A 72,089-nucleotide genomic window follows, 5' to 3' on the forward strand; every position below is an offset into this window, starting at 1 on the left:
ATTGCAAATCTCATTATTTTTCCAATATTCTACTTGTAACATTCACAAGGAAAACAGTTACAAAATAATAAATCATTGTAGCAATATCTACTAGTTGTCTCGAGCATTCCTGCATGTTCTTCTGTTGTGTCCTTATTTTTCACACAGTCCACATGTAACTGTTTCAGTATACAGATATTCATAAAGTCCCTTGCGTCGCGACTTCGTCGGTCTTCCTGATTTGCCCTTCACTATCGGTGGTAGGACCACATTATCTAACACCTCTATTGGAAGGTTCCATGTAGTTTCATCTGGAAGTGGATTAACTAGCACTCCATATGTCTTCTTGAAGTATTCCTTGGTGTAATAGGTAGAACAATATTTGGGTGATTCTATGTGTGTGTAGTCCAATACTTTCATAGCATGTGGACAAGGAATCTCATCCACTTGAAATCGTTTGCACGAGCATTCCCTTTTTTGCATGCAAACTATGTTTCGCCTTTGTTCAGCATCCATTACTACATATACATAATCGGTTGAAGGCCTCACCTAAATTTAAATCGATAACATTAGTAAAACATGGATATGACAAGTATTAATGCATTTTTGTCAAGGTATGTTATTCATGCGTATGAAGTAAGACATGATAAAAAAATATTTACCGTCATCTTATGCGACAAACTGCTATTTTCCTTCAGTACTTCGTTATATTTTTCCTAGGCCACTAAATGTTCTCATTGTAGTCATTCTATTTGTATTATTCCATTCCATAACCAAACTCATCATGTAATCTAACAAACTCATGATTGGTAGCTCTCTTGCCTCTCTGTTTCTTGCATTGAGTGACTCGTCAATATTTGAAGTCATCACCATAGATCTATTAACAGTGAAATGCGCTATGGACTACTTTTCATAACCAACTTGGAACATGTAACCCCTTACCATCTTATTAATGTTATCCATATCTTGTATGAGATGATTAAAATCTTCAATTTTATATGCTCTGGCCATTGCAAAAAATACTTCCCTCTGCCGGCCATGGTTCTTCTTGAACTGCTTCTTTATGTTATTCCAAAAATGGAAGATGCATACACAGTGAGATACCTTTGGATACACAATCGAAGCACCCCTCAATATGATTGCATGACGATCGGATATGATGTACATCCTTTCCCTTTTCCCATAAGCTTGTCTAAACATTTCAAAAAATCATTCCCAAGAAGCATTATTTTCAGAATCGACAACAGCATATGCTAGTGGAAAATATTTACCTAGTTAAGCAAATAAGAAAGTATCCACATGTTATTTTTATTATACACGGATAAGAACTACCTATACCATATATAATTATTATACGAGACTGCGACATATTCACATGCCGCATCTTGTATGCTAGATGTTAACATTGTCCCCATGTGTGATGATTTAAGGAATGTCCTGTCAATCACTACAATAGGGTAGCAGTATTTTCATCCTATGATTGATGCATTTAATGCGACAAAAACAAACATGAAGCGTCCGTCCTCACATTTATGTAACATTGTGACAGAACCAAGATTTGTCATATTTATCATATACAAGTGACCCCACAGTTTACTGTAAGATCCGTGTGGTATCTCTCTTAGCAGTTCAAGTGCCTTTTCTTTTGTTCTATAAGCTTTTACGTAACTCATATTAATCCCATACTGTTGTTTCACGTCACTCATGATGTCTGCCGGAGTGTATATTATTTTTGGATTGGCATATTTGTTGAAAATCATTTTTGCAATGGCTGACGAAGTAGCATGACGTTGTGAAAACAGTCTACTCGTCTTTGGGCAAGTATGAATATCATTAAACCGACTAACCTTGAAGACATTTGATTTGTATAGACTTGAAGATCTAAGACTCCATTTGCAACTTTCATCCACGCATGTAAGATAATACCTATTTAAAATATAGTGTTATGATAATGCACTTCTTCAGATATTTACACTTGTATCTCAAATAAACAAGCAGTATACATATGCAATCTCATTATATAATAATTATAAAAATTTATACAAGAAGTATACACAAAATTACAGAGAAGTGCAATCTCATACGTAGAAATCATACCTTGTTGTAGATGATCTATCCACTATAAATTAATATTTTTCTCGTATTGCGTAGTGCTTTATTACACTAATGCATGTATCTTTGTCCCAATACAACTGACCTTCTAGAATTTCTTCATGTTGTGGATTGTCTGTTATATAATTTTCCTTCATTATCTCAATTTTGTCTTCTTTTCCATGAGTATCCATCATCTCAACAACATTAGTTCCGTGTACTTCTTCTACATTCTGACATTGTAAACTAGCTGAAGTTGTTGCGAGTAAGTTACCACCCAAGTATGAACTTTAATATGAGCATTCAGCATTTGAATACACAATTTTCAACGTTATGCATAATGGATATTCAGTGATATTCTTGGTTTTCTTTTTCATCTCCATATACAAGCGCACACTCATATCATTGTATATTGGAATTGCTATATATCCATCATTCACTGTATATTTTATCTCCATCGCACTTGTAATTGAATCTCTACCCAATTGCTTGTATATCTCATCAACAAAGTACTCATAGCTACAGTCTGAATTGATCAGCACGCCATTAATAAGGAAATTAACAAATTTACTCTCACTTACCCAATCACCACTGTGTTGAAGTAAAATCGAAATCAAATTTGGAACAGTAGTTCCAACATAATCTCCATAGACATTAGTTGAGTTTGTCGATTTTGTATTAATTTCACAATTTAAGAACGAAATCTCAACTCTATTAAGCTGATTGTAGGCCGCAATTGTGCAAAAACTTTGAATTTCAGCGTAAATGTTTTGGAGCTCTGCTTTGGGTTTACTTTTCAGAAATCCTAGAATTTTTTTGACAATGTGAATAATTGGGCAACTTTTATACTGTTTAGGGGTTGAAGATTCCATACTGAACGCGTGAATTTAGGATACAAAATCGATTAGGGGTGATTTCCTTTTCGTTTGCGTTGAGCGTATGGTTTCAGATTTTTCAGTTGCTAGCCTTTATTATTATTTTTAGGCTATACTTGTATGGGGTTATTTTGTGGCTATCGGGTGATATAAGTTTGGCCCTAGTGACTACAAATGAACTTTGCTTATTTTCTTTCTTAATGAATAACATAGATAGAGAACATTATTTTTCACTTTTAAACGCAGAAAAAACCCAGCACTAATTCACACTTTTCATTATGTAAGTTGCTGGATATCATATCAAAAATATCGTCCCATATTCAATAGGATTTTAGCTAATATAAATATCTATTACACCAAAATTAATAGGCCTAAACATGGGATATAACTCAAAAGTAGCCTCCCATTTTCTATTTCTTTTCGTTATATCTTTGGTTCTTTCTTATCGTTCTTTGGGATAGTTGGTTTCAAGTTCAATTGTTACTTTAGACGTTAAGATAGGGTTAGATTCTTTCAGTTTCTCAATTGCCTTGGAAATTTTTATTAATTTGTTTATTATATTTACATGTATCTCGAATAACATTAACATCCTCTTTACCTCTTATCGAAGCCGATACTTTCACTTACCATCAAACAAAGGAAATTTTCCTATGGCTGCAAGTCACTGTACATTTTTCTATACAAAAGTCTGGTGTGTAATTTGCGACTTCTTTCTCTTTAATTATCTCTCCAAGCATTGATTTGCTGCATGTTTTTCCAGCTCCTTAGTGACAAGTTTAGTTGGCAAATCACATAAAATAGAATAGTAGTATATATCCAATTGAGGAAAATTTACACTGTATATGTAGTTGGAATTATTATTACGGAAAAGAGCTAAAATTACTCTCATACTATTCGATTTGGTACAAATATGCCCTCCGTTCACCTATTGAGCCAAAAATGTCTCCACCATTATCTTTCTGGCTCACTTACGCCCCTATGGCTAATGGTCAATGCCAAATAAAAAAAGATTTACTTAAATTACACGTGGCAACTTTTTATCAGTCCAATTTTAAATCATGACCGCAATTAAATAAACTCATCCTTAACCCTTTTTTTTTACCCAACCCAGAAATCAGATCCGCCTTAAAAAATGGTCAAACTCTTGATTTGTCAAATAAATTAACTTCTCCATCTTTCTAATTCTACCACCATCCCCATTCCTCCATAGAAATCACGCTGCCACCACATTTTTAGTCAAGGGGTAGTTTTGGTTCTTTTTCATATTTTTATCATCTTCTTCATTTTACATTTACCATTGGGGTTGTCATTTTTTGAAAATATTTGTCAAAAGACCTTAATTTTCACATTCAAATATCACTTACAATGGTAAATCTTTTTTTCTTTCTCATCACATAAGATAATCAAAGAACCCATTATGAATTCATGGGCTTTAAATTCTGGAATAATCCAATTTTTTCTTCATAATTTTTATGAATTTTGCAAACTCTTAATAAGTTGTTAGACCCAAATGGTAGTTTATTGTAGAAAATAAAAATTTTATGGCCTAGGTACTTCTCCTCGAATAAAATCCTAATTTTACAACAAAAAAGGACATCAAATTAAACTTAAAGATTTTTTAATCGGACCCTTTCGATTAGCATAATATTCTCGCTGTAATTATTCAAAAATGGAGGAATGGAGCAAACATAAAAATCGTGGTTATGGTGGTAGCGTGGTTGTTATGAAGGAAAAGGGGTGGTGTCAGCTATGGTGATGGTAGAGTTGAAAAGATGGAGAAGTTATCAATCAAGAGTTTGGCCATTTTTTAGGTGAATTGGATTTTGGGGTTAGGTAAAAAAGAGGGTTAACAACAATAACAACAATCCAGTAAAATCTCACTAATGGTATCTGGGGAGGGTAGTGTGTACGCAGACCTTACCCCTACCCCGAAGGATTAGAGAGGCTGTTTTCGAAAGACCCTCGGCTCAAAAAAACAAAAAGACAAAAGGGCAAAAAGGAAGACAATATTAGTATCACAACAGCAATCATAGGATAAATAGGAACACCATGAAATCCAGAAGAAAGATACAAAGTAAAGGGAGACAATATTAGTAAATATTAGTATCACCACAACAGTCATAAGAAAAATAGGAACACCATGAAATCTAGAAGAAAGATGTAAAGAAAAGCGATAGCTAGTAAATAGGACCTGCACTGAAAAGAGAAATAATAAGCCACAACATTCCCACTAGTTATCTTAGACAAAAACCCTACATGGCTAGTCCCACCATGTTACGAAGTAAGGCACGACTCAACTACCTCCTAACCTACAACCCTAATACTCGACCTCCACATCTTCCTATCAAGTGTCATGTCCTCGGAAATCTGGAGCCTCGCCATATCCTGCCTGATCACCTCTCCCCAATACTTCTTAGGTCGCCCTCTACCTCTTCTCGTGCCATCTGTAACGAGCTGCTCACACCTCCGTATCGAAGCATCTGGGCTTCTCCTCTGAACATGTCCAAACTATCTAAGCCTCGCTTCCCGCATCTTGTCATCAATGGGAGCCACATGCACCTTCTCCCGAATATCATCATTCCTAATATTATCTATCCTAGTGTGCCCGCACATCCACCGCAACATCCTCATTTCTGCTACTTTCATCTTCTGGATATATGAGTTTTTAACGGGCCAACACTCAGCCCCATACATCATGGCCGGTCTAACCACCACTTTATAAAACTTACCTTTGAGTATCGGTGGCACTCTCTTGTCACACAGGACTCCAGATGCTAACCTCCACTTCATCCATCCTACCCCAATACGGTGTGTGATATCCTCGTCGATCTCTCCTTCCCCTGGATAACCGAACCAAGGTACTTGAAGCTCCCTCTACTCGGGATGACCTGCGAATCAAGCCTCACATCCACGCCCACTTCCCTTGGCTCAGCGCTGAACTTACACTCCAGGTATTCCGTCTTCATCCTGCTCAGCTTAAAACCCTTAGACTCAAGAGCCTGTCTCCAAACCTCTAGCCTCCCGTTAACACCGGCTCGCGACTCATCAATCAGAACTATGTCATCGGCGAATAGCATGCACCATGGCACATCCCCTTGAATATGGTGTGTTAACGCGTCCATCACCAGGGCGAATAAGAACGAACTGAGCGCAGAACCTTGGTGTAACCCCATTACAACCGGAAAATGCTTAGAGTCGCCTCCTACTGTCCTAACCCGAGTCTTAGCCCCATCATACATGTCCTTAATCGCCATAATGTAGGGAACCGACACACCTTTTGCCTCTAGGCATCTCTAGAGAATTTCTCTAGGAACCTTGTCATACGTTTTCTCTAGGTCAATAAATACCATGTGCAGATCCTTCTTCCTCTCTCTGTATAGTTCCACCAACCTTCTAACAAGGTGTATAGCTTCTGTAGTCGAACGACCCGACATGAACCCAAACTGGTTGTCGGATACAGACACTATCATCCTCACCCTCGCTTCAACCACCCTCTCCCACACTATCATGGTATGACTCAGTAATTTGATACCCCTATAATTGTTACAACTCTGGATATCACCTTTGTTCTTATACAATGGAACCACCGTACTCCACCTCCACTCATCTGGCATCATTTTCCCCTTAAAAATAATACTAAACAACCTAGTCAACCACTCCAAACCTGCTCTCCCCACACACTTCCAAAATTTTACCGGAATCTCATCTGGCCCGGTCGCTCTGCCCCTACTCATCTTACGCATAGCTCCCACGACCTCCTCAACCTCGATACGCCTGCAGTACCCAAAGTCACGGTGACTCTCGGAATGCTCCAATTCGCCTAGCACAATATCCCGATCCCCTTCTTCATTCAGAAGTTTATAAAAGTAAGTCTGTCATCTCCTCTTAATCTGGGCATCTTCTATCAATACTCTACCATCTTCGTCCTTGATGTAAAAAAGAGGGTTAAGAGTGGGTAAATTTAATTGGGGTCATAGTTTAAAATTGGACCAATAAAAATTTGTCACGTGTAATTTAAATTAAAAAAAATTAATCTGGCATTGACCGTTAGTCATAGGGGCATAAGTGAGCCAGAAAGATAACGGTGGGGACATATTTGGCTCAATAGGTGAACGGAGGGCATATTTGTACCAAATCGAATAGTCTAAGGGTAGTTTTGGCTCTTTTCCGTTATTATTAATGTATATATACTATATGTTGAATCCCTAAATTTTTTGTATTTTTAGTGAAATTTGAATGATAGATTCCCTCCAAGTTTGGCCGAGAAAATCAAGATGTAGACAGTGACTCAGATAGACCATAATGGTGATGTCAAATGCGTATGAAGGTTTCCTAAAGTTTAACTGATTCTCAAATTCAGAAGTTGTATAATATTACTACTTAAATATTTGAATATTCTGTGATGAGGAAATAGTGACTCTTGATCATGGCACTTCGTAAACAACAAATGGATAGTGGACCACGCAAATATATATTTGAATATTTGATTGGTGCTACATTAACCTAAGTTTCATTGAAATAAATAGAAAATATTCATACCAAAATGTAATGAAACTGAAACTGTTACTTTATTTCAGAATTTCACCAGACTCTTTCACTTTCCTTTTCTTAATTATTTTTTTTTGGGGGGGACCTCATTCCACCTCAATAATAATTAAAGGATACGAACATAGTTTTGATTTACAAATGTTGAATTTAAATAAGAAATCAGTGAATGGATATTAAAATGAGGTGAATTCTTAAAGTTTCAAGTCTATAGCAGGGTGTAATTAATAATGGACTTGTAAACTTTTAATTGAAAGCACTAATACCAAAAGCTAACCTGAACGATGAACAATAAATAACCTATAAATCCTAAATTTAAGAGTGGACTCGTAAACTCATATTGCTAATTACACTTCAAGCCTTCAGCATAACAATACTTTTCACTTTCTTAACTCTAAACTTGCAACTGAAATAACAACAACCAATAGCTAATTTTTCAAATTATGAGCAATAAATATGTTCATATATATATATATATACGTGAATTATTTAAAAGCATATTCTTAGATATTGTAAATCGTATGCACTCTGAAACCAGTGACAACGAATACTATATTTGTCTCAAGTTAAAAGTAAAACCTATTATGCCATTGTTAGGATGATATTAGCAAATACTCACTTTTAACCCCTACTATTAGAGTTTAATATTTAAAAAGCTAATAGCATTTAGCCATGTCTTTCAGGGGAAAAAAGTTTTGGACAAAAATATCCTCAATTAAAATACGAAAAAACTCTAGTAATCGTTGCTGGATTTCAAAGCTTTGACAAATAAAATTCTTGTATACAATGCTGGAGTTTTTACTTATAGGAAAATCTTCGAATTCTAGAAGGTTCGAATTCCAGTAATCATTATATCTTAAGTAGGGATATTTTTGTCTATAATTTATTTTCGCATTAAAGAGTGGCTATTTTTCCATTACGTTTTAAAATGTAGCTAAACTTTAATAGTCAGGCTCAAAAAGTGGCTACGCCTACCAATTTTCTCCCATTGTTATCACACCTGCAATGAGCAATTGTACTTTTTGCTTTTGAAGCCCATAAACGAACCACCACAGTCCAGTCCATTGGAGGACTTGCAAATAAAAACCTCAACATTTTATGAACACAGTACAAAGCATCATTTCTGATAACTTGTACGAATTAAGAAAAAAGATAGGTTGCATGATTAGTTTATTCTAAATGCACTAAGATGCTTTTTTAAAAAATCTATTGTTTCTACCGGCTGTAAATTAGAAAAAGGTATAGTCCTCAAATATCGACAAGAAGGATAATCTAACGCAAGTGTTGTTTAATTAATTTCTCATCGATGCAAACATATCCAGTTCTGTTTAGGGATAATACCTAAGATATATTGAATTTATCCTGAAAAATCAGTTTCCAACTTAATATTTACGAGCGTTCTTTTTTCACCTTATACTTGTTTAGATAGAATTTAATTCCTCCCTAAATGATGACATAGCAGAGAAAGTGGTTTCACTCTCCCAAACTCGAGTAGAACCAAGAAAAGAACATTAATTATACTAAATCATACACATATTATACTTTTATTTGGCATTACATATTAAACTTAACTTATTTATTTGTGGGTCCCACTTTCTTTATCTTATTTTTTCTTTTTATTTTATTGTTTCTCTCTCAATTCTTTTCTTCTATCTCCTCTTCTCCAACCCAAAACACACAACCAGTGCTACACTCCCACCATTGCTGGATTACCTAATCTCCTTTCCTCATTCACCCCCACCATTTTCTTTCCCACGTGACTCATGCTTCCAATATTTTTTCTACCTCATTTTCATTAGCTCGTCCCAAAAGATCAAATAAAACCATCATTGGAGAGTTTTTTTCTAGCCGTATTCATTGTCTCTGTAGGTCAGTTCATCGGATAATTTTTCTGGCCAATATTCAGTCAAAGAGCTTTGATGGGTCTTTCTTCTCCATTTTTTCTCTGCCCGAACTTAATTCTTTATGCTAGTAACAACTGATTTGATGGTCTGGTTTGGTGGTTTTTAATGGTTATGGTTGAAGAAGAGAAAATAGTGATAACTCCATGAAAATCCAATATTTGTTTCAAAATAACGGTGTCAGGGGTGGAGTGGGATTGAAAAATAATTTAAAAATAAAACAATAACTGAATACGAAAATAAATTAAAAATTGACATGTGGCGGAGCGTGGAGAACACAGCCCTCCACAAGCTTGGTTATGTATTTTTAGGAAGGAATTAAATTCAGTCTGGACAAGTATAGGGTGAAAAAAGAAAGCTCATAAATATTGAGTTGAAAACTAATTTTTCAGGATAAGTTTGGGTGCATCTTGTGTATTTTCACTTCTGTTTATATGTTAATCTTTAGGAAACTATTGATGGTACGTTGAGTTAAACAATTACCTTAAAGTTTTTGTTGGAATTAACTTTCACATTTAACTCTACCTCTTTGACAAAACAGGTCCCTTAAACTCATCTTTTTCAACCTTTCCCACCATATTCCCCATCCTCACCGACCTTACCCATAACCCACCCCTACCCCACCATACCCACTCACCCTCTCCAATCCTACCTTAAATAGAAATATTATTAAGAGTACTTTTTTTCATGTTGTAGATAAAATACTTTCTTTTTAATTTCAACAAAATGAGTATTTTTTTTTCATAATGTAAAAAAGTATTTTCATTCATTTCAATAAAAAAAAAAAGTACTTTCTTTTCATGATGTAGAAAAAGTATTTTCTTTCATTTCAACAAAATAATGTAGTAAAATATATTTTCTTTCATTTTAACAAATGAGTATTTTCTGATGTAAAAAAATATTTTATTTCATTTCAACATGGAAATTTGGGGGAGGAAAGTAGCATAGAAAATTATTTTCCTAAAAAAAATTTACTCTCTAAAAAAACACTAGAAAATATTTTTAGAAAAAAGTTTTTCGATCATCAACCAAACAGGTTTATTTAACTGGGTTCATCTTCCGGTGGTTGCCCTAATTTCTACTGTTTGTTCACGTAAAATGTAATCATAAATCCTTAAGTTAATGTCAAAAAATGTGATAGAGAATATCTTAACAAGGAAAAGGCAAATTTGCTTATTTAAAAGAAGAAACAGACTGATATAAGTATAGTTTTAACATGTTACTATCATATCATATGAAATATAAAGGAACAGAAAGAAAATGACAAAGTAAACGACCCAAAATTATATAGGCAATGCAGTATAGATTTGACTTTGACAACTGGTTTATAGAGAATAAAAGGATTTTAAATTATTTATTCATTTTATTTTTTGAAAAATGAAAAAGCTAACAGACAAATAATACATTGCTGAACGGATGTTTCAATTTTAGAAATTCAAAAACTTATCCTTAAGTCCACCTTCAGACGGCCGGCAACATCCCTTTCTTTGTATGCATGCATTGGATTGTTGCATGAATCAGAAGAAGCTATAGTTTTATCATATTGTACTCCTAGCTATTCAAATATTATTTAACTTTTTTTCTTACTTAATATTTTTTCTTTTTTGGGAGGCATTAATTCTGCCACTAGCCTTATTTTATGATTAGAAAAGTCCAAGAAAGTCCTTTTTGCAGGCCAAACAAAACAAGGTACTTAATTACTCTATGTTAATTCATACCCATAATTTTAGAAGTAGTTCTTAGACATAAAACCATTAAAATAATAAATCGGGAAAGTTTTAAAATATAAAAAAGAAAAGAAGAACTATTATTTTCTGCTCAAGTCTTTTCTTTAAAACAAAATCGAAAAGTTAGGGAGAAGTCCATGTAACCGATTAGGACACAGTGAAGGTTTGCTATTCCTTTGCAATTTCGATGCCAATTAATCAATGTTAGTTTAGTTGTGAATTTAAATTTTTTGATATTTTTACTCTCATCATATTGCGGCAGAAACTTGGGCGGGTCTACTCCAACTTAAGCGCCCGTCCGCCATAATATCTATAGAAAGGATTGCATATGAGAAATATTGAAACCTTCTTTTCCAGTAGTATAGTTGCTGTTTTTTTTGCAAAACAATTACCCCGATTAAATTATTTGGGCCCACTCGCTATTAATGGGATCAAGGGTACTTCAAGCAAAAATTATATGGCAAAATAGTTCGGAACCCCCTGAACTTGACAATTTTTATTTAGTTCCCCCTTAAACTTCACGTGGTCTTTAATACCTCCCTAAACTTGGCAATTTCATAGCCTCTGTAATGATCCAACCGTTCGTTTTGACTTTTAGAATCATGTTCCCCTAAATAAGACTCCCCGTATGTATTTTTGCTAATTTATGACTTGCAGGGATGGTTGGTTCGGGATTTGGAAGGGTTCGGGTTGAAATCGGAACACTTGGTTCCTTAGTTTGGCTTTAAAAGGCCAAGTCTGACTTCGGTCATCATTTTGAGAAAACGACCCCGGAATCGGGATTTGACAGTTCCAATAGATTCATTTGATGATTTTGGAATTGGGCATATGTTCGAATCGGATTTTGAACAACCCGAGAGCGTTTCAATGCTTAATAGTGAAAATCAGCTATTTAAAGGTTCAAGGTTCTTTAAATTTGGTTTGGAGTAGGTTTTGGAGTAATCGAGGTCCCTTTAAAATTTCGAGCTTGGGACAGGTTCCGTATGGTGATTTAAGATTTGCACGCAAAATTTGGTATTATTCCGGGTAGTATAAGTATGATTCGGCACATTCGGAGGAATTTAGAAACTTGAAGTTCATATTTTGATCCAATTCGGTTTGGGGGTGCAATTCTTAGTTTCGTTGTTGATTTACATATTTCGAGAGTTCGAGCAAGTGCGTGTTATGTTTACAGACTTGTTGGCGCATTTGGACGGGGTCCCGGGGGCTCGGGTGAGTTTGAACTACCCGGAGCTAAGTTGGAAAAAATCAGAAATTCCAGTTTTGGTTTCCTTCTTCGCGAACGCGGAAGGACCCTCGCGTTCGCGATGAAGGAAAAATGGGAGCTGGGCAATTGCCCTTCACGTTCGCGTGGAGGGCGACGCGTTCGCGAAGCCTTGGACTTCAGGCCTACGCGTTCGCAAAGGTCCACTCGCGTTCGCGAAGGAGGACTGGGACCGGGGTGAAATTTCCCCTATGCGGTCGCGAAGGAGCTCACGCGTTCGTGAAGGGCAGGCCAGTAAGCCTTCGTGTTCGCGAGACCCCTGTCGCGTTCGCGAAGGATAATTTTAAGTCAGGGGAATTTTGTCTTCGCGAACGCGAGGCACTGACCGCGTTCGTGAAGAAGGGTCTATTGTACCGGACAGAATATCTTAAAAACGGGATTTCACCATTTTTAACCCTATTTCTTCCATTCTTGAGCGATTTTGGAGCTTTTTGAGAGGGGATTTTAACTAGCAACTTGAAGGTAAGTTAATTCCACACACTTTGAGTTAAATACATAGATTATGGGTAGATTATAACCTGTAAATCGTGAAAATTAAGGGTTTAGATGAAAAACCTAGGTTTTGATAAAAATGAGATTTTAACCATTAAAATATTATGGAATTAGATAAAAAATGTATATTTGAGTTTTTGAGATTATGGGTAATGATTTTCTCCGAAAATTTCCGAAATCAGGGTACGTGGGCCCGGGGTGAATTTTAGAAATTTTACCATTTTGGGTAGTAATTAATTTAATAGTCTAATTTCGGATTATTGAGCATGTATTAATTATTTTGTATAACATTTGGATAGTTTCGGATTTTTCGGCGTCGAATTGAGATTTTAACACTACGTTGTGATCGGGAAGTAGACTTTGAGACAAGGTAAGTCTCTTGTCTAACCTTGAAAGAGAGAATTTACCCCATAGGTGATTTAATTTAATAGTTGTTGTAAATTGTGGGGGCTACGTACGCATGAGGTGACGAAAGTCCGTGCGTAGCTACTAATTATGCTATGCCCGGGTAGTTTAGGACTCAAATCATGAATTACTTGTGATAATTGCGTTCTTTATTTAATTAAAATACTAGAATTATATTGTAAATTGTTAGAGAAAATAGTAATAGACCGAAATTTTACATATTTGAATTTTTGTGCAAATTATTTGACTGTTAATAGAAATTTTACATCTTTATGTGTTAGCTTTATAATAACTTCTCATTCCGAAGGTTCGCAATAAAATGTCCTCCTTTCTTGTGGAGCGGGCCAAACGCCTCGGCAGTATAGATGCATCTATGGATCGTGCCACATGACACTCTGGACCGGGCGGAATGATCTCGGCAAAAATTGTACCTAATAATAATAATTACACGATACCTTGACATTTTTATTGCAGCTTGCAAAGCTAATTGATAAATTAAAAATTATTGAATTTGAAAGAATTATTTATTTTCGCTTGTTAAGAAAATTATTGTTATTCACATAAACCATGTCTATTTAAATAATTCTATTTTAATATTATTGACCCATAGTGAGTGTCAAAGTCGACTTCTCGTCACTACTTCTTCGAGATTAAACTTGATACTTACTGGGTACACGTTGTTTATGTACTCATGCTATGCTTGCTGCACGTTTTGTGCAGGATCTGAGACATGAACCTTAGGCGGCCTAGTGGTGAGCAATTTTTTCATGAGCCGTTCTGCAGCACCTAGTGTCTCCCTTTTGTATTTGTTTTCTATCTACTTTGTGTTCAGACAGTATTTTGGTTTTCTTTTGTATAATCTACTAAAAGCTCATACATTTGTGACACTAGGTCTTGACACACACACTGGTAGAATTGAGGTTTGAATTATTTTTCTTGGTTTTTATTTAATCAGATGTTTCATATTTTCTTAATTCTTGCAAGTAAGAAGAGTTAATTACTCAGATAATTATTAAAGAAATAAATATATGTTTAATTCACTAATTGGCTGGCTTAGCTGTAATGTTGGGAGCCATCACGACCTATAGGTGAAATTGGGTCGTGAAAACATGGTATCAGAGCACTAGGTTCACATAGGTCTCACAAGTTATGAGCAGGCCTTATAAAGTCTTGTGGATCGGTACAGAGATGTCTCTACTTATCTTCGAGAGGCTATAGGGTGTTAGGAAACTACCTTTCTTCATCTCCCATCGTGCAATTGATGTAGTACTAAATATATTTCTCTTATTCTCTCACAGATGGTAAGAACGCGCTCTAATGAGGTTCCAGACTAGGGAAGAGGTACTCCCCTAGTTGTTAGAGGCCAAGGGAGGGCTCCAACCCGTGGTAGGGGATGAGGACGTCCCTGAGTTGTTCTAGTTATGCCACTAGTGGATCCAGTGAAGGATCCTATTATCGAGGAGCAGGGTGAGGTGCCCGTAGCCGATCCAACTCCGGTGGATTTCACATCCGCACCGGGATTTCAGGAGGTCATGGGTTGTATGTTGCGGTTCATGGACACTATGACTCAGGCCGGTTTATTTCCAACAGACCCAACCATATCTCAGGCGGGCGGGGGAGCACAGACCCCTACCGCATAGGCCCATGGGCAGGCAGCTGATGTATATCATACCCAGGGTGCATTACCCGTGGGTGGAGCCCAACCAGTGGCAGCAGCTACACCTGAGCCCAGACCAGTTGCGGCCGCCGAGCCGCAAAAGCTATTGGATAGATGGACTAGACTACATCCTCCTGTCCTTAGGGGTGAGCGACATGAGGATCCCCATGAATTCATTGATCGGTGCAGGGACAGACTGCACAATATGAGGATATTGGAGTCTTATGGGGTAGACTTTACTACTTTTTAGCTGGAGGGCAGAGCCCGTAGATGGTGGAAGTCCTATCTTCTTGGCAGACCAACAGATTCTCCTCCCATGACTTAGGACAGGTTCTCCCGTATTTTCCTGGATAGGTATATTCCACCCTCCCAGAGGGAAGAGTTGTGGTTTCAGTTTGAGCAGCTCCAGCTGGGTCAGATGCCAGTGACTGATTATGAGGCGAGGTTCTCTCAGTTATCTTGCCATGAACTTATGATACTCCCTACTGATGCGGAGAGAGTACAGAGGTTTGTTGCGGGTTTGCATACTGGCATTCAGGCCACTATGGCCCGAGAGGTTGAGATGGGGACTTCTTATGAGCTGGTTGTGGAGATAGCCTGAAGGATTGAGGGTGTACGTCAGCGTAGCCTAAAGCAGGTTATGAGAGATAAGCGGTTTAGGTATTCTGGAGAGTTCAGAGGTGCCCCGTCAGGGGGTAGAGGTCAGTTCGTGAGAGGGCGATCCAGCAGGCCCCCATATCCAGCACCACAGTCTCCTCGGGGTACTCTAGTGCGGCCTTATTTCAGTGCTATGCTAGAGAGTTCTTACCGCCCACCAGCTATTCAGGGTTCTTCCAGTGGGTATTCAGGTCATCAGGGCCAGACCTCAGGTCAGCAGCCCATCATATCGAGGGGTTGTTTCGAGTGCGTGGATTTCAGTCACATGCAGAGATTTTGCCCCAGGCTTCAGGGTAGACCAGTGCAGCAGGGTCAGCAGCCTATGATTACTGCACCAGTTGCTCCACCAGTTGTCCGGCCACCCAGAGGTGGAGGGCAGGTGGGTAGGGGTCGTTTTAGAGGTGGAGGCCAACCAGTTGGCGCTCCAGATCGGTTCTATGCTTTTCCGGCCAGACCAGATGTAGAGGCCTCAGATGTCATGATCACATGTATTATTTCTATTTGCGGCAAAGATACCTCCATATTATTTGATCCAGGGTCTACATATTTCTATGTGTCATCTCTATTTACTCATTTCTGGGTGTTTCTCGTGAGTCCTTGGGTACTCCTGTTTATGTGTCCACTCATGTGGGCGATTTTGTTATTGTAAATCAGATCTACCAGTCATGCATTTTACATTTTATGGTTATGAAACTAGAGCAGATCTTCTGTTGCTTGAGATGACTGACTTCGAGATCATCCTAGGCATGGACTGGTTATATCCATATCATGCCATCCTAGATTTTCATGCCAAAATTGTTACCTTGGCGATTCCAGCGTTACCTAGATTGGAGTGGAAGGGTTCGTCTGTCAGCGCATCTAATCAGGTTATTTCCTTTCTAAAAGCTCGACGTATGGTCGGGAGGGGTTGTTTGGATTATCTAGCCTATGTTCGGGACACTACTTCAGAGACTCCGGTAATTGATTCAGTGCCTGTAGTTTGGGAGTTCTCCGATGTATTTCCTTCAGATCTTCCACGCATGCCACCAGATCGTGATATTGATTCCTGTATTGACTTGGCTCTAGATACCCAGCCTATATCTATCCCACTGTATCGCATGGCTCCGAAAGAATTGAAGGAGTTGAAACAACAGCTTGAGGAGTTACTAGCCAAAGGGTTCGTCAGACCGAGTGTATCGCCTTGGGGTGCATCGGTATTATTTGTGAAGAAGAAGGATGAAACTATGCGGATGTGTATTGATTATCGCCAATTGAACAAAGTTACAATTAAGAACAAGTACCCGTTTCCACGTATTGATGATCTACTTGACCAGTTACAGGGTGCAAGGGTGTTCTCTAAGATTGACTTGAGGACGGGATACCATCAGTTGAAGATTCGGGATTCAGATGTTTTGAAGACTACTTTTCGTACTAGATATGGTCATTATGAATTTCTGGTGATGTCTTTTGGTTTAACTAACCCCCCAGCGGCATTTATGGATTTGATGAACATGGTATTCATGCCATATATTGATTCGTTTGTCATTGTCTTCATTGATGACATTTTGATCTACTCGCGCAGTAAGGAAGAGCACGAGCAGCATATGAGAGTGGTGCTACAGACCCTACGGGAACAAAAGCTATATGCTAAGTTCTCCAAATGTGAGTTTTAGCTAAATTCTGTAGCATTTTTTGGGCATATTGTATCGAGCGAGGGCATTAAAGTTGATCCCAAAAAGATCGAGGTAGTTCAGAATTGGCATCGTCCCACTTCGGCTACTGAGATCAGGAGTTTCCTAGGTTTAGCAGGTTATTATCGTCGGTTCGTGGAGGGCTTTTCATCTATTACAGCACCTTTGACCAAATTAACCCAGAAGGGTGCTCCGTTCCGATGGTCCGATGATTGTGAGGTGAGCTTTCAGAAGCTCAAGACAGCATTGACTACAGCACCAGTGTTAGTGTTGCCTTCCGGTTCGAGGATATATATAGTGTATTGTGATGCTTCACGCGTTGATTTGGGTTATGTATTAATGCAAGAGGGGTGAGTTATTGCATATGCTTCATGTCAACTGAAGCCCCACGAGAAGAATTACACGGTACATGATTTGGAGTTAGTTGCGATTGTTCACGCTCTTAAGATTTTGAGGCATTATCTTTATGGGGTGTCTTATGAAGTTTACACTGATCATAGCAGTTTACAACATTTGTTCAAGCAGAGGGTGAGGCAACGCAGATGGCTTGAGTTACTGAAAGATTATGATATTACTATCATGTAATATCCGGGCAAAGCAAATGTAGTTGCAGATGCCTTGAGTAGGAAGGCAGAGAGTATGGGTAGTTTGGATTTTATTTCAGCAGATGAGAGGCTATTAGCTTTGGATATTCAGCCCTTGGTTAACAGACTTGTGAGGTTAGATATTGCAGAGCCCAGTCGAGTTCTTGCATGTGTTGTGGCCCAGTCTTCACTATTTGAGCAGATCAAGGCTCGCCAGTTTGATGATCCACACTTATTGGTTCTTCGAGAAACGGTACTACGGGGTGGTGCCAAGGAAGTTACTATTGGCAAGGATGGTGTTCTACGACTCCATGATCGTCTATGTGTTCCTAATGTGGATGGACTGAGGAAAAAGATCATATAGGAGGCACACAGTTTTCGGTATTCTATTCATCCAGGTGCTACGAAGATGTATCGTGACCTGAGGCAGCATTTTTGGTGGCGGCGGATGAAAAAGGACATAGTTGAGTATGTAACTAGGTGCCAAAATCGCCAGCAAGTTAAATATGAGCACCAGAGGCCATGTGGCCTACTTCAGCAGATGACTATACCGGAGTGAAAATGGGAACGCATTACTATGGACTTTGTAGTTGGGTTACCGCGGACCTTGCGAAAGTTTGATGCAGTTTGGGTCATTGTCGACAGGTTGACCAAGTCGACTGTCACAATCCAAAATCACGTGCCCGGCACCCGACACACTATCTAACCCGGGTGAACCAAATCGTACAAGAATGTCCATATATATACAAAATAAATACACGCGGAAGTCTTTTTGAAAACACAATCATTTTAAATGATTAAAAATCATACATGAAACAAAGTCTTTAAATCCATTATTTTTCAATAATTGAAAAAAATACAATAGAATAACAATATTTCTTTCATGCATGACATACGAATAACTCTCGATTACAACTCAAAAAAAGAATAATAATTGTCTATGGAATCTCTAAGACACAATGATGAAATAAATACTTGGGAAAGACCCAACCAAAAGTAAGTAAGATCAACATGAAGGCTACCACGGAATAGAAGTGGTGCCTTGCTATATGCTTCGGAAAGAGAGTCATCCTATTGCCCCATCAACTCATCATGTACCACGTCTCGTCCTGAAAATATGTAAAGTAAGTGGGACCTTGGAGAGGGGCCCATGAGGGCTGAGTACACCACAGCGCTGAGTACACCACAGCGGTACTCAATAAATGTCATAGACTCTCTCTAACTCAAGTTTTTGGGACAAGGCTTTACAAAAATAATGCAACCAACATTGATATAAAACTATAACAATTATATAAATTCATGCTCTTTATCATTTTAAATGAAAAGACTAGAAAAATGTAAATTATGATATAAAAGAAAAATGTAAATCATGATATAAACTTTTAAAACATTTATACCAACCCATGATTTTAATAAAATCATGTAAAAATCATTTTAACTTCATTAAGTCATTGAAATCACTTTTGGCTCCTTAGGCCTAAACATAACAAAATTAGCTTTTACCTTTTCACCGGGAGTACTATACCGACATCGACATAATAAATAACTACTAGGTGATCGACCTAGCAACAAGTATTTACCCCTACTTGTCTGGGCGGCTTCCTGTAATGCCGTACGATTCAACTTAGCCTCATTACTTTAAGTAATGATCATTTGCCTTCTCAATGGGGGACTTTATCCCACGAACCTCGGCCTAGCCTTGGAATGTGTCCCTACACCGGCATGTGTAGTTCCATAGTAACGAACTCAACATTCGAACCAATCTCGGTGGTCTCCACTAGTAACTCCCAAAATATTTAATATTTCAAAAATAGACTCATAGCATACTATCCTCAAAGGATCTATTTTTATCAAATCATTGCTCATAGCCAAACTAAACCATTTGAATAAAACAATTAAACATATGATCTTTTTCATGTTAAAGCCTTTAGCAATTTAACATCCATCTTTCAAAGATACAACGAGTGTTATCCATTAATCAAGTTTCAAAAGGAAATACTTTTCATAAAAATACATCTTCGGCACTCAAATATTTTATATTCTTTCCAATACTCAAGTTTGAATAAAACTTATAACATTTTCCTCAAGCATCGTTTGACATCGAATCTTTAGAAACAAGATTTTTCAATTGTAAAACAATAAAACTTTCTTTATGAAATACAACTCAAAATACACGGTGACATCCTTTCTCGCTTGTCCCCACAAGTATGGATGCACATTTACAAACTCACGTAATAACTCAAATATGATTTTATAGAAAATCCCTCAAGAAGAGTAAGTATTAATCAACTTACCTCAAGTCCAAGCTTCAAAATAATAGTACGACGCTTCAATTCATTTATAACTCTCAAACGTCGCCAACACGCCAATATCTACATTAGACATCCCAAGGCATCACAATTATCCAAATATATGTCGATACCCATTTAAGGTTCACAAGTTAACTATAAGTCTTCAACAAGCCCAATTCACCCATACATATCCCCTTTATCCTTAGTTGCTTCCATCATTGGCCTTTAAGCCTAATACATGTTATACGATTCAATACTTAATCATGATTAAGCTATTGAAGCACTAGGATCACCAATCATCTTAACAAGATTCAAAAATTCACTATTCATCTTCTTCTCCATTCAAGAACCCTAACTTACAATACCCATTTCAGGGACTAGCATAATTATTCAACCAATTGATACTTTCTACTACACAATACATTCCAAATACTTAATCCATAGATGTATTTAAGTGTAGGGTAGGGATTTTACCTCTTGTAGCTCAAACCCTAACTTGAACCCTTTTGAATGATTCTTGAAGATTAGAGGAATCCCTATGAATTTCAATCCATCTAGATGTTAATACTATCATTAACTAGTGTTAATCCATTATAAAAATATTATAAAACTCAACTTTGATGCGTATTTGGGGATGCTCCACCTTCTCTCTAGAACCAAAACTTAGTCAAAAATGAAATTTATTCTCTCTCCCCGAATCCCCCTATTTTTATAGAAAATAGCCTGCATAGGCAAATTGAGTAGCCTACGCAGATTGGCTACGCAGGCCTGTGTAGCCTACGCAACTTAAGTCCTCCCCCTTACTTCCATTCTGTTTTTGCCTACGCATTCTGCGTAGGCTACGCAGGTCTGCTGGAATCCTTTCCTCCCACTTAGCTCAATTATTCCAATCTATGACTTTAATCATACAACTTGAGGACCTTAAATTCATCTTACCTTCATGCCTAAGTATTGTAATGATCATATTACCCTCGTGTGGGTTCGCAAGCACTTCGAGGTCTCGTAAAATATTCTCTTAAGCTCGAGTTCGGCTTAATCTTGTTAGAAAAGTTTTCTGGGGCTTCACATCGGCAACTTTCATTCATGTTGTGACTACGTATACTTCAGATAGGTTGGCCCAGATTTATATTCAGGAGATAGTTCGATTGTACGGTGTGCCAATTTCCATCATATCATATAGAGGCCCTCAGTGTACTTCACATTTCTAGAGAGCAGTACAGAGTGAATTGGGGACTCGTGTAGAGCTCAGCAACGCTTTTCATCCGCAGACCGACGGGCAGTCGGAGCGGACAGTTCAGATTTTGGAGGATATGCTCAGGGCATATGTGATTGACTTCGGAGGTCAGTGGGATCGTTTCTTGCATTTGGACGAGTTTTCTTATAACAATAGTTACCAATCCAGCATCGAGATGGCTCCTTTTGAGGCTTTATATGGTGGACGATGTCGTTCGCCCATCGGATGGTTTGAGCCCGGTGAGGCTAAGTTATATGGTACTGATTTGGTGAAGGATGCCTTGGAAAAGGTAAAGTTGATTCAGGAGCGAATTCGTACAGCACAGTCCAGACAGAAGAGTTACGCGGATCAGAAAGCGCGTGATTTATCATTTATGGTGGGTGAAAAGGTTCTCTTGAAGGTTTCTCCGATGAAGGGAATCATGAGATTTGGGAAGAAGAGCAAGTTGAGCCCAAGGTTTATAGGCCCATTTGAGGTGTTGAGACGAGTTGGGGAGGTTGCTTACGAGCTTGCTTTGCCTCCTAGTTTATCGGGAGTCCATCCGATTTTTCATGTATCTATGCTACGGAAGTATCATGCCGACCTGTCACATGTGTTAGACTTCAGCACAGTTCAACTAGATAAGAGCTTGGGTTATAAAGAGGAGCCAGTTGCCATTATTGATAGACAGGATTGCCAGTTGAGGTCCAAGAAGATTTCTGCGGTAAAATTCCAGTTTAGGGGCCAACCAGTCGAGGAAGCGACTTTGGAGGCCGAGGAAGACATGCAGAGCATATATCCACACTTATTCAACACTACAGGTATAATTCTAAACCTGTTCGAGGACGAATATTTGTTTAAGAGGTGGAGAATGTAATGACCCAACCGGTCGTTTTGACTTTTAGAACTATTTTTCCCTAAATAAGACTCCCCGTATGTACTTTTGCTAATTTATGACTTGCGGGGATGGTTGGTTCGGGATTTGGAAGGGTTCGGGTTGAAATCGGAACACTTGGTTCCTTAGTTTGGTTTTAAAAGGCCAAGTTTGACTTCGGTCAATATTTTGAGAAAACGACCCCGGAATTAGGATTTGATAGTTCCAATAGGTTCGTATGATTATTTTGGATTTGGGCGTATGTTCGAATCGGGTTTTGGACAACCCGAAAGCATTTCGGTGCTTAATAGTGAAAATCAACTATTTAAAGGTTTAAGGTTCTTTAAATTTGGTTTGGAGTAGGTTTTGGAGTAATCGAGGTCTGTTTGAAATTTCGAGTCTGGGAATAGTTCCGTATGGTGATTTAAGACTTGCATGCAAAATTCAGTATCATTTCGGGTAGTATATGTATGATTCGGCACGTTCGGAGGAATTTAGAAACTTGAAGTTCATATTTTGATCCAATTCGGTTTTGGGGTACGATTCTTAGTTTTGTTGTTGATTTACGTGTTTTGAGAGTTCGATCAAGTCCGTATTATGTTTACAGACTTGTTGGCGCATTTGGACAGGGTCCCGAGGGACTCGTGTGAGTTTTGAACCACCCGGAGCTAAGTTGGAAAAACCAGAAATTCCAATTCTGGTTTCCTTCTTCACGAACGCGGAAGGACCCTCGCAATCGTGATGAAGGAAAAATGGGAGCTAGGCAATTGCCCTACGCGTTTGTGTGGTGGGCGACGCGTTCGCGAAGCCTTGGACTTCAGGCCTACGTGTTCACGAAGGAGGACTGAGACCGGATGAAATTTCCCCTACGCGTTCGCGAAGGGCAAGCCAGTAAGTCTTCTCATTCGCGAGACCCATGTCGCATTCGCAAGGAGTAATTTTAAGGCAAGGGAATTTTGCCTTCACGAACGCGAGGCACTGACCGCCCTTGCGAAGAAGGGTCTACCGTACCGGACAGAATGTCTTAAAAACGGAATTTTACTATTTTTAACCCCATTTCTTCCATTCTTGAGCGATTTTGGAGCTTTTTGAGAGGGGATTTCAACTAGCAACTTGAAGGTAAGTTAATTCTACACACTTTGAGTTAAATACATAGATTATGGGTAGATTATAACCTGTAAATCGTGAAAATCAAGGGTTTAGATGAAAAATCTAGGTTTTGATAAAAATGAGATTTTAACCATGAAAATAGTTATGGAATTAGATCGAAATTGTACATTTGAGCTCTTGAGATTATGGGTAACAATTTTCTCTGAAAATTTTTGGAATCCGGGCACGTGGGCCTGAGGTAAATTTTAAGAATTTTATCATTTTGTGTCGGGTAATTAATTTAATAGTCTAATTTCGAATTATTGAGCATGTATTAATTATTTTGTATAACATTTGGATAGTTTCGGATTTTTCGGCATCGAATTGAGACTTTAACGCGACGTTGTTATCGGGAAGTAGTCTTTGAGACAAGGCAAGTCTCTTGTCTAGCATTGTAAGAGAGAATTTACCTCGTAGGTGATTTAAATTAATAATTATTGCAAATTGTGGAGGATACGTACGCACGAGGTGACGAGAGTCCGTGCGTAGCTACTAATTATGCTATGTCCGGGTAGTTTAGGATTCAAATCATGAATTACTTGTGATAATTGCATCCTTTATTTAATTAAAATACTGGAATTATATTGTAAATTGTTAGAGAAAATAGTAAAAGACCGAAATTTCACATACTTGAATTTTTGTGCAAATTATTTGACTGTTAATAGAAATTATACATCCTTATGTGTTAGCCTTATAATAACTTCCCATTTCGGAGGTTCATAAGAAAATGTCCTCCTTTCTTGTGGAGTGGGCCGAACGCCTCAGCAGTATAGATGCATCTATGGATCGTGCCGCACATCCCTCGGCAGTGTACACGACACTCGGGACCAAGCCGAACGACCTCAGCAGAAATCATGCCTAATAATAATAATTACACGATACCTTGACATTTCATTGCAGCTTGTGGAGCTAATTGATAAATTGAAAATTATTGAATTTAAAAGAATTATTTATTTATGCTTGTTAAGAAAATTATTGTTATTCACATAAATCATGTTTATTTAAATAATTCTATTTTTATATTATTAACTCATAGTGAGTGTCAAAGTCGACCTCTCATCACTACTTCTTCGAGATTAGACTTGATTCTTACTGGGTACACGTTGTTTACGTACTCATGCTACGCTTGCTGCACTTTTTATGTAGGATCTGAAACAGGAACCTTAGGCGGTCCTACCGGTGCACACCCACGTTGTCCTGAGGCCTAGTGGTGAGCTGCTTTTTCCTGAGCCGTTCCGCAGCACCTAGTGTCTCCCTTTTGTATTTGTTTTCTGTCTACTTTGTGTTCAGACAATATTTTGATTTTCTTTTGTATAATCTGCTAGATGCTCATACACTTGTAACACGAGGTCTTGGCACACACACTGGTAGAATTGGGGTTTGAATTATTTCTCTTGGTTTTTATTTAATCAGATCTTTCATATTTTCTTAATTCTTGCAAGTAAGAAGAGTTAATTACTTGGGTAATTATTAAAGAAATAAATATATGTTTAATTCACTAGTTGGCTGGCTTAGCTGTAATATTGGGCGTCATCACGACCTATAGGTGAAATTGGGTCGTGAAAGCCTCGACCCCCTTGAACGTTGACAGTTGATGGGAGTGTGACACACGCGCTGCCACATGGATGTTTTTGTCCATGTGGTGTTGTTTTACAAATAATATATATATATTTATCTTTTAAAGTCTACCGACTATTTAAATTATTTTTTTCGTGCCAAAATCTATTTTAATTTTTTTTTGAAACAACATTATTTTGACTATACTTTTTTATTTGGCTAAAAAAAATAATATTTTAATCAAGTTACTTTTACATATTTGGTCGGAAAAAGAAAGAATACACAGTTAGAATATATTATCATTGCATTCAAAAAAATAAAATAAAAAGTATGTTGTTGGAACTCCAGATATAGGCTAAACAAATATTTTAGCTAAAAATGGTAAAATTCCGATCAAATATTTGTGAATTTGACTCGAAAAAAATACATAATTTAAATAAATAGTCATTGCATGAAAATAAAATAAAAATACACAATTTTTTTCTATACCATTTGAATTTCGTTACTTTGGCTAGATCTTCTTTTTATTTGGATAAAGTAAATAGAGTTTTCACTAACTTTTGTAGATTTGGACCGGAAAAAAATAATAAGAAATACATAATTGAAACATATATTCATTGTATCTAAAAAGTTTATAATTGAGAAAAAAAATGCATTGTTTATTAAAAAAATAACGAGAAATACAATTGGAACAAATAAATTATTATATTTGATTATGTGGCAATTAATATTTGAAAAATACTTCACTTGAAAGCTATTTTTTTAATTTTTCTTCCCTCCCACACGCCTAAAAGAGAGTGTATTCACGCTCTTTACCACATCAGCATCTAGGGAGGTCAAGACTATTAAATTTTCAAGTTCATGGAATATTAAAGACCACATATAATTTAAGAGGAAACTAAGCAAAAATTGTCAAGTCTTGCCAAAAATATATCGAAGCGTTATTATATACTCCTATAAATTTGAACATGGTGCTTATAATTGCACCTATATATATATATATATATATATATATATATATATATATATATATATATAGTAAATTGCGTATGACTAACTTTAAATCTTGAATTGCTTTCTTATAATTAGCCATGGTGGTAAATTTGGCGAGAGAATACACCATTGGACATCTTCTTTTTTTTAATAACGAAAAGTAAAACAACCAAAAAAAAAGAAGAAAAAGTTCTGTAAATTCTCAACCTTAAAAGCCAACGGAAAAAACGGCTCCTCGGTCAATTATAATAGAAACCCCCGCCAAGAAAAACCAAAAGGGTGAAAGAAAACAGAGCCAATAATATTCTCCATCAAAATCTTCCTCTCCGTTTCTCTCTATCTTTTCTTTTTTCCCTGAATCCAATCAAGGGAAAAACAGAAATAATCAATAGCCCCTTTTCCTCTGTTTCCCTTCTCCCAAATTCTCCAAATCTTTAAAAAAAAAAAAAAAAAAAAAAAGATGGGTTGTGGGGAATCAAAGCATGCAGTTGCAACAGAAAACACCACCATTCCAAAGAACAAGAGATCATTGAGTTCTAAATCCAACTCCACAAAGGCTGAAACTCAAGAAAATGTCAAGATAATTGAAAATGGAGAATCTGGGGTTGCAGAAACTGTGAAAACAAGTGAAAAAGTGGAGGCTGCAGAGGTAATTGCACCAAAAGTTGTGGCTAAGGAAGAAGCTAAAGTTATAACATCTGAGAAGAAAGAAGAAAAGGTGGAAATGGAAAAAGTGACAGAGGAGTTGAAAACAGAAGGGGTTGTTGTTGAAAAGAAAGAAGAAAAAGTTGTTGCAGAATCTCAACCTGAGGAGAAGAAGAATATTGGAAATGAAGAAACAACCCCTGTTGTTGTTGTTGCTGCTGCTGATGTTGTAGAGAAGAAAGAATCAGCTGAAGAGATCAAAGCAGAAGAGAAAACTGGTATGTTGATTGTCACCTTGTAGTTTTGTGTGGTCTGTAGGAAAAAAAGAAACTTTTTTTGCTTCCAAAATTCAAGAAATTCATTTTATGATTTTAAATTGTTTCCTATGGTTTAAAGTTGGAGCAACGTCAAAGTTGTCTCCCGCTAATCTATAAGGCACGAGTTCGAGCCGTGGAACCAGTCATTAATACTTGCATTAGGGTATGTTCTCTATATCACACTCCTTGGGTGTGTCCATTTCCTATACCATGTGTGAACACAGGATGCCTTGTACATCGGGTTGCCATTTTTGCCTCCTATGGTTTAAAATGCAAAAGTTGGTAATTTTCAATAATTTTTTTATTGAAATCTTGAAGTTTATTTTTCATATTAATATGTAAATCACTGTGTGGTCTTTACATATTCAAGATGACAATGCACTTTAGTTTCATTGCGCAACCACATGCACAAGTATTTTGTATTTACACAGGGTTTGGCAAAGGACCGTAATTCAATTATGTGATTTAGACAGTCTACCCTAATCAAAACATTAGTGACTCCTTTCACGGCTCGAAACCGTAACCTATAGGTTACACGTGAGATAAATTTACCGTTGCTCCAAGGCTCCGCTTCTACACTTTAGTTTCATTATTAGATTGTATTGATTAAACCTAAAGAATAAGATTTTATTGGTGTTAAGGTTAAGACAGTGTAGGTTTTGCAGGCCTACACAGCATAGAAAATTGTGCTTTACCAGGGTAAAGCAACAAGGGGAAGACAATGGATTATGTATTTATGTTTGACTAAAAAATTGAACTTGTTTATCTCCTTTCTTTCTTTCTTTTTTCCCCCTTGTTGATGTTAACATGCATATCTTTTTAACCCACAGAGGAGACCATTAAGCCAACTGAAGAAGAGAAAGAGAAGGAAGAAGTTACTACTTCTGAGGCTAAAGATGCTGCTAAACCAGAGACAGAGGAAAAGCCAAAAGAGGTATGAGAATTCTCAGATTCCCATTATTGAAATGTAAAAATGTTAGAACCCCTTAATAAATGTTTCAGAAATAAAGTTCTTATGCTAATAAAATTTCTTCTTCAAAATGTCTTATTCCCACATTCATAATGTTAGCAGTTGGCCAGTTGTTGATTGAAAAAAATCTTTTATTTGGATTTTGCAGGAGAATGCAACTGAAACACCAACAACTACAGATTCGAAAACAGATTGAAAATGCATGCATGGGAATGTCGAAGAGGGATGTTTACTTAGTTTAATCCTTGTTTTTTAAAGCCTGTTCTACTTTCTAGTATTCAGTATACATATTTGTTCTGTTTTCGAATTGGCTGATATACTACTCTGTTCTTCTTATCCCTTTTCATCAAAATCTGCTTCTCTTCTTTATTGTGATGGGGATTTCTTTCAGTCTAAGTTACAAATACATTGGAGAAAATTCGTAATTTTGTTCTGTTGGTCTCCTTGACATTATCAAGAAGCTCCACCAACCCTTTTATAAAATTAAATATTGTTTCCTTCATCCCGTTTTATATAATCTGTATTAATCTGAATATGAAGTTTAACATGTTAGTATGAACTATACATCATGTGAGTGCCGGTTAAGGAACTAAAGTTTGTTTGATATACTAGTAGAAAACACCACGTCAATGTTTAATTTAAATAATTTAATGAATTTAAATTCTAGAAGCTAGAAAGTAGTATATAAAAATGGAACAAGCTAACATTTTTTGACGCATCAAAAAAAAAAAAAAAAAGAGTACGTCATACAAATTGAAATGGAGGGAGAAAGAGAGACATAAATTAAATGGAACATTGCCGCGTTGAGCGAAGAATAGGAGTACTTCGTATTGAGACACTGTGGAAAAAAACATGTAATATATACATGAAATTGTATCGACTTATTTAAAAATAGCTGACTAAACTCTCCCATACCTTATCCTCGCCCAGAGAAAGAAATTAAACAATGGAGTAGATAAAATGGGTATTTCAGACTCGGACATTCGAACCGTCAATCTTGAAATAGATGCTCAAATAAAAAACAACGGCATTCCCTTAGGCAAACAAAAATTACAACCACGAGCTTTAGTAATTGGAGAGCATCATTAGCCTATACCACAACTTTCAGTGATTGGAAATTCAATTTTGCCATTTCCTAAGGAGCAGATAGCTACTTCAAAGAATTAACAGAATATATTATCATAATATGATTAGTAATACTTAAATCTCTTTTTATTTACATGGATGAGCTGTACAAAATAATAAAAAGAAAGATTAAAAAAGTTAACGAAAAGGAACTATATACATGACGTCCTCCCCAGCCAAGGAAAAAACTGCACAATTAGCAATTTCCACTTTAAGCCTTAAGTTGGGAAACTCTGCTTCAACTCTCCCAGATTTTAGGGAGTCAAGTGGTAATCCCAATGAAACTCTATACTGATCTCCCTTCCTCACTAGACTCCACATTCATTCTCAAAACAGAAGAAGATATATCTCTGGAGAAGATGACATTTCCGTCGCTGTCTAATGTGCGGTACGCCGCTAGGCCATTATCCATCACGATTCTGCATCCCGCTGATACATCACATGCTAATTTTACACCATAATATCTTAAATGATCCGAAATACTGTTACCACTCACCGACCTACATAGATTTATCAAGTTAGAAAGAGACCAATAGACCTAGAAAAACTCAGGCAGTCATCTATTACTGTTAAGACGATTAAGGAGGGGAAGCCGCACAATGGCGAAGCCACCTTTGTCCAAGTGATGGCAAATTGACACCCCTTTGACGGAAAATTATACTGTGTAACTAGGTAAAACTTCTTTTAATGGATTTATATTATAATGTTCAATCCCATTGGCTTCTTTGAGTGTTTACTTTTTAATATTTTGACTCCCCTTAGTATAAATCCTGACTCCGCCACTGCAGCCGGTAGGTGTTCCTTGTCATAATATTCTTTGATCTCAACTTACCAGCAAGGTTATAGATTCCTTTCATTGTGACGTGGTTCATCAGTAAAATCACCACTACCATGTCATGTTCCATTTGAAGTTCTTTGGATAAACTTCAAAACAAAGAAACCACTTCTACTCAATTTTCTGCAGAGTGACTTGTCTCCTATCGAATATCAGTGTGTTTTATGGTTTCACTTTCTTGATTTGTTATCAACAAAAGAAGAGCGAGAGAGACTCCTCTCGCATCATCACAGTTTTGCGCGCTTGAGTACAGCTTCAAAACAAATCTTTTTTAAAATTTAGTGTTAAGGTAACTTTCCTCTTTTTTCCCGAATTATTTTTCTCCTTTGGTAAGTGAAATTCGTGTGATGTATCGGCATTTTGACATGATGTTTTATAGAGTGCAAGAGGGGTTTCTTTTTATTTTATCGGGTAAGAGGGATTCAAGCGTGCCCTTAACTGGTTATGATTTACCAAACATTTTCCACGGTTCAGATTGTAGTTTTACTTAAATCTAACGAACAAGTAAATCAATTTGAAGAAATCCAGTGCAGATATTTCTGCTGAGCACGTGAAAGAGAAACTTTACCTGCTGCAAGAAGGGTCCTCCCCAGAATTATCACAGACCTTTTCAACTGTATAAACTAGACTTCCAAAGCCAAGATCATAAAGCCACACCTGCAATTTGAAGATCTCACAAGGTCAATTTATGCAACCAGAAACCAGGACAGCAAGAGGCACATCACTTGGATCTGTCTAAACATACTTTGAATGCTTTCAATGAGAAACACTATCACCATGAGGCTTTATCGCAAGAAACATATTAATGCAGACATTGCAACCAAAAAAACAAAAAAGAGTCATTGATGCGCTTCCATTTTTAATAAACTCATTGATTTATTTCAACGTATTCTAGTGGAGTATGAGATAACTTAACAAAATAACCAATGAATGGAAAAATGATACTCCCCATCCTTTATTATATGACAATATTTGAGTGAACACAGAATTAAGTTTATTATCTGTAAGGATGGAAGTAGTAAAATGGTTGAAAGTTGGTTAATGGAGAAATGATCACATCAACATGTAAATTTGATAGCTAGATGAATTTAAATTCTTGAAATTTGAATTTTTAGAAAAGCCCGCAGCACCGAACTCAAGACATTCAATGTAAAAGAATACAGCTGCCTCATACGTTGCAACTTTCGTGCACCTAATGACATTGTTAGACTTATGCAGTTCAAAGGTATTGAGTTGCAGTAAAAGAACTTGCCTCTCTAGGGAAATGACGATAAGTTTTCTGAGGGAAATAACGATAGTAAGGGGGCAAATGAGGCACAATGTCATGACCGTTTGTAACACGAATTGTATTGGGCACCCGTTTACTATAGTAGGACGCAAAAGCAGCGTTGCCAATTCGTGGTTGTCCAAAAGTCATAACCGAAATATTTTGGCATCCAAGATGAACCTGAATGAGAAGATAAATCCATTAACTGCAAGTTAGAGATACTTTCTTGCATTATATCAAGAAGTCCACAAGAAACATGTAATATTCCTACTTTTGTCGAGAAAAATGCATGCATCAGTTGGTAATGATATGCAAGACCGATGATATTTAAGAATGGATTTCTCTCTTTAAATGGCAAGTCAAAACAGGTAGACAATGATTTTTTACAAAAATAGCGGTAAGTCTTTAGTGCATACCCTGAGATCCAGGGCACAGAAAGCAGCCATAGCCCCTCCCATTGAGTGCCCGGTCACTATAATTTGAATATCTCCATACAACTCTTTCGCCCTTTTGACAGCATTTAAAACTCCTGGGCGGATTGTCGTGTTGTGGTAAGAAGAATAAAACCCATGATGCACCTGAGAGAGACAGAGATGACTGATATGCAGAAAGGAAGGTTAAAAGACAAGAAACACTGAGAAGAGATTTGGTGTCGTACACGCACCATTGCCCCTTCCACTCCTGGATAATCTATATCAAGCTGCTTCCAGTATAGATCTTCAATCCAATTCTGTAGGCTGCAACCAAAAAATCCACACTTGACTTCAGTATCAAATATTGTTGAATCACAGAGACCATATACTTCATTCCCATACAGTACGTTAGATAACCCATATTACATCACAACCGCGAGCAGATTGATCAGAGGTTATTGGATTTTAAACGTGGTCAAATTGAACAACAGACAAAGGTAAAGTCTTAACTTAACATTTCATAACTTAGACCTGAAGGCTCTACTCAGCTTCTTATTGACTCCCCTTTATTGTATTGTCCCAGACAGAAAGTAATAGAGTTCTGTAGTTTTCACATGAAGATCCAATCAGCTTCACTACTTCCTAATCATAGTCTATGATGGTCAAAGGCTCCATTCACTCTCCTCAACAAAGTTTGAAACCAAAATCAGAACCAGTTATAGAATAATTATCACTAGCCAAGCACACAAGTACCTTAGCCCCTAGAAAATTCTAATCAACTAGTCTTATTAGAAAGCAACACTTCGCTGCTCAAAGCGAGGAAGCAGTGCGAGCTTGATTCACTTCACGAAAGAAGCCATTACAGAAGTGTGCACTTCAAACAAACAACACGTAAAGTGATCTCAACGAGAAGCAGTCGGCTCTTTGAATCTCAACTTTGATTCGCTTCATGCAGAAGCCATATGCTTTAGAGAAGTGACACTTAAAGTGATCTCAACGAGAAGCGGTCGGCTCTTTGAATCTCAACCTTGAAAAGTTGGATTAATATCAACATTATTGTATATTGGATGCTGAAATTAGTTAATATGAGGTGCCTGAAGTGAAAGAACAATACCCGTAATTGACATTTCTTCTACTAATAAAAATGTCTCCAAAAATTTGAAATAAACAGAGAAAGGCCGAAAAAACCTAGAAAAATGGGCAATTTTAGGTTGTTTGGCTCATGTTTTGCTTGTATGGAAAATCTTCACATAATTTTGGGATTCTCCAACATGCGCACATGATGTGGTTTGCTAAAATGAGCTTCAACAACTAAATTACCAAACATCTTGCTACAATAAGCTTCACCGACTAAATTATCCCTTCTAAACACCTTTTTTCCTTTTTCATTCGAGAAACAACCCTCTGAGTTGCATATCTCAGGCATGCCAAGAGTTGTAAATCTCACAGGCATTCCTGGCATCTGACTGCTTGAGGAAATTAGGCTTCGCCGTGTTAGCACATCTAACATTGATTAGGACTATTCAAGTTGAAAGTAGATATAAGAGAAATATTTCATGTCAAATCAATCATCAACTAAAACTTTTAAGCTTTTCCAAATCAAAGCCAATTCCACAACATTGTAGAAGGTGGTTTAGATCTAGATCTTGTTTTCAACAAATAAATTCGCTAGGAATACTAATAGCCAACTAGCACCCAGGCCGATAACCAGTAAACTATATAGCAAGCAGAACTTACTTCCTTTTTTATAAGATACATAACACTATAACAGTACAACTTTAAATGATTTCTACCACCTCAATCATGAAGTTCTAGCTGGCTTTCACTTTTTTCACAGGATTTAGTAAGTAGAAGATCATTTCCTTTCAAAAGACCAGTTCCCCACGAAGGGGACATCTTGACGATAATTGGACTACATAACCGTGAAACTACACCTTTTGATTCCCCATATATCATATTTAACATTGCAAACAATGACAATGAAGTATGGGGACAGTAGAAGCAAAACCTGCTTTCCTGAGTGCCTCTGAATGCAATAACAATGGCATTAAGATTCTGTGCCACCCCGACATATGCCTGCAATAGGTACCAAGTATTAGATCACAAACTACGGCCTCTTATTAGGAGCACACTTGATTCTGCATAACGTAATACACACCTGTAGGCATCGTTGCACATCAACAATGAGCTCTATAATTTGAAAGCCCTGCTCAGGAAATATAGAAGTATATCATCCAAACAACTTAATAATGAAGGCTTGAACAAACCAACCGTATATGAAAAGCATGGCATGATATTTACACACGGCTTTTCTTTAACATGAGGAATGAGCAGATGAAACAATCCAAATAGATTACCTTAGTTAAATCATTACATCTTGAACATGTCCAGGTAAATAATTCTGTCAAATCTGATACATATACCTGCAAAGGAAAAGGATATTTTTTGGTTATAGTCTAGTTGATAACTGTCAAATAAAAGTCAACAATGTAATGTAGTTACGGCGTCAAATGAGCAACATGCATTGGAAAATGCTGTTCATTAACTATTAAGAGTGCAGAAAACAAAGGACAAGATTTCTAGAGACACGGAAGTTAAAACTACAGAAAAAGCATTTAAAGATCCTAATAGAATACTTAATTCAATTGCATTCTCAACTCAAATAATGAAGCCTCCAAGGCCCTAAATACAGAACTTTTAAACTGTTTTACTAGAGCAAAGACACTTTCTGGCCCCAAAACTACAATAGATTCAGATAGATTTGGAACAAAATCCTACCAAGGTATGTAAGTGTAATCAGAACTTACAGCAGAAGCATATTCCACTAATATGGTGGCAAGCGTATGATTGTAAATAGCTGCATGATGCTTGTTTTTGGCCTTCACATTGAGTTCTACAGCCAAAATAAATGTAAGCTATCTAGAAATTTGTTAAAGGTAGTCAAGCAAGTCCACAATCAGTTTACCATGACAATCATAAAGAGCACAATGTAAGCAGAAAAATACCTTCAAAACATACAGCAGTAAAACATCTTTTAGAATAACTTGGTTACCAACCAAGTTTTAATCAGTTTTCAACGACAGTCATTTTAGATATAAGCAGAAACTAAGAACATACGTCCAAGAAGGCCTGGTATACAATCCCTGCTTGTATTTGGTGGTGCATTTGGAAAGAGAGAAACAAAAGATGTTTTGAAGATGAACAGAATTCTACCTTGCAAGTAAAATCTGATTGTATTATGTTGTTATACTTTTGGTGTAGATTAGATTGGGGAAATGAGGCTGAAACTCTCTTACAGTTCATAGAATCTTTTGCATAGTCCTTTCTTTTTTATTGCTCTCATCTTGCAACTTTTTGGAGGTTGCATTTGACATCAATATTACCATTTCAAAAAAAAAAAAGATCCAACGCCTAAAAGTATAGCATAGCTATCAGTGTTTGTACAAATTACAATCATCTCAAACAGCCCACCACGCCTACTTCAATCTTTTTATTTCCGACTCCCTCTTTTTCAAAATGTCCTAGTTTGGCTTTGCACAGAGATTAAGAGAAATGTTAAAATTTAAATTGTTTAATATTCTTTGGGTCATATATGAATCCTCTGTTATCTATCTTAGGATACTGCAGAAATAGTCATAAATAGAGACTAGTACAACTGGAGCCAATTTCTTTTTTGTTTTTTCCGGGAACTAGGTCCAGTTTTAACTTTTGAAATATAAGTCTTTCGAGGTTCTTAGGAAAAAAACTGTTTTGTAATATGTTGCTTCTTTGAAGTTTTTTCAAAAATTTGTGAAGAAGTACTTTGAGACACTATCAATGACAAAATCTTCTTACACGCGCAAACTTCAAAAAGAAAACGAAAAACTACAACTATTTTTAACACTTTTTTCTTTTGCACTAATAAAAAAAGTAAACATTATTTTGGCAAGGACAAAAAAAAACTGGAAATAGAGGGAGTGAGACCTTTTACTACAAGCTATATCAAAGTTATCCTCATAAGGCCTGGTGCAGTGCGCATTGCAAGTAAGACCAACCCATACCTTTATCTATCAGCTATTATAAAAGCCGCTAAGCACCTGAAGCTGAATACACAAAAATCATAAGCTTGACTTAACTCAGAAGCAAAATTTCCATGCTCCTTCCCATGGAAGGATGACATCTCTTTTTTTAGTTGCTTGATTACATAAAGTTGGATTGCAAAATCAGTCCAAGAAAACTTAATGCAGTTAAGACCTACGAAAGTATCAATCAAACCAATGGTAGCAATTCATTATTATTGCACAACATAAGTATCACTACCAGCTAAAAGTTCAATTAAGCATCGGAAAATAGCCACTTTCAAGTGTATTGCAAAACCATCCAAGAAAACATAGTACACTTAACAGTGGCGGAGCCAAGAAATTATACAAGGGGATTCAAAAAATACTAGAATGCCGCACCTGAGATTTGAACACCTAAAGCAATTTTTGAACCCCCTTGACCACTTTACTAGAATTGTTTCCTTATGTCAGGGGTACTCAACAGCTTAAATGTAACCCAAAAAAATTGTCTTTACCCTACTAGCAGTGTATATTTTTCAACGGACGGGATTCAATTGAACCCCTTTTCCTCAACTTAGCTCCGCTCCTGACACTTAGCAGAGAGTAAACTTAAAACTCAACTCAATAGTATTAACCTCAAAGTTCTTGGAATAATGAATTTACCTCTACTAGTTGAAAAAAAGGTCAATTAGGCATAGGAAAATAGCCACTTTTAATAGGATTGCAAAACCATCCTAGAAAACATGCTACACTTAGCACCTATGAAACTAAAAAATCTATTCAAAGTAGTCATTCATAATTATAATTATATCAAAATCATGATTACCTCTACTAGTTGAAAAGGCAACCAAGCATAGGAAAATAGCGACCTTTAACCAAGTTTTGCCATCCATACCCTGTATGACGATATTCAAAACAAAATAAAAAAATAAAAAAAAGACTTTAGCTAAAAATAAAACACGGGAGATAATTGCATAAGATTCAAATAAACAACACTGAATTCACCTGGAAACTTCTAGAGCTCAATTGGAAGCACCGTTTGAAACAAATTGTTTTTTATTTTGATTTTCTTTTTACTTCCTTCTGACCACCGGCGACGGCGATGATTTGCACGATCAACCGGCGATGATTAGCACGTGTCAACCGGCGATGAATGCAGAATTTAAGGGAGACTAAAAGCGTGGAATGTAGAAAAAGAAGATGGAGAAGGGTCCAAGCTTTTTGGCAGAAAAACGTGAATTGGGTATGACTATAATTGTAATTAATTAGCCGTAGGGAAAGGCCGTGATGCAGTGGCGTACAGAAGCCGATTGTGACTCAGATAGATTGGAACTGATATGGATATAATTGCCGCTAGAGCCGTTTTATTGTTTTTATATTTTGCTGGTATTTTCTTTTAACCACTAAAAACTGTTTTCCCCCTCCAACTTCACTTAATTAGTTAATTACAAGTTTATAACTAACAGTATCATTCATGAATTTTCATCTTTGTCTTAATTTATTTTTGGATCATTTGAATCTCTTTCATCAAAAAATTATAATATATGGGCATAATAAGGCAAAAATAATTTATTTTATTTATATAAATTATTGAATCTTCTTGATATAAGGAAAAATTTAATGTAACAACATAGAGAGTTCAAAATTTGCTTTAGATCACTGCTTCAAATTATATGAGAGAATTTTATTTTTTTTTCTTTTAATCCCTAATTTAATAGTTTGTATTTTTTTGGTTTACTTATTGCTTCTTTGGTAGTCAATTATGGCATGGGTTTTTCCCTCTTTTATATTTTTGCTTTCTTAATTCCTACTGGAATATTGGAATATCCTGCTACTTGTTGTTTTGGTTCCATTTTCAAATTAGTGACTGCTAATTTAGACGTTGATGAATGGAATATGCCAAATTTCCAAGCATTTTATCCTCTTTTATAAAGATGCGGTCGTTAGGTAACCCAAGCATAAAGTACCATTGAATTTGAGTTATTACTTGTATTTTGAGTATTCTCGAGAATTCTTCGTCGGCCTCACCCACTCTTTTGGAAATTCCAACAGATCCTTTTGGTCAGCTATTATTGTTGTTTTTTATTTTATCATCATCATTATTATGTTGTTATAATTTTTAATATTATTATTATTACAGGTTACTTAGGTATCTACATTGCACGTATTATATATAAGATATAAATTAAATGTACAACATTATAAGATACAAATACCTTTTCCTAAAAACAAAATTCAAATATAAAAGACTTATATTGAAATGGATCTCGAATCAATAAGATAGATAATTTGATTTATGTGCCGGTAGTCATTTTTTGCAATAGAGTGAGCTTAGGACTGCATTTTGTAATAAACAATTGCATTTGATGTTAGACGAAAAAGTAGACTCCTTATACATAACAAAAGCCAAAAGAAAACTATCATAAGGCACATAATCTAACATTCTTAAGCCGCTACCATTCTTAGAAAGAAATCTTTTTCACCATAAAATTTTCAATTTTCATTTGATGATGAATTTTGAAATTTTTCAAAATTTTTAAAAACTCCAAAAGCTATTTTTCAAAATTTTCACTTAAATCACTCGTAAAAATTCAAAAATAACCCAAAATTATATTTATGTCCAAACACAACTCTAATTTTCAAATATCATTTTTACTTTTTCGGAATTTTACGATTGGGAATGTTACACAAATAACCGGCCATATTCAATGTTTATTTTTTTTAGCCGGTATACATAGATTATACATTAATTATATGCAGTTATACATATATTATACACGAATTATACATGTAGTATACATCCGGCGGCTATTTTTAGTTTAAGAGATCGGGTGGGCGGGTATTTGGGTTAATTTTTCCACTTCCAATCAAGAAGTTGTGAGTTCGAGTCACCCCAAGAGCAAGGTGAGGAGTTCTTGGAGGGAAGGATGCCGAGGGTCTATTGGAAATAACCTCTCTACCTCATGGTAGAGGTAAGGTCTGCATACACACTACCCTCCCAAACCTCACTAGTGAGATTATACTGGGTTGTTGTTGTTGTTGTTGTTCTTCTTCTTCTTCTTCTTTACGACTCTTACATCCAAACGCCCACGTAAAGTGAAAAAGACAACTGGGCTTGAGCACAATAGAGGCCCAAAAGAGGTTGTGATCCAACCCAAATCAGGTGACTCGGCCCAAAGAATACCGGACCCCAGTCCAAAGGCGGGAAATCACATTTTACCAATAAGTGGCGGGAAGGTCACTTCACAAAAGAAAATATCAATATTCTGAAAAGGTTCCAATTTTGTTGGTCTAGGCGGGTTCACTATAAATACTGAAAACGTATTAGACCGTTTTCGAGTCGGTCCATACTATAGTACCACTTACTTTCCTTTTAAGGTGTTTTTCCTCCAGCAGAGAAAACCCTCAAACTCGCGTTTTGAAGTCGGAGCAGATGGCGAAAAACTCGAGAGCGAAATCCTCGTCGGAGGAGCCATTATCGGACGGTTCCGAGGAGGAGCAAGTCAACGATCAAGTCAACGATGAAGAAGACGAGGAGGAGCTTGAAGCCGTTGCTAGGTCCGCCGATGACTCCGAAGAAGACGACGATGCTCCTGCATCCAACAGAGCCGACGGCGAAGACGACGATAATGAGGTGCGTTTATTGGCCGTTCTCTTTAGGTTTTGGTAATTTTACTTTTTGGAACTGTTATTTTGCAGATCTAAGTTTACATTAGAATTCTTCTTTGGTTTGGTGTTTTTGCTGAAATTGACGAGGAATAATGTTGTGTTACTGACGAATAATGATGTGTTACTGAGTGGATATTTTAAGTAAAGCTTCAAAGCATTAGAAAGGAATGTGAATATGCAACCATTGCAATAGAGCCGTTGTTACTGTTTTTAGCTCATTATTATTAATTAATGCCCGATAATAATGTGCTAATGAATGGATATGTGAAATTTGAGGTGGTGTTGAAATGGCGGAAAGGAATGCAAATGTGAATTTAGAAGCTCCGATCATTGTTACGAATTAAGGCCCAGTAACTATTCCCCTAGTTAGTAAACATCATAGACTTTCTAGTTTAGAGTTAATATTTCAAGTGAATTTCTGATGGCATAAAGGAAAAGGAAAGAACATTTCATCAAAGAAATAGAAGATCTTGTCCCTGATAAAACATGTGTTGAATAGCTCATTAATATGAATTATTCAATTTGTAGTATCTGTGAAGCTAAAGTGATGATGACTTTTAGCTGATTTAGTGTAGCTTTATGAGAGTTATCTTAAGTTTGTTTTGCTACTACACCTGTAGGAAGATGCTGCAGCTAATGAGATCTCAAAGCGTGAAAAAGCGAGGTTAAAAGAGATGCAGAGGCGTAAGAAGCAAAAGATACAAGATATGTTGGATGCACAGAATGCTGCCATACAAGCTGATATGGTATCTTACTTAGACCAATTGCTGAGAGATTATGGGTTCTCCTCTTTTCAATTAGTTTCTTGTGAAGGTGTGCCTTATGGAAATTTTATCTTTGGCAGAATAACAAGGGAAAGGGGCGTCTGAAGTATCTTTTGGAGCAAACAGAGTTGTTTGCACATTTTGCAAAAACTGACCAGTCTACTCCAGAAAAGAAGGCAAAAGGAAGGTACGTGTAATGCAGTTTTTGTTTCTTTATATGCAGGGACTTCAGTTTGAGAGCTGTCTTGCTAGTGTGATTTTGGAGACCTGTTAGTAGATTTGGGATTCAGGTATTTTTGAGCCGTGCACCTTTTTAGCTGTTAGCGCTCAGGAAATAGAATGGGATAAAAGGAAGAAGGTTTACGTATATGGATCCATTCTTGTTTGGTAGGTTTAGTCGGCAAGTTGAAATCAACACATCCTAAATATTTTTGCTGTTTGTGTAACTTGGTAAGGAAGATTCACTTTTTTCGTTTGGTTTTCAAGTAGCCACCTCCTCTTGAAATGGTGACTAGGGATTGTTGTCTCTACTCTTACTACAGTTAGGGCAGGCTTACTCCCAAAAATAATAGTGGTCGTATTCTGCTTATTTTACAATTGACTGCTATATATTGTTATAGATGATTACATGATTGGACCTGATCCCTTCCAGTTGATATTTCTATGTTATATATATGGAGAAGCTTGCTTCATTAATGTGATTTACTGCTTTACTTGCATATATGCATGATTGTCTTCTGTATGAACCCACTGATTAAACTTTTTCTTCAGGGGTCGTCATGCATCAAAGATGACTGAAGAGGAAGAAGATGAAGAGTATCTCAAAGAAGAAGAGGGTGGGCTTGGAAATACACGGCTAGTGGCTCAGCCCTCTTGTAAGGATTTCCCCTGTATTTTAGCTTCTTGCTTTATACTGTATGTTTCAGCACAAGTATATTTATAGTATGAAACCTCTACCGGACTGTCTCAGAAATGCTTAGATCAGATGTAACCAGAATTGGTAATGTCCTATATGATCGAATATGTCCCTCCTTTCTAGAGATTTAAAATGTCTGGTTTAGTAATTCCCTTTATCATCCTTCTCTTTTATGATTTAGCCATTTATATATATCTAAATCCTACTCAACTTGAAAAAAATGTTATTTCAACCGTGCCTACAAAGTATAAACAGTACTTATAAGAATAGTGATTTCAATAATCTATTTGAGTAAGTTTTGTTTGATAAGGTTAGATAATCTCCTCAAACTTTACTTTGCCCTTTTGAAGTTAATTTGTAAATCTTTGGATTTCTCTGCTAATTGAGAAATATTTGTCTTACTCTGGGGAATTTAGTAAGCCTAGAGCCTGCAAGTTGTGTTATTGGCTAGGTAAATTTCAATCTCATTCCTGTACCACCAACTAAAGCAATCTAGATATTAGGTACCGTTGGCTTAGATTTTGGGAATGTTCCTACTATGTTAGATGTAATGTGCTTGGTTTAAGTTCTAGAGGTGCATCCATAGTTTAGTTTGCTGCATTGAAGGCATTATATATGTTTGAGGGTAATACGGTTAGGTTATATGAGTATGTGTGTGGAGTTTCAAAGAACTTAAGTCCCTTCTCCATGGCTGTATCTAATCAGCATTTTCTAAAACTGTGTAATCTTTACTTTGTATGAAGTTGCCAAGGAATAAATGAAGCTTAGGAACAATGGATCTCCTTAAATGTGTCCCCTATTGAATAGCTTAAGCTTTTAGATGAGGTGGTTGACACAATTCAATATAGTATTGGAGCATGTAGAGGTCCGTCCCGAGTTCGAGTCTGCTGCCATTTATCAAAAACAATTCCATGTTCTTGACCTAGGAGAAAAGAATTGGGCCTACATCGAAGAGGCGTGTAGCAGATCTAAAATAATTCAATAAGTGTGTCTGCTCTGCAACATCTTGGACTTTCAAATGATGTGGTTCACACAATATGATATATTCTTTACTGAGGTTTTCCACTACTAGCATTTTACTTGAAAGTGCTAAAAGTCTGATAGAGCCTTGACCTTGTGGGCATTCTGGTGGAAAAGATCAAACTGAGTAGTGGAAATTTGAATTCCGTTGTGATTAATGCTTATATTTCTGACAAACTTCTTGTTTAATTCTCTCATTTCCTTGTCTCATTAAGGATGTAATGGTTACATGTACGTGCTTATCAGGTATTCAAGGAAAGATGAGGGATTATCAACTTGCTGGTTTGAACTGGATGATACGGCTATATGAGAATGGCATAAATGGGATACTTGCTGATGAAATGGTCAGTGTTGTCACTTGAATTTTTTTGGGATATTCCTTTTTCATTTTGTGCTTCGGGCTTTTTGGGAGACACATCTTGATTTATTATTCCTGTAATTGCATAGGGTCTTGGTAAGACTCTGCAAACCATCTCCTTGATGGGGTACCTGCATGAGTTTAGAGGCATTACTGGTCCTCACATGGTTGTTGCGCCAAAATCCACGCTTGGCAATTGGATGAATGAAATCAAACGTTTTTGTCCTATTTTGCGTGCTGTAAAGTTCCTTGGAAACCCTGAAGAAAGGGTAAGCAGTTACAGGGTTCTCCTTCTTTCCCTTTTGTATATATCTTATTACTTCTCCTGACTATGTCAATATTTCCCTTTTATAGAGATACATCCGAGAGGAGTTACTTGTTGCTGGGAAGTTTGATGTGTGTGTCACAAGTTTTGAGATGGCCATCAAAGAGAAATCTGCTTTACGTCGCTTTAGTTGGCGTTACATCATCATTGATGAGGCTCATAGAATCAAGAATGAAAATTCTCTTCTTTCCAAAACCATGAGGCTCTACAATACTAATTATAGGCTGTTGATCACAGGGACACCGCTTCAGGTGATTTTTTTCTTTGATGATTTTCTTTTTGTTTAGCAAGTAGTACTTTTATATATGTCTCAATTTAGCCTGACCCTATCCTGAAATGCTTATTTACCTGTCCCAAAACTTTAAAATTGATATGGAATAGTGTTACCTTTTTGTAATTCATGTGGGGCATCTCTTTAGAAAATTAATCTATTTTTTCTCTTAATATATCAGATGTTATTTTATTAAGCTCTCCTATATCACGGCTTCTTAAACCTTTTCTCGGAATTTCTTTATCATTTAAACCTCATCTTCGGTTTTGCAACAGTGAAATGTTAGTTTTTCATCTCTTAACTTTGTTATACTGTACTATTCTCTGGTACGGATCTCTTTAATCTCATGACTTGATGTGCTGGGGGTCTATGCAATTGCACAGAATAATCTTCATGAGCTCTGGGCTCTTCTGAACTTTTTGCTGCCCGAGATCTTTAGCTCGGCCGAGACATTTGATGAGTGGTTTCAAATATCTGGTGAGAATGACCAGCAGGAGGTGGTCCAGCAGCTTCATAAGGTATATTTGTCAGTAGTTTGTATAATTGATAGTAGCAGTTTCGGCTATTTTGTAAGAAACAGTGTTCTAGTTGAGGGGATAAAGATAGATCAACTACGTGTGTGAGAGAAATACTGTTCACAATTTGGGGCTGTATATCCGCTGACTTTCCAATTTTTGCTACATGATCAGGTCCTTCGTCCATTTCTTCTTCGGAGACTAAAGTCTGATGTTGAGAAAGGTCTGCCTCCAAAGAAGGAAACAATTCTTAAGGTTGGTATGTCCCAGATGCAGAAACACTACTATAGGGCTCTGTTGCAAAAAGATTTTGAGGTTGTTAATTCTGGAGGAGAGCGCAAGCGTCTTCTTAATATAGCAATGCAGCTCCGAAAATGTTGTAATCATCCATATCTTTTCCAAGGAGCTGAGCCAGGACCTCCATATACAACAGGAGAGCATCTCATAGAAAATGCTGGTAATATTTTATTTCTATAAATGAATAGGAAAACCTAATCAATTTTTGGTTGTAAGCTTTTCCTTATAATGCATGTTCTCAATGCAGGCAAAATGGTTCTTCTAGATAAGTTGCTTCCTAAGCTGAAGGAACGTGGCTCAAGGGTTTTAATATTTTCACAGGTTTTTTTTATCTCTCTTTCCTGTTCTCGACATTCCCACTATTTTTTTTCTAAATAGCTCATGTACAGATTTTTGGACTGAACCTTTGCTTCAATATTATGATCTAGATGACACGGCTATTGGATATCCTCGAAGACTACCTGATGTACCGTGGTCACCAATATTGTCGGATTGATGGAAACACTGGTGGAGAAGATCGTGATGCTTCTATTGAAGCATTTAACAGTCCAGGGAGTGAAAAATTTTGCTTCTTATTGTCAACCAGAGCTGGCGGTCTTGGTATCAATCTTGCTACAGCAGATATTGTAATTCTTTATGACAGTGACTGGTGAGAGAGGATCTTATAAGTCTGGTTTTCAGAATCTTGAGAATAGATGATATCTGAGTCTATTGGGTTTCCTGTCATTGTATTACAGGAATCCACAGGTTGACTTGCAGGCGCAGGACCGTGCCCATAGGATTGGACAGAAGAAGGAAGTCCAAGTATTCCGCTTCTGCACTGAGGTTTGCTTTCTTTCTAGATGTGTTACTATACTGAAATAATGCCACCACTTTGGTCTCTGTAGTGACGGTTGACACATTCTTATTTCAATTAATTCAAACAGTACACAATTGAGGAAAAGGTGATTGAAAGGGCTTATAAAAAGCTGGCACTTGATGCATTGGTAATCCAGCAGGGACGGCTGGCTGAACAAAAAAGTAAGCTTTCATTCTTGTGTTATTGCTTTCTCTTGATTATATTTTAGATGTTAGAGTATACTGAATTTTGATCATCTATTGGCCGATCATGCAGCTGTTAATAAGGATGAGCTGCTGCAGATGGTGCGGTTTGGTGCTGAAATGGTTTTCAGTTCCAAAGATAGTACTATTACGGATGAGGATATCGATAGAATCATTGCCAAAGGAGAAGAGGCAACAGCAGAACTTGATGCCAAGATGAAGAAGTTTACAGAAGATGCCATCAAGTTTAAGATGGATGACAGTATGCACTCTGCTCTTCTTTTTGGCTTGTGGATTGTATCTTTTGGCTCTATATAATTGGTTGTGTTTTTTTGCTGTTCTAAACAATTTGGATTTTTAACTAAGATTTGCCTACTTTTTGCAGCTGCTGACTTGTATGACTTTGATGACGAAAAGGTAAGGGTGTTTAAGTTGATTAGTTATCTAACAATTCTTTGTTTCAGACATCTTTAGTGTGCTTATCTTTCATCTTTCTGGTTTATGTATTGTTGATGAAGGATGAAAACAAGACGGATTTCAAGAAAATTGCCAGTGAAAATTGGATAGAACCTCCAAAAAGAGAGAGAAAACGCAAGTATGATTTTTAGTTGCTAAGTTCACCTTTTGATGTATTTAGAGCTTAATTTATCATCATTTTAAATCACTCTTCTTTGCTGTCAGTTACTCAGAGTCTGAATACTTCAAGCAAACCATGCGACAAAGTGGTCCTGCAAGACCTAAAGAGCCCAGGATTCCTAGGATGCCTCAGTTGTAAGTTGATTGCTATCCGTTGTACTAATTTTACTCCTCCCAGTTTTTCTAGTGCCATAAGCAATACTGAGTTCTCTGAGTTCCAGCTTTTCGCAAGTTTGCTGATCTTTATGCCAAAATTCTGTTTATTGACATATCTTAACATTCTTAGGCACGACTTTCAGTTCTTTAATACCCAGAGACTAAGTGAGCTGTACGAGAAGGAAGTGCGTTATCTCATGGTGGGTTATGCCTCGGGATTTCCCAGGTTTTCTTTTATTGACATCTTCGTATATGCCTTTTTGTTTGGTATCTTAATTTTCCGTTTCATTTCAGCAAACGCACCAGAAGAATCAATTAAAAGACACAATAGAAGTGGAAGAGCCTGAAGGTATAATTCCTTTTTCCTTTTAAAGGAATTTTTTTCCCTCTAAAATTTGGATGTGCGGACCTAAGTTGCTCCGACATGGCAGTTTAGGTGCGGCACCCATGTCGACACAACACTAGTATGGGTGTGGATACCAGATCCGTACCGGATCTGGTCAAACAACTTTGGGTACTTTGACCACGACGGACAAAAAAATTTGAGACAATTTGATTACCTAAATCAGAACTAAAACTAGGGTAAATTTGAAGAAAATAGCATATCTTACCAAGGAAATCAATCTTTTACTTATCTACAACTTGAGAATAAAAAGGAATACGTAAGTATTCCACAAAATTTCTCATAAATTAAAGATATTTTTATTTTTTTTCCGTACTAGGATCCGTATCCCCGAATCTTAAAATTTACATCTTGAAAGATCCGACCTCTAGATCCGCACTCGTGTCCGAGCAACTTAGGTGCGGACACATTAGGGTTTACTTTGCTTTGTGAATATGTGCTAACAATTGTTGCATTGTAGGTGTTGGAGAGCCTTTAACTGCTGAGGAACAGGAAGAAAAGGAGAAACTGTTGGAGGAGGTAAGTGGTTTATTAACTCATGATGGGGTCATATTTAGCTTTTATATGTATCAGAATTTGGCATTTTGTACTTGTAGGGATTTTCAACATGGAGTAGGAGAGACTTCAATGCTTTTATCAGGGCATGTGAGAAGTATGGTCGGAATGACATAAAAAGTATTGCTGCTGAAATGGAAGGAAAGACAGAGGAGGAGGTTGAAAGATATGCAAAAGTTTTCAAAGAAAGATACAAAGAGTTAAATGGTAAGTGGTAGTTAATTTGAAAATAAAGAAAGAATTACTCTCTAGTCTTTCCGATCCAAAGAGAACATCCAATTGTTATATGAAATAATTGTTAACACTAGAGTGCTAAATACTATTAAGTGTTAAGTGGTAAACATGTGGTGCACATGTTGCTTTCTTTTTATGGTCTAAGAATGGGGAAGGAGAGAGGAAACCCTATTTCAAAGTAGACTGTTACTTGTCAATTAAATCAGTGTGCCTGAATGAGTAATTTGGATCCTATGCAACTATTTATATTGTATTGGGGTGGAATGCTGGTTATCGAAAAACATTGACTTTTAGTTTGGGAAGGGATTGTGTGCTGGCCATTCTTCCTTTGTCTAGGGTACATCCCCGTTTTGTTTGAGAGGCTAAGGGACTAGAGTCCAAAAAGCAAAAAGAAAATGTGTAATTTCCCCATCTTCCTCTAAAAATTGTGTAATATCTGTCATTTTTTGTTGTTGCAAAAAGCAGCTACATGGTGGTAATCCAAATATTCTTGTTTTAGCGCAAATTTTATAAATGGTAAGCTTGCACTAAGCTACAAAAATATGGTAATCCAAAGGCTCTTTATTGATCTAGTTACAAATATGGAGCAATATGGTTCTCATCTTCAGTATACACCACCACTTAATTATTTATGTGATTGCTCTTGTAACGCTCATGTTCTATGTAAAGATTTCTAACCTCCTAAGAGAATAATCACACTTTATCCACATTAAAAATGTTACATACTTTTGCTAATAATGTTATTTAAACAACTTTGACAGACTTCAACAATTTCAGTATTATTGAACTATTCAAAGTATTTGTTTTTAAAAGATCTAACTATTCACAGTTAAATTGCTATTAAACATACTTTTCAACTATTAGCTTAATATTTTCTTCTATTTCTAGTGATATAGAAGTCAAAATTGGCATCTTATTATATGTGCTCAGCCAAATGGTATTATATATATTGGGATTGCGGGGGAACACATTTTGTGTATTAAGATCTGTTACATGCAATGTCGTGCTAATTGATATTACAGAACTACAAAAAACGAGTGGACAGATAAGCTCTTGATGTTCGGGCAGGAATAAAGTTCTGTCTTGTGGTTAATGTTTTTGCTTTAGATAGCATTTGGGGCATGCTTTTATTTGATGTTGGAGGCATGTTATTCTAATGGATGGTGTGTGTGTAGATTATGATAGGATTATTAAGAATATCGAAAGAGGAGAGGCTAGAATTTCGCGGAAGGATGAGATCATGAAAGCAATTGGGAAGAAGTTGGACCGCTACAAGAATCCATGGTTGGAGTTGAAGATCCAGTATGGTCAGAACAAAGGGAAATTGTATAATGAGGAGTGTGATCGCTTCATGGTAAGCAGACTAAAACTTTTGGGGCTTAATCTTATACTTTCTGTCTTTAGGATTTATGTATATGGAGATCATTTTGCAGTTATGTATGGTTCACAAGCTCGGCTACGGAAACTGGGATGAGCTGAAGGCTGCATTCCGCACGTCACCTTTGTTTCGGTTTGATTGGTTTGTGAAGTCTCGAACCACTCAAGAACTTGCCAGAAGATGTGATGCACTTATTCGGTTGGTGGAGAGGGAAAACCAAGAGTTTGATGAGAGGGAGAGGCAGGCACGCAAAGAAAAGAAACTTGCAAAGGTACTGGGGCCTCTTAGTGCTGTTTACAGCATAAGAATACATTTGATGCTAAAAGCTTTTTGTATTTAACAGAACATGACACCAACAAAGCGCACTTTGGCAAGACAGGCAACTGAAAGCTCTCCTACCTTAAAGAAGCGGAAGCAGTCATCAATGGATGACTATGTGAGCTCGGTAAATATTTCTGCTGTGATTTTGTGTTTGTTTTTGTTTGAGTTTAAGATTGTGCTTAACTGTCGTAATCCCTCTTTTTACAGGGTAAGAGGAAGAAATGATCATCTTAACTTACATAGCCTTCTCTTTTTGTGGTTTAGATCCTCTAGTATTTTGTTTAACCAGGTTGGTCAATCCGATGCTCTCAAGCTGCAATGTTGAGGGTATTGCGATTCTGTCTGGTGCAGAGGAGAATCAGAGTATTCAGATATGATGTGTTAGTCCATTGTACAAAGTCCAAATATACAATTCCATTATGGCTAGTCTTATCACTGTGGTTGAACATTATATGTAATGAAAATCAACTTACTAAGTCATTGTTCTTGCCTGTCTGCTACTCTGCTCTTGTATGGTGTATATATTTGTACGTAATTTTCATTGGAATAAGCTCTACCAATATAAACAGTAGGTGCCTACAGGCAAATGTTAAATGAACTTGCAGAACAGCAATAGAATTTTGAGTTGCCCAGAGAATTAAGCTTGATCAGCCAAAAGCCAACATCAAGTTAAGTTCGAAGAAATGGGATATAAAGTTCGGAAAGTAATATTACGGCGACAAGCCGCAGATTAGAAGTTAGTTGCCGTTATGTTAGATTTTCTCTACCTCTTTTTCACCTATTGGTTCACTTTACGAGTAAATAACATTTCATACACCTGAGGCAGCTTATCTGCCTCTGTTACAGCCAAACTGATTCGGAGCTTTTTTTATTTATTTTAAACCTCTTCGTAGTACTACATTTGGGAGGGATAGGGAAGGGAGACCCTAAAAATTAAGGGTAAATACTTATCCGCACCTAGTGTTTGCACCAAACTAACTGAACATATCATGGTTAAGTTTTTATATTCTAAAAACTGCTATAATCTGTTTAATGATGCTCTTTCTGAAATATCTTCACTAATATATTTTTAGTTAGTGACAACAAATTGAAATGAAGGTGCAAAATTTCTTAGTTGAAAGCAGGTTCAACCCCAAAGGAAACCAACATGCCAAACTGTTGCATAGGTCACTCAGCAAGTCAGAAGAAATGGTGGCGAGATATTCAGTTTGAACCTTAAAGCTGCTAATTCAAAATATACAGTATTTCGTTTAACGGGACACGGTATGATACTCACACCCCCTTTCTATAAAAGCCAAAACGCAAGACTCTGAAATCCATACAGATGGGAACTACAACAGAACACAAGGTGTAAGAATGGAATTACAAGGGACATCCTAAACCATATCCACCAAGTTCCTCCATTCAAAGAACACATAAAGTGGTGAAAGTCCGATATCTTACCCACTTCTCCTGTGTCAAACTCTAGAAACCCCATAAAACACATGATTAACATGTTGCCACAATGCAACCCCCCATTTATCCCCCAACTCTGGCTCCACATATTGCACCATTAAGCTGCTTTCCCTCTTTTTAGCATTTTTTCCTTCAACCGCTACAGCTGAAACATCCAAGTTCACATTGAATAAGAATGGATTAAAGGACACTTGCTTCAACTCTGAGTATGGATGACCAAGGGCGTAATAATGATGCAATTGTAGTACCTCGGGTTTTGCATCATGACACCCAAAACCTACATTCCTAGAAACATACGCTGTTGCACAAATCATTCATTCATCCCATCAAAACTACTACCCCTTGCACTTTGTCTTCTTTTTGTCCCTCCAATTTTCGCCCCATACTTTTGCTTCAGCAACTGCACGTTCCCTGTCTAGATCACGATTCCTCGGGGTTTCTCTAGTTCTACCTGCACTGACAGGGCTGTTTTTTTGAGAATCCGGACGTTCTGATTCATCCAAACCCCACTTACGACCAGATCCACCGCTAGTTGCAATTTTCCTCAACTCTATCCCAGTATTGAAATCCCTCGCAGAATCTCTTTTCCTCGAATCAGGAGAATTCCTCTGGATGGAAGGAGAACCATGGTGAGCACTGCTATGTTCATCAGGGCTATCTACTCCATCAGCGGAGTGTAGTCTATCCTCCCTGCTCCTTGGAGTGGATGAACCAACACGGTTACTTTGTGCACCAACTGCATTAGGGTCATAAGTTTGAGAGGCTAAATATGATAAAGCCGTCACAACATCCCCTATTAAAGGTCTAGTAGATGCTTGTTCTTGCAAGCACATTGCTGCTACAGCCAGTGCTTGGTATAATCCTCGCATTGGGTAACGGCCTTGCAATAGTGGATCTGCCATTTTCGGGAACTTTCTCCGATCCTTGAAAAGCGGTCGAGCCTGCAAACACGTTTCTCAATGCATTAAAAAGGGCAAAAAGAATACTCTGCCTTCCAAAGTTGTAAAAATAACTAAAGGAAATACAGATCTTCCACACATTATATGTCAAGGAAATCGAAGAAACAGAGGGGACACATCATAATGACCAAATACAATGGCAGAGAGGAGGGCATACCCAGGCAACAAGATTATGCTCCCCATGAGACCGTGCGTTATCAATTGCTTTGCGTCCTGTAATCAGCTCAAGGAAGACGACCCCAAAACTGTAAACATCAGATTTCAATGTGAGTTGACCGGTCATTGCATATTCCGGAGCACAGTAGCCATATGTGCCCATCACACGTGTAGACACATGAGTCTTGTCGCCAACAGGGCCCAGTTTAGCAAGACCAAAATCTGATAATTTAGGGTGGTATCCTTCATCAAGAAGTATGTTGGAAGATTTTAAGTCTCGATATATTACAGGAGGGTTGGCTTTGTCATGCAGATATTCTAAACCCTTTGCTGCACCAGCTGCAATCTTCATCCTTGTATTCCAGTCCAATGGTTCTTTATCAGGTGGAAGATCTGCATATGGACTCCAAAGAGGGGATTAGGTGCCATTTTGCATAATTTGCATTGTTACTATTACAAGAGAGAAGTAGCAACACAACACAAAACAGCCAACAACATTAAAGACCACTTCAACTTTAGACAATGAAAACTTTTATCTAAATATACCAGAAATAATGCAGAGATTCTACTTGTAGAAAGGAAGTATTAATTAAGAGCACTCTGTCGAGCATCCCTACAAACTTTATGTCACTGCTTCAAGCACCGCTTATTGTCACAGGTAAACTGGAAAGTTCCAAGAGAAAACACTTTATGGGTTTAGCAAATGCGAATAGGAAGTTCCACTCAATCAGTCGGGAGGATGTTACATCTACAAAGAAAGAGATCTCTGAGTTTTCAACAAGGCCTTATTAGGAAAATGACTATGGAGATTCGGGATTGAGGAGCACACTCCAGCCTCTATGTAGGTAGATGATATATGGAATTATTGAAGGAGGATGGAGGACTAGAAATATCACACTTTCTTTGAGTGCAGACTTTGGAGGAATATTACTAAAGGAAGGGAAGACTACACAGGAAACAAAACCTTCAAGATATGGAATGGAAGTAGAATCAGCTTTGGGAGTTGCAGTTGATGTGGAGGAGAGAAGTTGAGACTCAAATTCCGGTACGTTCACAGTATCTCAAACAAGGAGGAGAGGACAATACAACAGATTCACATGTTACAAGAGGAGGATTTCATTAGGCAATATGGGTCCAAAGGAACCTTAGGGACGGGGAAATGGCTGCATCTCAAGATCTAGTTGAATTACTTTACAAGCAGAGTACATCTCATGTTACTCAGGGCTCATGGAGGTGGAGGGTGGGAAGAGACAGCTTGTTTTCATTTTTCAGTAAAAGTCCTATTATCCTACGCTCTTGGTGAGGGAGCCAAGTTTCCCACACTTATTTGTTTGGATTCCAAGACACCAAGAAAGGTGCTTTTTACTTGGTTGGCAACGAGTGGAACAACTGGTGCTTCATGTGAAAATGTTTAGGTGAGGATGTGGACCACCTCAGGGGCGGACACGCTCGTTGAACAAAGCGGTGTCACGCGACACCGCTTCATCGAAATTTTTTATGAACATGAGTAATAATACTATGCGGAAATAGATTGAAAAAAATGACACCACTTGACAAAGATTGTCACTTGGCACGCTAGTCAAGCACCTGCTTTTTCACTTAGAGGTTGGAGGTCCGTACCTTAATTCGAACATATTTTGACAACCAGTAGAAAGAGCCTCTATTTGTTAAAAATTATGGTTAAGTAGAATTGAACTCTAGACCTCTTCTAGCTTAAGACTCAACAAAACCAATGCGCGAAGGCTATTCCTTATTTAGGTAAAAATGTGATAAGTAATATTATTTTATCTTTCTTCCATGAATATCGACACCGCTTACAAAAATTCCTGCATATATCCCTGGTCACCTCCTCTAAACTCGATTGTGATGTGAGATCATGAGATGGTTCCTGCTGCAACTTGGCAATGCCAAGAACAGTGAAGCAAGCACTTTCCAACCGGAAATTTAGCAGAAGGAAGAAAAATCGAAAAGCTTGGAGTGTTGCCCACTAGCACTTATGTGCCTCTTATGAAAGGAAAGAAATAGGATTTCAAGGGATAGAGAACTCTTGTGTACATTAGAAGAATAGCCTCTCAATTCTAATTTCTTCTCGGTGCACCCATGAGGTTCCACTTCGTATAGAAGATTGGTTGTCGTTCCTACAGAATCATATTACGTTGTAGATTCTCTAGTTTGTGTTAGAATGTGTGTATAGCGGAGATTTTCCCATTATTTATGAAACTATTTTCCTTATCACCAAAAAAAATGCTTCTGAGCGAGCATATATCCACACACTTTTACAACTCAAGTATATCGGATCTTAGAGTATTTTTATATTTCCCAATATCGAAGTGGTTAAATCTACTTTTCATGCAGCATATAACTCTGATTGAAATAGGAGTTATCCAGGAAAGTGACTGAGACTCCTTTTTGATTACCTTAAGTTTCCAATATTTGGACTATGGCATATTTCTTTCGTTTTGAGAACGCTAACAGTTAGGACTATGGCATATTGTGACAATATGAACTAAAATGACAATAAACATTCAGACTTAAAGCGCGAAATGATCAAATAAAGGCAGCTCAATACATTATACATTGGTCCATCTGTACAAAAGTCATAAATGTGCCAATTTGGAAAAGAACTTAGTTGGTCCATCTGTATAAAAGTCATAAATGTGCCAATTTGGAAAAGAACTTAGTTGGAAACCACATTGCTTTTCCCCTGGTTTAAGAAAACCCAAATCATGATCTTTTTGCTCAAATATCTTGATGAATAATAGAATGCACTAGGACGTAATCAGCCTTCAAAAGTGCAACCTCGTTATGCCACTATATTAGATTTCAGAACCAAACCTTTGATAAAGATATACACGGCCTTCCACTGCTAAGAGGGATAATCTCTTAATCCTTGTTCACTAAGATGAACAGGAAGTAGAGAAGAGAAATGAGTGAAAGACAGGCAAGTGTTGAACCCTAGATAGTAGATACGCTACATGCACACCTTTATGCAGAGTATGCAAAGAACTGAAGCCTGGGACCTCGAGAATAAGGTAAAGATTTTTTTTACTCTAATTACTTACAACTCACCGAGTTACTCCCCAAATGCTTCCCTCCAACCATTACTATCATAACATCTTAGGAATTTTTTTTTGGTAAATAAAACTACTTTTATTACCAATTGAGAAGTTACAGCTCAAAGAAAAAAGAGAAATAGAGACATGCTGGACATCCACAGTATGCAGAACTATATCTCACCACATAACGCAGAACAACATTTCTAACTAGGATAGAAGTTCAATCTATTTAATCTACTGCCCAGTTTTGTATTCATCCTTCCTCTCACAAATACTTCTTGAATAATCATCTTGATGAAAGCTTCTACTGGCCTTCTTTTGTTCTGGAAGTTTATTAATTATATATTTGGGGAAATTATAGAAAACAGTTTACGTCAGACGCAGTTACCCTTGCTCATCTGAAAAAAATTCTGACATCAGAATGTTGAAAGAAATAAAAGTAAAATCACATATTTTTACTGCTCTCCAATCGATTTTGGCATTTAACCCTTCTTCCAGAAGAGAGAGAGTGGGAAGAGGTTGCCTAATCCAATACACATTAGTCCAGCTGAGGTACTCTGTCCACCAGTCTCCTCCTCCTTTTCCCGCTCAAGTAGTATCCAATCATCAATTCCATCAGCTCCTGCCGTCCCAACGTTTATTACATTCTTTCTCCATTGCACATCTAAGATCTACGGTAGATCCATAGTCCTTGATCTCTAGCTGTAGCCTGCCTAAACTACTTACTGCAACCTCAGTAACATCCTCTGCGTCCTTTTCACTATTAATATTTTGCTTAAGTCCCACATGCGTCGAAAAATAAGTTGCCGTGGTGTTGAAGACTTACTAGTAGCAGTAGGCTATCATCATTTGACAGAGGCTTGGCAGCAAAGTTGCACTTAGAGTTCCTTGTCCCTCTCACTCTCACCTAAACCCACAACATTGCTAGAGAATATTTTGCAAGCTTGCTCTGGTGTTATTGTAGTGAATTTCCAGCTCCGGTAAACAGTAAAGCTGTTAATCTCCCCCCCCCCCCCCTTTCTTTTCTTTTTCTTTTTTGGAAAGGCAAGTAATAAGGTGGTTAAAGGTTCCTCTTTTTTTAATAGGTTAAGGCAGAGTCAGATCTTACATGTTTCTTTTTCTCTTCTTCAAAGAATCTTATATACTGATGTAAAATCAGTTGTTCAAATAGTACTCTACGTTAACATGATTTCAGCTATCAAATTTTAAATTTTATAAAAAAATAATATCCAGTTATCATTTTTTCCAAAAAAGAGCACCCAATAACCACAACAATGCACAAATCATAGGAATTCACTGCGTATAGGATGATTCAGCTCAAGTAACTAAGGATATGCAATATCACCAGCTCAAAAGAACAGCTATATGTAACACAGTAACAGATATAATTGCTGAATATAATTAAATAATGACCGCTATGCTAGTGCTAGCTATTGCAATGCTAACACCTGTTACCATAGTAAGCGACAAAGCCAAACAGAACTTCTAAGTATACTCCATTAACTTCTGTTATAATTTTCACAACATGCAAGAACAACCTCTTCAACCAAAGAATACATTTCTAAACAATAAAGATTAATCACTGCTCGTAGACGTCTAAACACCATATTATTATTGCACAATCACCTAAGCCATGTCTTTGCACAGCCAACTGTTCCAGTAACTGAGCATAGTCCGATGTTGGTGCAATAGCCAACTCTTATGGGAACCACAATTCCATGTGATACTCTAATGTTGCTACAATTAGATTGCGCGCTCTACCATATCTATAAGTAAACTGTACGACTGTCATCAGCTTTATCCATATTGCAACGCCTTCATTGGAATGTTTATGTATAAAATAGAAGACCCAAAAAGAAAGAGTGGGGATGCCACAAAAACAAGGACACAAACAGAAGCAGAAACAGAAAAAGAAAGCCACAACATAACACAAGCAGCATCTCATCTAATTACATTTGTTGTGTTACACTTGCTTCGATTTGGTCAGTTAATACTTGAAATGCTCCACTACATTTTTTTTTGAAAAGGAAAATGCTCCACTACATGTTCATATCATGCTTAATTGATGTAATCATTCAGCAAAAATTAGAACTTGGTATAGTGTTACTTAAACCTATATTCAGATATGAGTCTTTCACAAGCACTTTGGACATGTGTTTCAAAAAAAAAAAAAACACTTTGGACATGAACGGGAATAGTCTAACCCATTCCAAGACCCAAGTCATCACGTATTCATGTGTTTTTTTTGTTTTTTTTTTTATACTTTTAATAGGGTGAAAGGGAGCCTTGGCCCAATGGTAAAAGTAGTTGCCGTGTAACCAGGGGGTCACCGGGGGTCACCAGGTCAAGCCGTGGAAACAGCCACCTGGAAAAATGCAAAGGTAAGGCCGAGCACAATAGATCCAATGTCGTTCGACCTTTTTCATACCCCACAAAAAGCAGGAGCTTAGTGGACCGGGATGCCCTTTTTTATAGGAAGAAGGGCAGGGTTCTAGACAGTAGCTAGTTCATGATAAAACAAATTATAATGACACTGTGCAAATCACTATATAAATTGCAGTAAACGTTCTAACCATGTAAGTGATCCTCCAGAGAACCCAATGGCATAAACTCGTAAACAAGGAGGCGTTGGTCCCCATCTGCACAATAACCAATCAGGTTGACGAGATTTGGATGATGTAGAAGGCTAAGCATCAGAACCTCCACCAGAAACTCCCTATTCCCTTGAAGACCATTGCGGTCAAGCTGTTTAACAGCAACCACCTGCAAATGAACCATTCCGATATAACGAATAGTGGAATAGTAAGTCAGTGCAAAATTGGAGATACTGGCACTCCTATGCTAACATTTGCTAAACTAACATAGAGATTGCTAATGATTTGCTTTTGCACTATGGAATATTGTTATCAAATAATAACTACCTGTCCTGTACTTTCCAGCCGACCTTTGTAAACACGTCCAAAACCACCTTCACCAAGCAAACACTCTGGCCTAAAATTCTTTGTTGCTGCAGCAAGCTCACGAAACGTGAACGTCTGTGCAGCTATATGTGCTGTTGGTCCATCTTTTGGAATGGCTGGATCTTTCTTAGGATCATGACTGCCGCAAGACTTTGATTTATCTGTTAATGAAAAATAAACATCAAGCCAATACCAAAAAGAATTAGAAGATAAAAGAAACAAGTCAACTTGTGAGTGTTCCGTTGACATTTAAGTTTTAGAAGAAAAATAAAATATAAATTGAACATTATGCTGCATTAATTATGAAGCCCCACCGAGCTTTCAGGCGCTGCTACATTTTAAGAATCCAAATTCCTAAACAGAGTCATCAGAATAGGCCAGTCCTAAACACATTCACACTCAAAGCATTCTCATTGGCAGCCTGTTCAGCTAGTATATGTGTTCTTCGTTATCAACAGGAGGTAGACCATCAAGAAACTGTCATATCATGGATCCTTCCATTTAGTAATTCATGATTTCTCCAAGTTAAAGTTCCTTGTTACATGTTTCACCTAATCAAGACCCCCCCCCCCCCCAAAAAAAAAAAAAAAAACCACCCACCCAAGGAGCAAAAATGGCTCCTTTTCATCGAATGTGCTTGTCAGAATCTATTTTCTTTTAGTATAGAGATACTTCTGACTAATTCAAACAATTTAATAGAGCAAAAGAATTAGTAAACAATTAGAACAATTGACAGATCTCTCAAATGTCCATCAGCATTACTTAAGAATAAACAAGAAAAACAAATTAAAAAGAAACAAATTCATTTCATGAAAGAGCCAGTCAAATCTGTAACAACCCTTTCTAAAATACCACAAACACCATCAGAAAAACTCAGATCAAGTCTATAAAAGAAAACCCACACTCAAAGTAGAACTAAAAAACTAAAATTCAACATAACAAAAAGCAAACAGAACAGAAATAAAGAAGCAAAATCAAATACACACCTGAATTAACTTTGCTCAAATGGATAGATTGAGCAGCAGAACCATCCTTAAAAGACTCCTTTTTTACAACTTCTTTAACAACATTTCCACTTTCCTTGTTTGATGATCTAAAGCAAGGAAAACACCCACCCATAATCAAATCCACACAACAAATCAAACAAAACCCTCCAAAAAACAAAACTTCACTTCACAAAATTCTATAAAGAATCAATCTTTTTTACTTGTGACTTCACCATCTGATTTTTTTCACTTTTTCAAGAAAACCCCATTTCATTGTAAAAAAAATCCACAAAAACAAAAGAACCCACTTCACAAAATTCTATATATAATCAAGATTTGTACTTATGCCTTCATCATTTGATGTATTCTTTCACTTTTTCAAGAAAACCCCATTTCATAAAAATCCCAACTTTACACTCTCTTGAATTTTGCTATAGATATTCTTCAGCCATGAGCCACTTATCAGTGACCCAAATGAGCTCAAAGAACAAAGATTCAACAGCTTCCCATTTCAGACAAAGTAGATCAACAAATCGAAGAAACTGATGGTTAAAGAAAAGGCAAAGAAACAAAGGCAAAATTTTTATTTGGTTTTATTATAAAAATTGGTTTTTTATGGTTAGATATATTGTGTGAATATATAAGGAAATAAAAATTAATTTTAGAGAGGGTTATGGTAAAAACAAACAAAAATTGATTAGGTGAATCTTTATCTTGTTTAACATGATCTTCTTGGAATTGTTATCCTATTCACCTAAGGGCTTAAATGGGACAATGGATGAAATTTGGGGGCTTAAATGACAATATGAATTACTTATTTTATATATTTATGTAGAGGGGTAATTGCTTTTGTTGTTAGGTGACAAAAGTTGACGTAATTTTTGGAAATACTTTATTTAATATTTGTCCATTTTTGTCCTTTATGTTGTTGTATTTACTACTTACTTTCCTCTTTTATAGACCAAGCTCTATCCTTGTCTTTTTATAAAAAATTGCAAATGGAAGCAAAACACAGTTTATTCTTGTAGTTTAGATATAAAAATTAACTTTTGTTCACAAATATTGTCTGTACTAATGTCAATTTAGATAAAATCTCTAAGAATTTCAAGTTGTTTAAAATATTTTTTGTTTTAATGACATATTTCATTATACCATAAAGGTTGGGTTAGATGACTAGAATCCTCCACCATTAAAAAGAGGTTTTAGGTCTTCGCCCTAAGAATAAAAATAATCCCGGTAGGAAATACTTTCCTCTTTTGAGCCTTATGCATTACAAATTCGAATTAGTCAATGCCTCAATAGAAGTATCAAACACCTGATCTGCAATAAAAAAAAATATTTCACTATGTTATTAATACTATCTGAGAATATAAATATAAGGTTGAAACTTCTCCAATTGAGTTTAATGACATTCTAGACATGACCTTTTATATTTTCGTGTTATTATGTGAGCCAATATTATTCAAATTATTTTTTAAATTTCAAAATTGTGAAAACTCTAATCTAAAAGATCTTATCAAATCTTGTTGGCTGAAGAATTACCATATTTCTGTTTTATCAGATCATTCCATGTCCAATTTCAGTATCGCGAACCTGAATCATAATTGTCTAGTTGACATTTTCCTATCAATTATGTGTGAAAAAAATCTGTAAAAAAATCTATTTTAACTAAAAAGGAATAAGATTATGGGTGTGTTTGGTACGAAGGAAAATATTTTTCGAAAAATATTTTTTAATTTTTTCATGTTTGATTGGTTTAAATGTTTTGAAAAATATTTTCTCATGAATTAAAGGAAAATATTTTCTCTTCTATCAAGAGAGGGGAAAATATTTTCCAAAACACTTTTTCAACCTCCCTGCCCCATTCCCATCCCTACCAACCCCCGCCAACCCACCCCGCACACTACCGACCCCACCCCCGCCCACCCTACCCCCAACCCCCCGCCCACTCTCACTCTCACCCCTACCCTAAATAAAAATATTATTAATAAAACTTTCTTTTTTATGTTATAGATAGATTGTTTTTTTCATTTTAACAAAAAAATACTTTCTCTTCATGATGAATAAAAAGTATTTTCTTTCATTTCAATAAAATGATGAAGTAAAAAGTATTTTATTTCATTTCAACAAAAAGAGTATTTTCTTTTCATGATGTAGAAAAAGTTTTTTCTTTCATTTCAACAAAATGAGTATTTTCTTTTCATGATGTAGAAAAAGTATTTTTTTTTATTTCAACAAAGTATTTTTTTTTATTTCAACAAAATGAGTATTTTTTTCATGATGTAGAAAAAGTATTTTATTTTATTTCAATAAAATAGGTACTTTATTTTCATGTTGCAGAAAGACTACTTTTTTTCAACTAAAAAAGAGTATTTTCTTTTTAGCTATGACGCACAAATTTTAACGTTATTTTTGCGTAAAATAGTAAAGCATCACATTAGTTTCTTTGGTTTTGTGTGAATTTTTAGAAGAATAATTAAATTCTTGAAGAAAATAGTGTCCTGAAAACGTTGGGTATTGGATGGGAGAGCAAGAAAATATGTGGACTTGGGAGAAGGGGATGAGGAGAGTGCCATAAAAAATATTTTCTATTCTCTAACCAAACAACTAGAAAATATTTTTCAGAAAAAGTTTTTCACTCACCAACCAAATAAGGGAAAATAAGTGATAAAACCACTCATTTTTCATGAAAACATTTTCCTTCGTACCAAACACAACCTAAATATATTTTAAAAAAAAAAAAAAAAAGCGGGGCCCAATTGAAATGTGTCTTCCACACTTGCGATAGACATTCTTTAACTCATGTACGAATTAATTAAAAAAAACCCTTTTTCAGTTCTAAGATTTGCAAAAAAGATTGCTGTAGTGATGACGTCATACTTGATCAGACGTCTGAGATTGCTATTAAATTATTTATGCTAGTACAAAGAAATTGGAGTTTTTCGATGTCACCCATGAAGGTACAAAGTAACAGGAAAACTAAGAGAAAAAAACTACATAACAGAGAAATAATTACACTCTACAGCGTAAATACTTAATCGTATTAGATGTTTATATCAAACCAATAAATATAAGATATATATCTTTATATATATATTTTTTAATACTAAATCATAATTAAGTAATATTTTTTTTTAATTTGATTTGTTGATTATATAAGGTTAATTATTTAGTTAAATAAAAACATCCTACATGATTAAGTTTTTACCATATCTATAAAGCATTGAATGCGGAAGAAAGAGATTATAACTCGAATTTTGATTTTATTGCGACAAATTAATTGATGACTAGTCAACGTGGAAACAATTATCCGTACTGTTTTTTGACATAACATTATATATCAATTTACAATTATTAAGCAGAGAAATTTATGTATCAACACATATCAAACATTTATTTATTTGATGTAAAATTGAGTGTGGATAAATTTTTACCGGTTGTTATTGATATAGAAGTACTAATTGCTTTCTTTTTCGACTTATCTCAAAACATGTGATAAGTAATTACTTAATTATAATTTGTTTTACAACAGGTCAAAAAATAATATTTTTTATGGAAAATAAAACGGCATCACTAGCTAAACCAAAGGTTTGGTGTTTCACAATTTAGAAAGAAAATGATAGTAGTTGCCATTGTTACCTGTTAGGTTTGAAAATACGAACTTTGCATTGGAATCATTGGTATTTGAAGACTTTGCCGTTGAAAATCCAACTTGCATTTTGTGAATAGTACTCTATTTCAGATTGAGAGACTCTTGGAAATTTGATGAGTTTGCCGTGAAAAAATGCGTTTTTTTAAAATTAAAAAGGAACTTTTAATTTTTAATTTTTTTTATTTTATATATATATATATATATAGTTGTCCCTATGTTTATTTAACTTTTAGGAACATTTGACGGAAGGATGATGAAAAATAACTTTTTATAAAATAATACAATGTTTAGCTGGATGGATTAAAAATTATATTTTTTTGAAAAGAAAATAATCTTACATAACTAATGCGATATTGGTTGATATATCAAATAATATCAGCACTAAATTATACGAGGAACAATATATTATTTTATGTGACATGAAATGTAAAATAAGTATAATTGTATTAGCAATATGAAAATAAAAAGCACTTAAAGACAAAAATATCAAAAGGTAGGTAACTCCTCCGTAACAGTACATGTGTTATATTTACCATGATAATTCCTGTGTTATTTATTTATTTATTATACAAATAATCAATGCATTATAATCTTACATAATTAGTATGTGGATCAAAGGACTCTTACAAGATTAGGATAATTATTATGTCAATATTATTCACTTCGTAATTATCTTTACATAGTAAATTAATTTCAGAACGTAAACCAAACAAGAAATTTGAAAAACCACTTGAACGGTCTTAATATATACTTGCCGCATTTCAACAATATATTCATTCGGATAAGAGAAAATATATATAGTAGGCAAAACTTATTGAAAAATTTGAGACTAAAATGGTGCAAATCACATGTGCGTGAGTCCGTCATTTACTAGTCAATGTTCTAATGAAAATTTAGATTTTTTATTTTATTTTTAGTAACTTTCCTCAAACTTTTAGCTTCCATTCTTCTATTCTTTATTATTATTATTATTATTATTATTATTATTATTATTATTATTATGCCTAAAACGAGTAAATATCTACTAGACAGCCTTGCAAAAAGGCGGTAAGAAATTTAAACTATAGACATCCAAACAAGCAGTCAATGATGGGCCCTGCCATGAAAATGAACAAAGTTGTTTTCCAACCTTACCTTAATAATCATTTTTATTTCATCACTTTTCTTTAAAAAAAAGCAAAAATAAAAAGAATAAAAAGTTACCGACACCCTTTTACACCCCAGAAAGAAAAAAGAAAAATAAATTAATATAAAAGAACAATCACATGATTCATGACTGCCCAAAATCGAATAAATTCCAAAACGAAACGGCTTTATGAAGAGGAGGCCTCAAATATTTTGTTTCTTACTTAGTATCCCTTTACCCCATTTTATATGCCATTATTACTACTTGACATGTTTGACATTTTTTTTTTGTTAAATGTTTTAGATATTTTATGTATTTTGTAATTCGTAAAAAATGTACTTCACATAATTCTTTATGTAGTTTCTAGATATTCATATTGTATTAAAAAATAATTTACAAATCAATCTCCAAATTGGTACAAAATAAATGTAATTTGACGGCACTATGACTCCTAAGTTTTGAAAGTTTTACACGATATGTCTTATAGAAATATCTTAACATAGATGATATTGGATTATATAATTTACTTTTAGAACATAAGAGTCCAATTTAGGCAAGTTATGACTCGCATTCAACGATTTTCTTTTAATTTTGGCATATTTGTCACTATCACATTGATCTCTCATCGGTCTTTAATTATTCACCGCAATATAAATATGTCAAAGAACAACAATTACGCTTCAATCTCAAGCTACTTATGTCAACTATATGTATCTTCGCTAATTATTTGACTATAGTAGAGCGGGATAAACATGTAGATTATAGTAAAACTAATGAGGTTTTATCTTGCTTCAAGCAAAAATGTCTATAATCATAATCAAGTGTTGAAAAAGTGTTAATCACATTGTTTAAGATAATAAAGTAAAAGGAAAAAGCTAAAAACTTAAGGTAAAGTGAGAGTTTATGAATAAAAATAAAAAGGACAATGAAAGGAGTAATTTACATTAAACTGAGTAATAAACGGGTTGACATGATACACCTATTATTTTTTCAGATTTTATTGGCAAGGAAATATTAGAAATTTAAGAAATGACATGTTCAATAAGAGTGAAGCTCCGACGTTTGACAACATGGTGTTCTGAAAATGATATAACAAATTTACCATTTATTAAAGGCAGTCAAAATAATTAGTTTAGTGACTTTTATTGGAAAAAACTTGTAATTGGATAACCATTTGAAAACTCTAACTCTGTATTTTACTTAGCTTTCGGTCTGCAATCAAAAGAATAACTTTCTTTTTACAATTGAAAGAATAAAATAGAAAATCATTATGTTTTCTTTCAATCTTTTAAAGAGAATTAACTAGTGTATTACATTGTGTAGATTCTCGCAAATGCAATTGTCATGATACCTAAATAAGCGCAGCAACATAATCGCAATAGCAATTGTGTAAATTGTGATGCAAAGGAGAACAATAGTGAAAGCAAATGTCCTATAAGCATTGGACTGAAATCAAGGATTTTGGAGACATAAACATCAAAAACTAACTTTGAAAAAGAGAAATCAAACATAGTTTATTATACATGAATTACTTGATCATCAAACTAAATTATTAATGTATTTCTTATTGAATCTATAAGCACCAGATGAGCTAGGGTAGGTTATCTATATCATATCAAAAGGTGCGACACTTCCCCGGACCTTGCGTAAGTGAAGAATGTTTTGTGCGCTGAATTGTCCAACCTAGATAGAGTTGTTCAGAGTTGTTACTGTTAAAGTATACATTAACTGTTTTTAATTTAAACTTGTTCAACTATAAGTATATCGAGTAGATATCCATGTTTTACTTATGTAATACTATTAAGTAAATTAAACCAAAAAAAAAAATTCCAACTAAAGAACGATATGCAGACAATATAATGTATCTGCATTACTTGTTCAAAGTTTCTGTTTGCGAAAATAAACTCTAAATAGAGACATGATGGTCTAGTGGTTACAATTGACCAAGATTCCAACGTAAATTACACATATTTACAAAAGCAACATCTACAATTATTGTACTTGATTGTCGAATGAGTCAAAAAAGAAGTATGTCCACCAATAAATTAAGGCTATTATGCTACATGTTTTAACTATCCCAAGTTACTTATGTTGGGGACATTTTGGTCCTATCATTGGGGCTGTGAAATAACACGTGTCGTAATCTGAAAGAAAATAACAATGCTCCTAATAACTAGAAAAGACCGAAACTTTATCTCTCAATTATTTTGAATTGTTTAGGTAATTTAAACTGTGACATGAATGCACCAGGATTTCATGTTTAAAGAACATCGCATAATACAAGGTTACATGACTTTAATTTTTTAACCAATCTACTCGATAAAGAAGATAATGGAATAAAAAGAATTCCAATGATTTCACTAACATTCAGATTAATTAATTTTAAGCCTTTGTTCGTTCTTAGCATTAGTTGAAGTGTTGAACGGGTCCTTATCCCCCACCCCCACCCCCCACCTTAATTTCTTATTTTTAACTTTGGAGGTCTTAAGTATATCTTTGGTATTATCAAATGCTTGAAATCCAGAGCATTCTTTAAATATTTATATGACATGGTTAACAACGAGTAGATATGTATCTGTATCTATACTATATTAAAAGCACGAATGTTCTTAACAAAATGTCGTTCGTTTTTTTGCCCTTTTAAAGAAGAGTTAACACTAGACAAAATAGTAATTTAGTTATTTTACTAATATTTAGGAATATTCATTAATTTATTTTCCTACTCCCTCCGGTCCACAATAAGTGATTTTTTGGTTGTTTTCACACAAATTAAGAAATTCACCTTTTAGCATTAATTAGCAATGAAATTGACCATATTAACATATACTATCTCTTCGCATAAACACTCCTAACACATACTCCAACATTATTTACTCCAAGGGCAGTGTAGGAAAAAAATTTAATTCATTCTTGAAATCTGAAAAAATCACTTATTTTGGACCACAAAAAAGAGCAAAAAAATCACTTATTGTGGACCGGATGGAGTAATATATAAGAATAGTCATTTAATTTTTTTCTAATCATAAATTCTTTTATTTTTCAAACTGCATATATAGGCAAACACTTCCATAAAAGAGCTATCATTCCACGTTTTGGTTTCCATGTCTCTTTCTTTGAATATAAATAATTTATATTTATTCATGCTCGGATTGACTTTTTAATCATGATAGGAATTACTTTCTCAGTTGTATTTAACTCTCTGATATTTGACTAACTAGGAATATAAACTGTTAAAAACTAATATTAATGTAATAAATATTAAAAGAAGTAAAGAAAGTTTGTAGAAACAATATGTCAAAATAATATCTAAAAAAATAATTTTTTAAATAAATCGAGCCCACTGAATACACAGTGTGTCCTTAAGGAAATTATTCCTCTCAAGTACCCGAGGTGCTAAAATATATCCTCCCAAGATAGAACGATTTAACTCACTGGCGTGCTGGTACCAAAAACGCCAATGAACAACGAACCACTCGAAGGCTGTAAAACACACTGGAATTTTTGTGCAGAAGAAGAAGAAGATAAGAAAATTTCGTAAGTAAAGATTCTGGGATTCAAGGCATATTTATAGACCATTTTGACACTGTTTCTGAAAAGGTTTGCAACCTTTCAGAAACAGCCATAACTGTTGGAACATGTGGGAAGAAATATTGCGGGAAAAATAGAAAATGGATTTAAAATAATCCGGGAAAGAAAAGCGGACCGGACCAGGTCGCGAGTCATAGGTTATTCCGGATTGAATTTTTATTAATTAATTAAATTAATTAATTAAATAATTGAAAGAAATTTTGTCCAAACAGATTAACCGAAACCGAGCGAGCGACAACGCCGACGGCGCGAGGCTTGCCTTCTTCTTAACTCTTTAAGAGCTAGAAGAAGAGCAATTGTATATATACCCATCAAAAGTATTTTCTTTCTCCAATATAGGACAATGTCCCTTTGCTAAGGAGGGAAACTCAAATATTTCATTTTTTCTCCATTTCCATTCACCCTCTTTAAGCTACACAAGTTTAAAATCCCAACAATCCCCCACATTAATGGGGAATGGCCATAAGAAAAGGAATGCACGGACGCGTGTGTGTTTTACATGCAAGAATTAATTGCATCTGGATAAGTAGGTTTCCCTTTGAATTTTTCGTAGTGAACTTATATCGGATATACTCGGTCAATCGGTAGATTTGATATCTTTGAACCGTCGAGCTTTGTTGTATACCTAGACAACATAAGTCACACAATCAATCCTTAACCATCTATGGTTATCACAATTGTGTTCGTTTCAGCCATGAACACCGACTGGTTTCATAAGTGCTTAGAGAATGAGCATTTACTTTCATTCCCCTTGAATCGGCTTACACTTCACACTCACATAGGTGATTTCTAAATGTGTAATACTATAGATACATTATCTGGTCATATCGTGTCACACTTAGCAAATCATTAAAAAGCTTTAAGCTTTGTTGACTCATCAAAAAGCCTTAATGCTTTACCTCGATTTCTGAACATTGTCTTCATCACGAGAATGGGTTGAGTTATTTGACAATGTTGAATCATCATTCCATTGGATTGAGGTGTGTAAGGTGCAGTAGTTTGATGGATAATTCCATATTCCGAATATATTTCTGCAAACAGAGATTCATATTCTCCACCCCTATCACTTCTAATCATTTTGATCTTTTTATTCAATTGATTCTCCACTTTATTCCTGTATTGCTTAAATGCTTCAATTGCTTCATCCTTTCTATTAAGCAAATAAACATAACAATATCGAGTGCAATCGTCAATAAAAGTAATAAAATACTTGTTCCCACCTCGAGATGGTGTCGACTTCATATCACAAATGTCAGTATGAATTAAGTCTAAAGGATTTGAATTCCTTTCAATAGACTTATAATGATGTTTTACAAACTTAGATTCAACACATATTTGACATTTTGATTTATTACACTCGAATTTAGGTAATACTTCTAAATTAATTAACTTTCGCAAGGTTTTGTAATTGACATGTCCTAAACGAATATGCCATAAATTATTTGACTCCAATAAATAAGAAGAAGCTGAAATTTTATTCATAATGTCAACAACTATTACATTTAGTTTGAAAAGGCCCTCTGTGAGGTTGCCCTTTCCAATATATATTTCATTATTTCTTACAATAACTTTATCAGAAATAAATACATATTTGAATCCATTCTTAACAAGTAAAGAAGTAGAAACTAAATTCTTCCTAATAGTAGGAACATGAAGAACGTTGTTGAGCGTTAACACCTTGTCAGAAGTCATCTTCAGGAATATCTTCCCATAACCTTCAATCTTGGCTGTTGAAGTATTTTCCATAGAAATCCCTTTTTCGGGATCAGCAGTAGAGTAAGTCGCAAATGCTTCTTTGATAGCACAAACATGTCGAGTGGCTCCAGAATCAATCCATCACTTCTTCGGATTTCCAACTAGGTTGCATTCCAAAAGCATTGCACACAGATCATCAATGTCATCATTCTTCTCCGCTATGTTGGCATGTTCGTTCTCTTATCCTTTTTCGGGAGACGATAATCAGGGGCTTTGTGACCGGTTTAACCTCAATTGTAGCAGCCGCCCTTGAATTTCTTTTTGTTTTGCTCCTTAGTCTGTTCAGAAGACCTCTTCCTCTTCTTACTTTTTGGAGCAGACTCCTTAACGATATTAGCTCCCATGATCGTTGAATTTCCACGAGACTTCTTCTCGGCTGTTTTGTTATCTTCTTCAATCTTGAGACGAATCACAAGATATTCCAATTTTATTTCTTTGCGCTTGTGTTTAGGATAGTTCTTGAAGTCTCTCCACGAATGAGGCAATTTTTCAATCATTGCAGCCACTTGAAATGCTTCATCACGACCATCACTTCAGCAATAAGGTCGTGAAAAATAAGTTGAAACTCCTGAACTTGGGTTTCAAACAATTTTGCTGTCTATCATTTTATAGTCTAGAAACTTGGCAACCGCGAACTTTTTCAAGCATGCATCTTCAGTCTTGTACTTCTTCTCAAGTGTGTCCCATAATTCTTTCGAAGTATTCATCGCACTGTACGCATTGTACAAGTCATCCTCTAAAGCTCTTAAGATATAACCTTTGCAAAGAAAATCTGCATGTTTTCATGCCTCAACAATCATGAATTTCACGTTATCCGGCATGTCCGCAACATGCATTAGAGGTTCTTCACTAGTGAAATTCTGCATACCAAGTGTGGTAAGCCATAAGAACACCCTTTTCTGCTATCCTTTGAAGTTGGCTCCAGAACATTTCCCCGATGTTTCGGCCGGCGGAACAACATTCCGGCTTGACGAGGCTATCGTCGTTGCCGCAACCGTTGAAGAAGAATTTGCATTATCAATTGCCATTTATCACTGTCAACAACAGAAGAGTTTAATTAATGGCAAAACCAGAACAGTAAACAATACTGTAATTACCAATAAACAGTACGTATGATAAATAAAAACCGAAGTTTTTATATACTGTTTCACACAAAATGATGAAGTTTTTAAGTTCTTCAAATCGTTTTCTAAATTTCAATACTCTGATGAAGTTTTTATATCTTCAAATCAGAATAGTAAAATTCAGAAGGAGTAGAAAACCATACATGTTTTAATTTCTGCAAGCAGAATACAGAATATAAAGTAATTTCCTTAAAATTGTTAAAAACATGTATTACTGTAATAAATATTAAAAGAAGTAAAATTTTAGAAGAAAGTCACTAGAAACAGTATGTCAAAATAATATCTGAAAAAATAATTTATGGAATAAATCGAGCTCACTGAATACACAGTGTGTCCTTAAGGAAATTATTTCCCTCAGGTACCCGAGGTGCTAGAATATATCCTTCCAGGATAGAACGATTTAACTCACTGGAGTGCTTGTACCAAAAACGCCGATGAACAGCAAACCACTCGAAGGCTGTAAAACACACTGAAATTTTTGTGTAGAAGAAGAAGAAGAAGAAGAAGAAGAAGAAGAAGAAGAAGAAGAATAAAAAATTTTGTAAGTAAAGATTCTGGATTTAAGGCATATTTATAGACCATTTGACACCGTTTATGAAAAGGTTTGCAACCTTTCAGAAACAACCATAACTGTTGGAACAGGTGGAAAGAAATATTGCGTGAAAAACAGAAAATGGATTTAAAAAAAACGGATCGCGGGTCATAGGTTATTTCAGATTGAATTTTTGTTAATTAATGAAATTAATTAATTAAATAATTAAAAGGAATTATGTCCAAAAAGATTAATCAATCAATCGATCTTTGACCAAATCTGAATCCGAATCCGAATCTGAATCCGAAGTCGAGCGAGCGAGCGACGACGACGGCGTGAGGCTTGCCTTCTTCTTAACTCTTTAAGAGCTAGAAGAAGACCAATTGTATATATACCCATCAAAAGTCTTTTTTCCTCCAATATGGGACAATGTCTCTTTGCTAAGTAGGGAAACTCAAATATTTTATTTTCCTCCATTTTTCATTCACCCTCTTTAAGCTACACAAGCTTAAAATCCCAACAATCCCCCACATGAATGGGGAATGGCTATAAAAAAAAGGAATGCACGGACGCGTGTGTGTTTTACATGCAAGAATTAATTGTATCTGGATAAGTAGGTTTTCCTTTGAACTTTTCGTGGTGAACTTATATCGCATACTCGGTCAATCGGTAGATTTGATATCTTTGAACCGCCGAGCTTTGTTGTATACCTAGACAACATAAGTCACACAATCTATTCTTAACCATTTATGGTTCTTACGGTTGTGTTCGTTTCAGCCATGAACACCATCCGGTTTCATGAGTGCTTAGAGAATGAGCCTTTACTTTCATTTCACTTGAAACGGCTTACACTTCACACTCACATAGGTGATTTCTAAACGTGTATTCCCATAGACACACTATCTGGTCATATCCTGCCAGACTTAGCAAATCATTAAAAAGCTTTAAGCTTTGTTGACTCATGAAAAAGCCGTAATGCTTTACCTCGATTTCTGAACATTGTCTTCATCACGAGAATGGGTTGAGTTATTTGATAATGTTGAATCGTCATTCATAACTTTGTTTGATATCTTTGAACCTAGCTTGTGGGATCTCCAGTCTGCTAGGTAGAGTTACCACCATGATGACTTGTACTAAACCTTAACCCCATTCCCTTTGATGATCTTTCAACTGCCTCTCTAGATAGGCCTTTTGTAAGTGGATCCGACACGTTATCTCTTGACTTTACGTAGTCAATTGTGATAACATCACTAGAGAGTAGTTGTTTAACGGTATTGTGTCTCCATCGTATATGACGAGATTTTACATTATACATAACGCTCCCTGCCCTACCTATTGCCGCTTGACTATCACGATGTATATAAATAGGTGCCAAAGGTTTGAGCCATAATGGAATATCTTCCAAGCAATTCCGGAGCCATTCAGCTTCTTCACCGGCCTTATTTAACGCTATGAATTCAGATTCCATTGTAGAACGGGCAATGCACATTTGTTTGGATGATTTTCAAGACACTGCTCCACCCCCAATTGTGAAAATATATTCACTCGTGGATTTAACTTCAGATGATCCGGTGATCTAATTTGCATCACTATATCCCTCAATCACGGAGGGATATTTGTTATAATGCAAAGCATAATTTTGGGTATGTTTCAGATACCCCAAAACTGTTTTATTTACATCCAATATATTTAATTGGGATTATTTCTAAACCAACTCAGTTTGCTAATAGCACATGCTATATCCGGTCGCATACAATTCATGATATACATCAAACTTCCGAACATTCTTGCATAGTCCAGTTGTGAGTCACTTTCACCTTCATTCTTTTGAAGTGCATAACTCACGTCAATTGGAGTCTTGGCAATCTTGAAATCCAAATATTTGAACTTGTCAAGTACTTTTTCAATGTAGTGAGAGTGTGATAATGCTAGACCTTGTGGAGTCTTATGAATTCTGATTCCTAAGATCACGTCAGCATCTCCTAAGTCTTTTATGTCGAATTTGCTAGTTAACATGCATTTAGTAGCATTTATATCTACGATGAAATTTTTACGTTCTTCAAATCGTTTTCTGAATTTCAACTCTCCGATGAAGTTTTTTTATCTTCAAATTAGAATAGTAAAATTCAGAAGGAATAGAAAATCACACAGGTTTTAATCTCCGTAAACAGAATACAGAATACAGAATATAAAGTAATTTCCTTAAGATTGTTAAAAACCTGTATTACTATAATAAATATTAAAAGTTGTAAACTTTCTGAAGAAAGTCAGTAGAAATAGTATGTCAAAATAATATCTTAAAATATAATTTATGGAATAAATCGAGCCCACTGAATACACAGTTT

General features: G+C 35.9%; 4 protein-coding genes across 7 annotated transcripts; 2 read left to right on the forward strand and 2 right to left on the reverse strand.

Annotated features, from left to right (window-relative positions):
* Window positions 1-26,174: 26,174 nt before the first annotated feature.
* On the forward strand, window positions 26,175-28,208 carry LOC104101152 (cytosolic calcium-binding protein 2-like). 2 transcript variants are annotated; one of them, XM_018772422.3, is made up of 4 exons: window positions 26,176-26,612; window positions 26,643-26,847; window positions 27,717-27,820; window positions 28,005-28,208. In XM_018772422.3, the coding sequence occupies exons 1-4, from the start codon at window positions 26,385-26,387 to the stop codon at window positions 28,050-28,052; spliced, it is 585 nt and encodes a 194-aa protein (XP_018627938.1). In that variant the 5' UTR covers window positions 26,176-26,384; the 3' UTR covers window positions 28,053-28,208. The 2 variants fall into 2 exon arrangements, with proteins under 2 accessions (XP_009606866.1, XP_018627938.1); XM_009608571.4 differs by having other exon boundaries at window positions 26,175-26,847.
* An 802-nt stretch (window positions 28,209-29,010) lies between these two features.
* LOC104101151 (lipase-like) lies at window positions 29,011-36,870 on the reverse strand. Of its 2 annotated transcripts, none has more exons than XM_009608568.4 (11): window positions 36,542-36,870; window positions 36,363-36,432; window positions 34,304-34,389; window positions 33,854-33,919; window positions 33,655-33,702; window positions 33,505-33,572; window positions 31,742-31,820; window positions 31,500-31,661; window positions 31,069-31,263; window positions 30,385-30,473; window positions 29,011-29,481 (listed from the first exon to the last, which is right to left on the reverse strand). In XM_009608568.4, exons 2-11 carry the CDS (start codon window positions 36,427-36,429, stop codon window positions 29,268-29,270), a joined length of 1,074 nt encoding a protein of 357 aa, XP_009606863.1. In that variant the 5' UTR covers window positions 36,430-36,432; window positions 36,542-36,870; the 3' UTR covers window positions 29,011-29,267. The 2 variants fall into 2 exon arrangements, with proteins under 2 accessions (XP_009606863.1, XP_009606864.1); XM_009608569.4 differs by having other exon boundaries at window positions 31,748-31,820; window positions 36,542-36,869.
* A 1,947-nt stretch (window positions 36,871-38,817) lies between these two features.
* On the forward strand, window positions 38,818-48,875 carry LOC104101150 (ISWI chromatin-remodeling complex ATPase CHR11). 2 transcript variants are annotated; one of them, XM_009608567.4, is made up of 25 exons: window positions 38,818-39,170; window positions 39,826-39,951; window positions 40,050-40,156; window positions 40,741-40,844; window positions 42,152-42,249; window positions 42,353-42,532; window positions 42,618-42,839; window positions 43,243-43,377; window positions 43,549-43,831; window positions 43,919-43,992; window positions 44,100-44,320; window positions 44,409-44,496; window positions 44,598-44,691; window positions 44,786-44,974; window positions 45,098-45,129; window positions 45,231-45,307; window positions 45,394-45,483; window positions 45,635-45,704; window positions 45,799-45,853; window positions 46,368-46,426; window positions 46,504-46,669; window positions 47,872-48,050; window positions 48,130-48,345; window positions 48,418-48,519; window positions 48,603-48,875. In XM_009608567.4, exons 1-25 carry the CDS (start codon window positions 38,970-38,972, stop codon window positions 48,618-48,620), a joined length of 3,186 nt encoding a protein of 1,061 aa, XP_009606862.1. In that variant the 5' UTR covers window positions 38,818-38,969; the 3' UTR covers window positions 48,621-48,875. The 2 variants fall into 2 exon arrangements, with proteins under 2 accessions (XP_009606862.1, XP_018627937.1); XM_018772421.3 differs by lacking the exons at window positions 38,818-39,170; window positions 39,826-39,951 and having other exon boundaries at window positions 40,120-40,259.
* Window positions 48,876-49,597: 722 nt separating this feature from the next.
* Window positions 49,598-58,656, reverse strand: LOC104101148 (serine/threonine-protein kinase PBL27). Its single transcript, XM_009608566.4, has 5 exons — window positions 57,968-58,656; window positions 56,943-57,142; window positions 56,595-56,784; window positions 50,967-51,358; window positions 49,598-50,791 (listed from the first exon to the last, which is right to left on the reverse strand). The coding sequence occupies exons 1-5, from the start codon at window positions 58,098-58,100 to the stop codon at window positions 50,186-50,188; spliced, it is 1,521 nt and encodes a 506-aa protein (XP_009606861.1). The 5' UTR covers window positions 58,101-58,656; the 3' UTR covers window positions 49,598-50,185.
* Between the last annotated feature and the right edge of the window lie 13,433 nt (window positions 58,657-72,089).

The sequence above is a fragment of the Nicotiana tomentosiformis genome, chromosome 9 (assembly GCF_000390325.3).
Source record: "Nicotiana tomentosiformis chromosome 9, ASM39032v3, whole genome shotgun sequence".
In the NCBI taxonomy this organism is placed as follows: Eukaryota; Viridiplantae; Streptophyta; class Magnoliopsida; order Solanales; family Solanaceae; genus Nicotiana; species Nicotiana tomentosiformis.

Bases quoted from the DNA above. Each gene is read 5' to 3' on its own strand.
- LOC104101152 (XM_009608571.4), top strand. From the start codon at position 26,385: ATGGGTTGTGGGGAATCAAAGCATGCAGTTGCAACAGAAAACACCACC. The intron at 26,848-27,716 runs GTATGTTGATTG...TTTAACCCACAG, and splicing joins CAAAGCAGAAGAGAAAACTG to AGGAGACCATTAAGCCAACT. The intron at 27,821-28,004 runs GTATGAGAATTC...TGGATTTTGCAG, and splicing joins CAGAGGAAAAGCCAAAAGAG to GAGAATGCAACTGAAACACC.
- LOC104101151 (XM_009608568.4), bottom strand. From the start codon at position 36,429: ATGGATGGCAAAACTTGGTTAAAGGTCGCTATTTTCCTATGCTTGGTT. The intron at 34,390-36,362 runs GTAATCATGATT...TTTTGGCTGTAG, and splicing joins TGCCTTTTCAACTAGTAGAG to AACTCAATGTGAAGGCCAAA. The intron at 30,474-31,068 runs GCAAGTTCTTTT...TTCAAATTGCAG, and splicing joins ATCGTCATTTCCCTAGAGAG to GTGTGGCTTTATGATCTTGG.
- LOC104101150 (XM_009608567.4), top strand. From the start codon at position 38,970: ATGGCGAAAAACTCGAGAGCGAAATCCTCGTCGGAGGAGCCATTATCG. The intron at 40,845-42,151 runs GTAAGGATTTCC...CGTGCTTATCAG, and splicing joins GCTAGTGGCTCAGCCCTCTT to GTATTCAAGGAAAGATGAGG. The intron at 48,346-48,417 runs GTACTGGGGCCT...TGTATTTAACAG, and splicing joins AAGAAAAGAAACTTGCAAAG to AACATGACACCAACAAAGCG.
- LOC104101148 (XM_009608566.4), bottom strand. From the start codon at position 58,100: ATGGGTGGGTGTTTTCCTTGCTTTAGATCATCAAACAAGGAAAGTGGA. The intron at 56,785-56,942 runs GTAGTTATTATT...GTTCATTTGCAG, and splicing joins GGCTGGAAAGTACAGGACAG to GTGGTTGCTGTTAAACAGCT. The intron at 51,359-56,594 runs GTTAGAACGTTT...GTCCATATGCAG, and splicing joins TCTGGAGGATCACTTACATG to ATCTTCCACCTGATAAAGAA.